The sequence below is a fragment of the Diceros bicornis genome, chromosome 12 (assembly GCF_020826845.1).
Source record: "Diceros bicornis minor isolate mBicDic1 chromosome 12, mDicBic1.mat.cur, whole genome shotgun sequence".
Lineage (NCBI taxonomy): Eukaryota > Metazoa > Chordata > Mammalia > Perissodactyla > Rhinocerotidae > Diceros > Diceros bicornis.
Window position 1 is genome coordinate 44,732,826 of NC_080751.1, and position 72,089 is coordinate 44,804,914.

General features: G+C 41.6%; 1 protein-coding gene across 2 annotated transcripts; it reads right to left on the reverse strand.

Annotated features, from left to right (window-relative positions):
• Positions 1-2,129: 2,129 nt before the first annotated feature.
• Positions 2,130-52,920, reverse strand: TMEM178A (transmembrane protein 178A). Of its 2 annotated transcripts, none has more exons than XM_058551373.1 (4): positions 52,493-52,920; positions 15,999-16,112; positions 13,017-13,154; positions 2,130-3,104 (listed from the first exon to the last, which is right to left on the reverse strand). In XM_058551373.1, the coding sequence occupies exons 1-4, from the start codon at positions 52,890-52,892 to the stop codon at positions 2,863-2,865; spliced, it is 894 nt and encodes a 297-aa protein (XP_058407356.1). In that variant the 5' UTR covers positions 52,893-52,920; the 3' UTR covers positions 2,130-2,862. The 2 variants fall into 2 exon arrangements, with proteins under 2 accessions (XP_058407356.1, XP_058407357.1); XM_058551374.1 differs by lacking the exon at positions 2,130-3,104 and adding an exon at positions 9,034-9,313.
• Positions 52,921-72,089: the final 19,169 nt, after the last annotated feature.

The following is a 72,089-nucleotide window of genomic DNA, read 5'->3' on the forward strand; positions in this document are numbered from 1 at the left end:
CCTTCCAAGGGTCAGACTGGCTACCACTGAGAAGCCCATTCTTCCAAGGCTTGGTCCCTCCTAGGCACTGGTTCTGCTGCTCTGAAACCACGGTTGGGGCATGAGAGCCATTGTACCAAGGGCCTCAGTATCCCTGGCTGCCCCACACAGCCACCCTCTCTGAGGTCCTGATACTTTCAGGGAGCGTGGGCCCAGCTAATCGTGAGGTTGCCATCCTTTTCTCTTTCCAGTCTCCAGGATGCCGTGGGGCACTGCTAGCCCACAAGTCAGTCCTCTGACCTGTCCTCCCTTCTGGACGTACTGAGTCCTCACTTCAATGAGCTCAGCCACCTCTGCTTTCTGCCCTGCAAAAAAATCCCCAAGGCAAAGAAACAGAGTCTGGCTACAGGCATGCAACCAGAAGTGGGACAGAGAGAACAAACAAATAGTCTCAATAGATTATTCTGCCCCACGTAGTAGCGTGTGGCCATTTCAATCATTCTTCACTCACGAGCCAATTTAAAAAACACCCCTAAGAGGAGCCGGAGGACTGGGGGCCAAATGTCCGACTTCGGCAACATTTGCTCACACTTTCATGACAGTAAATAGGAAGCAAGGGACCTTGGGCACGTTGCTCCTTGCCCTGAGCCCCCTTTGGCTGGAAGGCGGGGAGGCTCTGTCTTGCCAGCACACGTTTGAATCCCAACTGAACTCCCCTGGCTTCTGGGCAAATCTTTCTGGCGCGCGAACCCTTCAACCTTCTGTCACTCCGAGGCTTTCTTCCATTCTCACCTCAAACCCCTAGGAAGCTTCTCAGAAACTTCAAAAATCACTCGCTCAGACACTGCTGTGGTGGTTGGAATATAAATGTTCAAGAGTCTTGACATCTTCTATGAGGATCTTCAAAGAAGACTTCAAAGAAACAGCTCTCCTGCTTTGAGAATTTCCCACACAAGTAATAAATGAAAATAATTGCCCCTTTCTCTATGTCTCTGATCTCATCCAGAGGGATGGGTTTATTAAACAGGCCTGAGAGATTGCCAGGGAACATACACACAGGCTTCGGCGAGAGCTCATGTGGTCACTGGCATCATCTAATGTCTTCCAAAAGGTTTGCGTGACAATATGTGGACACTGTCGCTTGGAAATCAGGCTTTATTTTGGGGGAGTAGATTATCTTTATCCTTTTATGCGTACCAAATCCATTTTCATAATGAAAAAAAAAGTATCTTTTATGAAATTAAAATCTGAAACAGTGTTTTACTTCTGGATATGGCATCTTCCCCCACTGCAAAGAGCATCTTGATCACACATTGTGTATAGAATATAGGATAATGTAGGCGTTGAAAAGAAAAGCTTAGAAGTTAGCCAGCACCCACTCTTCCATTTAAAGACAAGGAAACACAGTGGAAGGATGTTAACTTTTGTCCTAGCCTCACACACAGGAAAAGGATTGAGAAAAACAATGAAGCAAAAGTTCTGAGTCTGATCCTCGGGTCCCTTATCATAAAATGGAATAACAGTACCTACTTCATAGAGCTTTTGAGAGGATTCAATGAAATTATAGCTGGAAAAAATATAGCTCAGTTGTCGGCACACAGTAAGTGCTAAATAAGTGTTAGCTACTAAGGAGATAACTGCGGTTCTGGCCCAGTTCAGTGGCTCTCAATCCCAGCTGCACATCAGAATTATCTGGGATGTTTTATCAAAAATACTCAAGCCTGGGCCCAGCTGCAGACATTCTTGAGTCAATTGGTCTGGGGTGGGGCCCAGTTTAGGTACCACTGAAAAATTCCCCAGGTGATTCAGCCAAGGTTGAAATCCACTGGACTAGAAGGTCCAAGGACAAGGCTAGAAACGGTGTATCCTTGTCACTGGCTAAATACCAGGCTGATGGTAAAGGGAGAGAGAAAGAAAGATGAAAATTTTAAATACTATGGTAAGGTTTTAAATGAAGTTTGAACATGGCGTCTTTTGTCAATATCAAGTGTGTGGTTGCTACAAAAAAGATGAATAATAATGACCCACCTAATGGAAATGAAGCAATTAGTAAGGCTTAATAAGAGTCTTATTAAAACAGCAGAGTTCTCACCTGTCCATATTGCTAGGGAGACCTGTTGCAACAGCTAAAAGACAGGAAAACACCCAGATTAACAAGGGGGCACTCATTTAATGCAGAAATCCGGTTAACGTAAAGAGACAGAGGTTGAACAACAGATAGGACTTCAAACAATACTGCATAGTGTCACAGAGTAGCTCTTATATGGTTGATCTGTTTTCCTTATGATTTTGATTCCAGTACAAAGACAGAGAAGAGACTTCAATTAAAAAAAATAAATAAGGCAACAGAAGATTCTTCCTGTGACGAGGAACTCCACAAATAATGCACAAATATTTGGTGCTGACACAACAAGACACCATTAGGACAAGTTCTGAAAATGCTGCATTAAAATTCAACAAGCATGGTACAATGACAAGAAAATTATATTCGCTTTGTTATGAATCCTTTTGCAAATAGAAATGACTCTCAGGTAATTGTTATATACAAACTTTCCGAAATAAATGGCAATCATACAAATTTTTCCATTGCAGTTTCCTCTTTTTCTAAACCTGGAAATGTCCCATGGCACTACTCCCTATTTCTCACAGTCAAAGCATAAATAGTCATTAAAGCACTTGAATCCACAGTAGGCTTGTCCTTAGAAAGGTATGGAGGTTTTGCATGATTTCATATCAGTCATCCAGAAAGGGCTGGCAGGCAACAGGTTGGAATGTAAAAGACCATTTTGTGCTTGGGATCCTGACGCAAACTCTGCTCCGTGCCTCTCAGGAGTCGTCCGCATTGTGGACGGGTCACCGAGCAGTGAACTTGAGTGTGGACAGTCATACTGTGGAGTCCCTGCCAGACTTTAGATGTGCAATCTTGGTCCGGCTGATAAACGGATAAGCGATGCAGAGACCTCCAGCTGCCACAATAAAGCCTAAACTGCACCAGGCGCAAAAGATGGACCAGCTGTAGCCATGTTCCACATCATCAGGCAGGCTATAAATTAGCTTCGGGAGCCGGTTCAAATCATAGGAGATGCTGGCAGCATAAGTGCAGAGGGAAATGGTGCAAAATATCCCTATAAATAATACAAAGAGAACAGGAAGATCAGTTACAGTTTTGCCTGCTACAAGGCAAATGCCAGATAGGCCTTTGTGAAAATCAGATCAACTGATGAGGCAACCCCTCCAAGTTAATAAAGGATCTCTACTTCTTTCACTTAAATTACTTAATTCAACAAACATTGGCAAAACCTTTATGTGCCAGACCGTACACTAGGTACTGGAGATACAGGAGAGAAAAAGACAGACAGGGAAAAATGCTGATAACTTGGATTATTCAGAATTATCTTGCTTGAATGGTATGTAAATTTGAATTTTTGTTTTTTATTCTTAAAAACAACTTAATAAAAATTCTAATTATTTTAAGGGAAAAAAATCTTCTGTAATCACTCAAACGTAATACAAAACAGTTGTCATTTCCCTTTGTTCTATACCTGATTTGACACATTTTTATAAAGTTGCAATCATCATACAAAGTCTGCTTTCTTTTTTAATTACTATTATCATTAGTATTTAGTATGTTGCCTGTAAATAATATTTTAAATGAATTTTTACAAGTGTTAAATCATTTTTTAAGGCACAGAGCCTGGCACATTATAGGGCTTCAACAAAGCATGGTGAGGTTTTTTTGTTTGTTTTTTTTAATGAATGAATAAAAGCTTTTAAATAATATAAATTAAATCCAGGAAGTTGGAACTGATGTAAAATAGCTGAGTAAGCAGATCATATACTTCAACCACTCAGAATGTAGGGAATATCTGGGTAACATAAAGAAAATAGAGCCAAAATTTTACTTTTTTATATCAACACGTATATGCGTAATTGTCCTTCCAGAACACTGAAATAAAGGCTGATAGAAATGCTTCAAAAGCCCAAAACACAGGATTTTGAGCACTCAAGCCATGCCCCGAGTATGCAGATGCTCCTATTCCGCCACAGTGGACCCCTAAGCATGCTTCTTTTGGACGGGCATGGGATCAGAATGAGGCAGTTGCTGAGCTGACAGTGGGAAATGGAAACAGAAGCTGGCACCCAGTGAAGTATCAGAATGTCCAGTTCAGTTCCGAGTCCTACACATCTCTTCTTCATATTTCAGTTTATCCCTGTGTAAAATGGAGGTTACATCTACTTGCTGGAAAATCACTTTTGTAACCTTGGGGAAATATTCAGCATCCCCATAGATAACAGAGACACAGATTTGGGAACTGAAGAGAGAGGCCTATAATCACAGATCCTCCCCCTTTTTTAATTTTTATTTATTTATTTATTTATTTATTGCTGGGAAAGATTTGCCCTAAGCTAACGTGTTGCCAATCTTCCTTTTTTTTTTTTTGGTGAGGAAGAGTGGCCCTGAGCTAATATCTGTTGCCAATTTCCTCTTTTTGTTTGAGGAAGATTCGCCCTGAGCTAACATCTGTGCCAATCTTCCTCTACCCTGTAAATGGGACACCGCCACAGCATTGCTTGATGAGCAGTGCATGGGTCCACGCCTGGGCTCCCAATTTGTGAACCCCGGGCCACTGAAGCAGAGTGTGCAAACTTAACCACTATGCCCCTGGGCTGGCCTCTCTTTTTTTTTTGTCCCTCTCCAAAGCCCCAGGACATAGTTGTATATTCTAGTTGTAAGTCCTTCTAGTTCTATGTGAGTCCCTGACACAGCATGGCTGCTGACAGACGAGTGTTATGTTTCCAAACCCGGAAACCAAACACGGGCTGCCGAAGTGGAGTGTGCCAAACTTTAGCCACTAGGCCATCAAGGCTGGCTCCTTCCCTGCTTTTTTTAATAGAGCTCTGGGAAGCAGAAACACTAGCAGGAAAACAAACTCAGAGCAGACAGCAGTTGGGAGGAAATTAAGATCACCTTAACGCCATTTTTAAGTGCTAGGATTCTGCCTGCATGCAAATCACGTAAGGGCACGTTGCCTGAATGCTTTTCCAAATGAGCCTTTAAAAAAGAAATGTTTTAAATTAAAAGGACACAATCTGAAATAATTTGATATTTCCCACTCTGCTTAACTCTATTTTTAAACTCTAAAGTGATTCTGTTTTTCTAAAAAGGCTAAAATCGTAGCTTCCGACTTCTTGCTCCAGGTTACTAAAGGAAACACACCACTTTGAGTCCTCCAAAGAAAGATCATGATGGAAATAACTTTTTCATAAAGGAATGGACCAGTCAAAAAAGAATACTCCTCTGCTGTTTTCAAACCTTGAGAAGAGCAAATGTTCTTACGTCTACATGAATGTTTTCACTGGCACCAAAACAAAGACGGTGTTTATATATGACAAGGCCCTTCTAATGAATGCTGGTGATAGAACAATAAGGCAGTTAGAAAAAATTGATCTCTGGAATATCAACAGGTAAAACATAATAGAACAATGACCTGTTCACAGGAAAAACTACTCTACTCTGCATTTAACTGCACACAGCTGAATGCCTAAAAGCAAAGCTTTTTACAAGTAATGTGGTTTTAATGACCTCTGAAAGCTTGAGTTCAAACTTCGACTTTTAAGCCTCCTTTGATGTCCAAATGCATTGGGCTGGGATGCAGGAAATGTGTATTCTGGTCCCCACATCTATTACTAATCACTGTGCGACCTCGAAATTACCTAACCTCTCTGAGCCTTAGCAGTTTATTCATCCGGGAAAAAAAATGGGGAACTTGGTTACTGAAGTCCCTTATAGCGTCGAATGTCCGTGATTCTGTTATTCCAAAATAAGGAATAGAGCAAGATCATTTCCCAAATCTTCCTAGTGAATCTAGTACTCGGTATTATGCAACTAAATAAAAAATAGAATGTCATGGATTTTTCTTTCTTTATATACTCCCTTTAATTTTATACTAAACATTGATTTTATTAGCACCTCTCCCCTGCCAACTCCATAAAATTGTTTTGGGTGAAATGAATTTTAGCATAACACTACCAGTTCACACTGAACAGACAAGGATTGTAAGGAACCATGAGGATGATTTTCTCTGCCCTTGGTGGCGTGAATGGTTGTGCTTTCGAGGGCACTTGCTTTGTGCTTATCTCATGGACACTGTGAATGACGTCACTAATAGAATTTCTTTCTTTGACTGAGTTGCCAGCGAGCTGAAACTCCCTACTGCTAAATCAGTGGCCCACCATGAGCAAAAGTGGGGGACTTCATGTCATGCTATTCACCACTGCTCTCACTCTTGGATCTACCTTGACTTGCAAACCTGATTGCTCCTTTGTCTTGCTTCTAGACTTGTATTTATTTTATCATGAAATATTATATGCATCTCTGTGCCTCTTAATTTCTTTTTGGAATAAGGTGCTCATCAAACCTTGATGAAAACCTGCTTCATTTCTTGCGGCCTTTACCAGCTCAGCTGAGTGGTGGAGAGGGTTACAATGAGCCCACAAATACGCCCCTTGTCTGCCCTTCCCCCTTCGCGCAAATGCCCCCACAGGCTGCCCTTCAGTGACAGTGTTTCTCCTTCCAAGATGCTCTTGAAGTTGTTCTGAGTAAGAGGAAAGCAAAGACTGACACAAGAGCATATCAGAGTTCCTCCTTTTCAGACCCACACATCCCTAAGAACATTTGCAAGCATACAGCTGCCACAGCTATTATTTGTGGGATGACCAGCACTGTTTCTGATGATTACAAGGAAATGTCCTGAGAGGAGATAAAGCATTGTTTCCAATGTTTCCAACAAGCTTTTGTGAAAGAGGCCTAACCCATTCAAGATATTTTAAAAAGGAAAAATCTTCTAACTTTGAAGACACCAAGAAAAAGTGTTGTTTAAATGATGGAAACATCTTTGTTGTAGCTGGATTATTAGTCTTTGGTCAATTTTGATACTGTGGAATTCTATTTTAGTTCCAAATGCACATCTTACAGTACTCATGTGTATTGGTTTGCTCAGGCTGCCATAGCCAAGTACCAGAAAGTGGCAGAAACAATAGAAATTTATTTTCTCACAATTCTGGAGGCTAGAAGTCTGAGATCCAGCTGCTGGCAGGGTTGCGCTCTTCCAAGGCCTCTCTCCTTGGCTTGCAGATGGCTGTCTTCTCCCTGTGCCTTCACAGTCTTCCCTCTGTAACTATCTATGTCCAAATTTCCTCTTCTCACAAGGACACCAGTCATAGTATAAGATTATGGCCCACCCTAATGACTTCATTTTAACTTAATTACCTCCATAAAGACCCTCTCTCCAGATACACTCACATTCTGAGGTACTAGGGGTTAGGACTTCAATATATGAATTTTGGGGACACACAATTCAGCCCATAACATCGTGTGTGTGTGTGGGTGTGTGTGTGTGTGTCAATTATGAAGTATATTTCTATCCCTTTTATAGATCTAAGCAAGATTTTACTATTTCAGATGTTATTTAATCAGCTATTCAAGAATTCTTTATCAAGCATCTACCACAACCCACACCCAGCTCTGATTATCTTCGAGATAGTTCAGTTTAATGAGTTCTTGTTGGTTAGAGCCATAATTGGTTTGACGTCAATGTGGTTCCTATCCCAAGTGTTCTTTCCAGCAAGCTTCTCAGGGAAAGGCAGTAGAGACCTCCTAGACTTCCTATAGGTTCTACATGTCGTCTAATAGAGCCGAGCACATGGAGTCAACAAAACCTGCTGAACAAAATTGAGCTCTGCGATACATAGAGCTCTACCAACCTAAGAACAAGTTCATGCCAAATTACCCCATGTAGGACTAACCTATATAGCTAGTTATTTCAGCTAATGCCACATTTTTGTCAGTAGCAATCCAGGTAATGCAAGGTATGGGACAGGGGTATGAGAAGATAAATAAGATACCACACCTGCATTCAAAAAGTTCAAAATCTAATGGGCCTTCTTGAAGATCCATGAGGAGAGAGGTCGTCTCTCCTCCGTTCTTCTCTTAGGCTTCCCCCTCTCTTTTGCTTCTCCCCCTGACCAGCCACGAGTTACCTGTGGTACCACTGATACTCTGCAGCCCAGCTGGTGGAGCAGAGGGAAGAGCTTCCTGAGTCCCAAGCCCAGCCCTGGCTATTGCTGGTAGCATCTTCAAAAGAGTCCATAATTACTGGTTCTGAGAGGCCCTGTAGGCAGACACTTTTCTTATAAAATATTAAAAGGTTTTCTGCCAATGTTGTTAATTAGAAGATACCATGATATCACAGAATTATAGGGCTGGAAGGGATATTTTCGGATCAGGACAGAAGTAAATTTATGCTGCCATCCCAGATCATCAACCTAATTTCCTTCCCTGAAATCTTCGTGGTGCCTGTGGCCAGCTGGTAAGATGTCATTAGGGTAACTGGGCCCACTCTGCTGACCATACTCCTTTGATGTGCTTAAAAGGCTGAAAGGAGTGGAAGCTGCTTCACCCTGGTTAGCTTACTTGATAAACAACGTAACTGCAACACCCAAAGGCATAAACATTGATTTTTTTTTTCACTCCTTCATAAAAATGGCCTGCCCATCTTTCTGGTCTCTTTGCAATTTCAGGAAAAAATGCCTCATGCTACTTTTCACACAGATTGCTCAAAAAGCCATTCCTAAGTTGTCTTAAATAAATAACTGGGCAGGACTAACAGAGACAGACAAAACTTAAAAACAAAAATAGAAGATCCACAATCTGCAATTATTAAATCCAGAAAACATCCAATCGTTTTCTGAAAGATTGCAGCAATCTCATTTAATGGCAAAGCCTGACCTGATGTGACATAGGTTATTTATAGTCTTTATTGATCCCCCTTAGTGTGAATATTCATATGTTTTGCTGTAGAAATGTTAATGTATTTGATTTCAGCCCCTGCTGAGAGTGTTAGCTGATATAAGATAAATGCACCGTATTACTTTTCTAAAACAAAACTTAAAAATCTTGAATTCCAAAACACACCTGGCCCCAAGAGTTTTAGGTAAGGCATTAAGGACCTGTAGTTTTAGGTGATAATCAATGGATAACTTACATAATTCAACACATCTGCCACAGTGCAGTCTTTTTTTATTTGAATGTATCACAGCAAAGGAATGTATAACGCAATGCGGGTGTTAACTGTCCCTGGGCTTCGATGGGGCTGTCTAGGCTCTGTCTCCTCTTTATCTGCTGTCACAATACTCGCTGGAAGGCCCTGCCTTGTTGGCAGTGACTGCTCAGCACACAGCCTGTGAAGGTGAGTGGATCCAGTGAGCAGTGAGGCCACCCTCAAGGGAGGCCCAAGCTGTATCCAATTTTTGAGACTCCCAGTATATAAAAACTCTACAACGAAGACATAAAAATTGTATTTAAAAATGTTTGCATTGAATACATTAACCCTTTCAAATATTTATATTTATAACAAATTATAATCATTATAATTGTATCACTATGGCAATCTAAAAGAATGCATCATTTAATGTTGATGGAAATATTCATGCCCATCACAGCGCCCTGAAAGCAGTGTCATCTTGTAATGGGCAGCAGCTCACAGCAGGAAGATGAAGCGTCTTCTTCCCTGGGTCCTCTGTGTATGCCTCTGTGACCGTGTGTGTGTGACCTCAGAGGACACACGAAATCAAAAGGCTACATTTGGGGCCCTTGGGGAATGTGGGGCCTGCCCCTGGCCCTTCTGGAGGACCCCTTGAGAGGCCCCAGGGAAGAGGAAGGAGTTGAGAACCCGGCTCCGGACGAGCATTGCCAGTCGGCAGCACTGCTGTTCCACATGTGGGTAACCAAGAACTATCTGCATGCCATAAGGCAGGAGAAAGATTGTTTCAAAGTTTCCACTTTAACATCTCAAACTGTCACATCACTGATGCTCTTCATTGAAGGTTTGGCTAATAAGTTCAGGCGGAGAATGAAGATGCCAGTGCATTAGACGAGGCCAAGTTTAGCATCAAAAATCTGTGGGAATGACGCTGACTAGGGCTGCTGAAGACGCTTCCGCTTAATTAAAATCAATTCTTTTAACCCTTATTTGCTCTCCTCTCCTGCTGCTACATGTGAAGGTCCACAGCTAATTCATCTCATGCGATGGATTAACATAGTTATCTCGGTGTTTACAGAGGAAACATAAAGGTTTATTTGTAGTAGCAGAAATAAAACAAACCTCACTGAACCCCACAGTAAGGGAACACAAGACAGCATATCCACTCCATGGAAGAACAAGCAGCGATTAAAAGCTATTGAAAACTGAGTAGAGAACAATGTGGAAACATGGGGAATATTTACAGTATGATGTTCAGTGGAAGCCCAGAAGACTAAATACTTTCCATGTGATGATGGTCCAAACAATTTTTCTTTCTTTCTCTTTCTCTCTCTTTCTTTCCCTTCCCTCCTTTCTCTTCCTTCTTTCCTTCCTTTTCCTTCTTTCTTTCCTTTCTTTCCCTTCCTTCCTTCCAACACATGAGCAAGATTTGGTCCAGAATAAAGAAAATATTTACGTAAACTAATTTTTCAGGTGGTGAGATCTATACGTGGATTTCCCTTTATTCCAAAAATGCTGTTTGGGCTACCAAAAGCAAAACAATGTTATGTTGTTTCTGTTAGTCCTTCAGGATTGGTTATCGAACTTCAAGTTTATAAGTTTGGGGTGGTTTTTTTGTTTGTTTGTTGTGAGTTTTTATTATTATGGCTATTGTGTTGCTTGTTTTGTTTTTTTTAACAATTGCACAGGGGCTTTTGATGACAAATCCCGAGGACCCCTGAGCCAGTCTGGCCCGGAGCTACAGTCCACATAAGGATCAGAAATAAGGGCTGAGCAAGGAAATGGGGAAGTGTCTCAGCAGACTCCCTCCTAGCTCTCCTCCAGCCAACCTGATGCTGAACTCCAACCTCCTTTCCTCCAAAACCAAACCAGCCCCTCAGACTCCCAAGGAACACTCATTAGGCCTGGCTTTTATGGCCCTGTGATTTATTTTAAAGCTAACGATTGTTTTATATGCTAACAGTATCCTAAAATTATTCATGCATTACTCATATTAAAACCGTCCTTTAAAAACTACTACTACTGAGGCTTTTACTGGGTCCAGAGCTTCTCTCATTTTCCTGACAAGGGGATGTGATGTGGGGCCTTTCCAGGGTTGGGGGGAAGTGAATCTGCATTTCTTTGATGTATATGGGGGCTCAACTAACAAAGGGAGGGAAGCAAATGGGGGAGATTTTTAATGACCATTGAGCCCCAGCAGAGGCTTAAAGAAACGAGCAGCACAGGCCTCTGATTCTTGGCCACCCTCACCCACTCATTCTATAATTTGGGTTTTAAATGAATCCCTTAGGCAGGCACTGGATGGTTGGTCTTGAGGGCTCAAATCCTCCTCCAAAACCTCAGGAACTAGAATTTTAGCCTCCCTGTGCTACAGTCCTGGCAGCCACTGTGCAGTCACCCAAATCTGGAAAAGGTAAGTTGGTTTTCAGCTCAGAACTCTTCAGGGACCATGGGACTCTGAAAGCTCCATCAGGATGCTCACAATGATGATCCATATTCCAGATCATTGCCGGTGACAGCGCTGTCTCATGGAGTGGCAAAGGGGCGGGTGGGAGTTAGAAGGAAGGGCCCCTGCCTACGAATTGGGTTTCTTAGGCCACACATTGGTTGACCTCACCAGGAAGCAAAGCACCACCTACCTGTCAGCCCTGAAAGACAGACAGACAGACAGAAAATTGTGTCAGCCACAGAGGGGTGCTGCTGCCTCCAGTTAACAGGGGCCTGAGGGAGTGACCTATTACAGTGATAAGTGCTAGAAAACCCAGTCATGGTCACTTGAGCAAAGAACTCCAGGGAAGTGGAAATAAGCTTATTTAAAATGGCTACATGTCTAGAGTAATAGTAGTTCTAATACTGAGTATACTTTATGAAACTGTTAATTTGGCATTCATTAGTCATTACTACATTAATTTTTTGTGAAGGAGCAGAAGGAAGGAAGGATTTCTTCCCAGCAGCCACCTTCAGTCAGTGTCAGCTGTCAACTCAGCTCCTGATTCCTGTTTAGACAAAAATATCCTTCACCTGCTAATCAAAAAGACCACAGCCATGTCTCCACACACCCTCTTCCAATCTCCTGCTTTAAGATCAAGTCATTCCTCTGCTTAAAACGTTCTGGTGGCTTCCATCACCCTTAGATTAAAATCCAAGCCACTGCCTGCTTCTCCCACCTCGTGGGACACTGTCCTTTCCTTTCCCGCCCTCCAGGCACAGTGGTCTTCTTTCTGTGGCTCAGAATACACCAACCCATCCCTGCCTGAGGGCTTGGCACTGCCGGGCTTCCTCAGCCTGCAGCACACTCCCAGTGACTAGCTGCTTCTCACAGTTCAGCTCCAAAATCGCCCCCTCAGCAAGGCATTCCTGAGTCCCCTACTCCACCTTGTTTATTTTCCTCACAGCTTTTATCACCATCACAAATGATCATTTATGCCTCCCCACAACAAAAATGGAGGATTTTGTCTGCCCTATTCATTGCGATTCTAGTACATAGAGCAGTGTCTGCTACATAGTAAGTCCTCAAAAATATCTGTGGAATGAAATGAATGAATGTTTTGTGTGTAAAAATGACACCAGTGATGCCATCACTAAGAGATGTACTCTGAGTTGACTTTCAGGCTGGGGGGTGGGGGAAGGGCTGTGCTGAACTATCACCCTCTCTCTCCTCCTGATAAGCGGTGGTCCATGTTTGCCAAGAGTCCAGGCCAGGGTTAGGGGCACATTATGAAAGGATGAGACAGAAAAAACAGAGCTGACTCATATGGAGATTAAACCCAAGACATTTCCATCTAACCTCAAGGGCCACAATGGAGACATCAGGGCTGCATTTTTAACAGTGTTGTTTTCTTTAAATTCTGTGTTAGCCACCAAAGCCAAATGACCTTCTTATTGCTTTTCTCACAAGTAAAAACAAAATTAACAGAGAGATAACGAAGTGAAGCTAGCCGCACGCAGAGCAGGCTTCACTTCTGCTGGGAGCGGTGTCTGAGGTGTTCAGCGTACCCGTCATGAGGAAAAGGAGTCCAGCCACGTGCTGCGTCAGGCTCTCCTCCCAGAAGAAACTGACCGTGGCCACAATGCAGCCGCAGAGCAGGACGGCCACGGCCATGCCCAGGAAGCCGGCAGTAATTCTTCTTAAATCTGATCTCAAAACACAAACAGACATTCAAAATAGTAAGCTGAAGCAGGAAAATTATTGAAAATTAGGGAACAAAGAGCTTTGTATACATTGTGAAAATAAAGTTACGTGGGCTGGCTTAGGGCCTACAGGGCCCAGGTGGTCTGGGGAATTCTCTGCCCAGGTGTTCCATTAAGAGGACAGGTCGGGTGTAACCAATTGAGGCGTCAGGGTCTACCCTCTCTCAGTCCATGGAGGAGTCTATACAAGGTAGGGAATAGACCAGAGGGCAATGCCAGGGTCAACTTGGGTAATAATAGGAAGTTACTTAGTAAACTGAGAGTGAGGTGGGTCTCAGAAACATCTTTATTATCCTTAAAAGAGCAATAGAAATGTAGGTTGCCACCACTGTAGTGGCTATAATTAACCTGGCTTTGGAGAAAGCCTAAAAAGTGAGCTATAGTGAAATATGGTTTTACCTGAGCACCACACATGCCAATTATTTTATTTTTTATTTACATCTACTCCTGCCTATTTTCAAAAAGGATTTGAGAAAGCGAAGGCAATTGTGGTAACTGAAACAGGCCCGAAGTGCACCCATGGGACATCTGCTCATAAACGCCCTCTCCCCTTAAATAGAGGCCCCACAGCCCGAGTACCCATTTACCCAGGTTAGGGAGGGCCTGTTCCCACGGGTCATGTGTCCACTGTACACACAAGTCACAGGTTTGGTCTATCACAAAAACACAATTGTGATCCCTGGGCCGGAAACCCAGCCCCAACCCCACCCTCTAGGCAAAACCAAGAGATGGACCTACTACCTGTACCTGGACATCCTTCCACCCTGATTGCTACCTGAAGGAGCATTCCGATTGCCCACTCTCCTGCTATTCTAGTTCTTCTTTCTATTTCCTTCCTTCCTCCCTTTTTTTTTTTTTTGGAACAAAGCTAATTTTAAAAACTGTTAGCTAAATTTTTATGATCCGTCTTAAAACAATAGACCCCAAACATAGGTCTGCTGCCCCTGAGGCCAGTCTGGGCAAGTGCATGTGGCTCGTGCACACCTGTACACACATGGAGCCAAGACAAGGGGCACGCCCCACTTTTTGAAGTGAGGGCTGCTCTGCTAAGGTGGAAGTGCCCAGTTACATGTTTGCGTGGCTCCTGGGCAACTTAGCGGGGCTGCGCACAGGGTTAGAGGGTGGATTATAGCAGCTGCCAGTCTTGCTGTTAGTCACACATGGACCATCCCTTTATGTTAAAAGGATTTCTCATTTCCAGCTCAAGGCATCTAAATTAAAGCAGAGCACCGCTGCCTAGAAGAGGAAGTGTAGACACCACAGAGCGAGGGGTCAAGGGCAGTGATAATTTAAAGGGACTGAGTTTAATGTTAAGGGTATAAGTCATTTTGAGATATCCACATCTAAGCAGGGGAAATGTAATAATAGTTCAGCCAGTATTATCTGACAACTTCCTAAATTCCCAGTGGCTTAAGTGATAGTTCTATTTTCTATGACCATTAAAAGGCATGAAGTTCAGATATAATCCACATGGGATTTGCATTAGTACTAGACATAATAAGCCTATCTGGTAAACATGGTACACATCTCCAAGTGTGACCTTCTTAAAAGGAACCATGCATGAGACCACTAAAAGTATCTTTCCAAGTGAAACTCAACAAGGATTAAGAGGAGAACGCTCACATACTGTCTTGCAGCGCAATAACAGGGTACATACTCAGAGCAAGAGATGAGTGTCTTTCTCAGGATCCTGTAATGAGCTTTTCTTGCCTGACCAAAACCAGTGATTATGTGGTTTTCTGGACAGATGATTAAGGCAAAGAACTTCAAACACACTCATAAAGAATTCAGACACAAGAACACTTAGATAAGACTCTAACTCAGATCTGCTGAGAAATGATCAAGATCAGCCAGCAAGAAAGAATTTTCAGGAAGTCATGCTATTAAGAAATAAACCACATTTCAGCCAACGACTTTCCGAGTCCTAAATTTGCCAATCATAATATTTATAATATTACACCACTGTTGTGGCAATATCACAAGAGCTTCCATTTACGTGTTTGAGATTCAAAATAGAGCCTTTAGATCTGCAGAGACATTTACTTACAAAACGAGACTCTGCTTGGCTTTCTGCGGTGGCTTTGGTCACCAAACAAGATCGTTGAAGTCCTTGCTGCTTATTTCATTGGAAAGTGGCAATGTCAACCTCTGATTAGGGTAAAGACTGAAAAGAATTTGGTCTAGTTTTTTGCTTTCCTGAGTTATCTATCACCAGGCAGCATGAATCAACAGTTTTTAGGTAAATATAAACCCTCTTTAGTGTCACATTGCATGATCCTTTCTAGAGTTTCACATTTTCCTGACAGTGAAAGAGAGTACTTCCCAACATTGAGACGTAGAGGTAACAAACACCCTCTGAGAAAATTATGACATACACTCATAAAGATATTTTAGAAGAAATACCAAGATCTGAGATAGACATAGTAGCTAAAATGAATATTGTATAAACAAAAATAAGACAAGTGGCAGAACAGATCCTTGTACCCAAAGACTTGGTAAAGAAAAGACTCAGGAGGCCACTTGTGTACAGATGCCACCAGGGCGGACACGCATACCGCACTGTCTCACAAAGCTTCGCGCCTGATTTTCAAACGTTTGATCTGTAAACAAGTTGTGACCCAGCATAGTGAAATGACTCTCTGAGTCTCTGACCAAGTTGGATTGGGCCCAGGGGCCCACATATAATCAGCACAGCATCTTTCAGCCCAAACCTGAGAGGGCTAGTGGGAATAATTTATGTTCAGAAAGACACTATTTCCTCTCTGACCCTTTCCCAGAAATACTCACGAAGCAGATGCCATTCATCTTGCTGTATTGTCTTGGTTAAATTGAAAGGAATGTTTCGTAAGCGGATTGGCTGAGAAAAGTGGTACTTGATAGCTGTGCATCGCTGTGCAATACCTTGAAGGAAACAAGAAATGCGATTTACTAGTCTGTGCATTTGTAATAGAATTCTGGAGACCTGGGGCAGAATTATATATCCTAAACTGGGTTGAATGGGGGAAGGGGTAGGAATCTCTTGATTACTCCCATTAATAGAGGCAAGTCAGAGCAGTAAAAACCAAAACATGAAATAATTTTTAAAATCACTTTTCACTTTTGAATGTATTAAATTTGATAAGGATCTAAACTCCCCTGATTGTTTTTCAACATTGAGTTCGTATTAACTAAAAACAAATCTCCTCAAGGAGAAATGGCGTAAAAGTATACAGATGATTGGGAGAAATCAGCTTGGAGTTTTAATTTAACACAGATAAATTACATGTCTTAATTTGATCCAGTCTTGAACTTTCAAATGGGTTGCATCAAAAAGTTTATTTGCAAGTGTGTTATTTGGAAACCAGAAGACATTTTTCCATAAAGATAACCTTCTATGTGGTGGTTGAGGTGGTGGTTAGGTCTCCAGAAAACCCCCCAGAGCCCATTTAACTCCAGGGCAGCTGATGTAATTCCTTCCTATGAATTTTACTGACCTGAATTCTGGGTCCCAAGAGAAAGGGTAATATTGAAAGTAGAGAGGAGAAAGAAAAAAATTTCCTCCCTTTCCTGGTTGCATGGTCAGCCCTGCACACAATATTTTAAAATGGGCAAGTGTACCCATTGCTCTGTCTAGGACCTTCTCCTACCCACCCTCCCAACTCATGCTTTTATTGCATAAATTAATACAGGCCTATTTTTCCTCTAAAGTCTTCTGAATCCCATGAAACTATCTACCCTTTCTTCACATTAAAACACAACAAAACCTCCTTCTTCCATTATAAAGGATCTTGGTCAGTTGTTTGGATAAATGCAATGTGATTTGATTAATTTTTAGAGAGATATGAGTGACTGTTAATCCTTTAACCCTGGCAGCTATTAAAAAAAATATCCTCATAGATGCAAATGAATCTCTAATTGGTGGAATTTGAGTAAGCATAAAAATAAGGTGAATTTTTTAAAAAAATCATGCATCAAAAGGGGGAGATTAATATTTGCGCATAGTTTGTATCATGAGTTGGTCAGTCCCTGATGTGAAGGCACCTACAGGATCATCTTCCTCAAAGAGTTTCTCAGACATTATTGTGCATTAAGAATCTCCTGAGGAGCTAGTTAAAAATGTACATTCCTGGACCCCACCCAAGATATTCTGAACCAAAAGATTTTGGATGGAGCCAGGAACCTGAATTTTAACAAATATCCCAAGTAATTGTGAGGCAGGCAGTCCTTGAACCTCACTTTGAGAAACAGTGCCCAAGTCTACCTCTGCTATTTGGAAGGTTGTTTTTTTCTTATGAAACCACAGATTCTCTAAAAGCTCAAAATTTTTTTATTTTTCTCTTTGTTTTTTCGACATGTGCCTGTGGCAGTGATTGTGAGGTCTAAGGCATATAAGTTAGATGTTTACATCTTAAGTTAGGTGTTTATAACTCAGAAAATTCCTGTGCTTGCAAAGAGCAAACAATCTGGGTATGAGAATAATAATAGAAAACAAACTGCAAATATATTAATGGCTTACATTTGCATTATCTGAAACTGTCATTCCACTTGATATTCATCCTCAGGCTGACCTTGAGGCTCTGTGTAAGCAGGAAGTGAAAACTAAAGCAGAGTTGAAGGTATGCCCTACACATACAGAATCCATCAGCAAAGACTAGGGACTTATTGGTTCCAGGCAGTTAAGGACATTTCCATCCAATCATTAGCTTCCCACTAAGCTAGCCAAGCAGAGACTTCAGGGGCCACATATGACAGAGAATACAGACTTTATACAGAATTAGTTCAGAAAGTCACTAAAGAAACAAACAGCAACAACATTAAAACAATAACAAACTCTAGGGAGAAGGAAAAGTCTTATTTCCAGAGCTGCTACATTATATTATTTTAAATGCCCAGTTTTCAATAAGAAAGTACAAAACATACAAAGAAACAAGAACACATGGCCCATCTATGGGGAAAAAAAGCCAGTCAATAGAAATTGTCACTGAGGAAGCCCAGACATTGGACTCAGCTAGCAAAGACTTTGAATCAGCTATTTTAAATATGTTCAAAGAACTAAAGGAAATCACATCCAAAGAACGAAAGGCAAGTATGAGAATGACGTCTCATCAAATAGAGAATATCAGTAAAGTGATAGAGAGTATGAAAAGAAAAAAATAAATAAAAGGAAAAAACAAATCGAAATTCTAGCATTAAAAACTTACAATAACTGAAATAAAAAATTCACTAGAGGGACTCAACAGGATGTTGAGCAGGCAGAAGAAAGAATCAGCAAACTTGAAGATACGTCAATTGAGATTATCCAGTCTGAGGGAAAAAGAATGAAGAAAATGAAAAGAGCCTCAGAGACCCATGATACATCATCAATCACCAACATAAGCATAATGGGAGTCCCAGACAGGAAAAGAAATGGAGGCAAAAAGAATATCTGAAGAAATAATTATCAAAAACTTCCCAAATTTTATGAAAAACATGAATCTACACATCAAAGAAGTTTTATGAACTACAAATAGGAGAAACTCAAAGAGATCCACACCCAGACATATTGTAATCAAAGTATTAAAAGACAAAGATAAAGAATGTTAAAAGCAGCAAGAAAAAAGCAATTTATCACATATAAGGATTCTCAAAAGATTAGGAGCTGCTTTCTCCTCAGAAACCATGGAGGCCAGAAGGGAGGGGGATGACATATTCAAAGCACTGAAAGAGGGATTATCAACCAAGAATTCTATACGCAGCAAAGTCATCCTTCAGAAATGAAGAAAAATTAAGACGTTCCCAGTTAAACAAAAACAGAAAATTTGTCTCTAGCAGATCTTCCCTACAAGAAATACTAAAAGGAAAACTTCCGCCTTTACTAAAGGACAGTAACTGAATCTACATAAAAAAAAAAAGACATTTGTAAAGGTCATGACATAGGTAAACATAAAAGATAATATAAATGTATTTTTTTGTTTGTAACTCTTTTTCCTCTTATCTGATTTAAAGGACTGAGAGCATAAAGCAATAATTATGAAGCAATTGTGTTGATGGGCATACAATGTAATGTATGCAACAATAACAGTGCAAAGGAGAAGACAGGGAATGGAGCTTACACTAGCAAAGTTTTTCTATACTAATGAAATTCAGTTGGTATTAATCCAAACTTAACTTCTATAAATTAAGATGTTTATTGTAATCCACAGGGCAACCACTAAGAAAATAATTATAAAAAATATAGTAAATGGGGGCCACCCCAGTGGCACAAGCAGTTAAGTGCGCGCGCTCCGCTGTGGTGGCCCGGGGTTCACAGGTTCGGATCCCGGGCACGCACCAACGCACCGCTTGTCAAGCCATGCTGTGGCGGTGTCCCATATAAAGTGGAGGAAGGTGGGCATGGATGTTAGCCCAGGGCCAGTCTTCCTCAGCAAAAAGAGGAGGATTGGCACATGTTGGCTCAGGGCCGATCTTCCTCACAAAAAAAAATATATATATAGTAAATGAAACAAAATGGGAATTAAAAAAGTTATTAGAAAACATCTATTTAACCCAAAAAAAAGATAGTAAAGGAATAACAGAGGAACAAAAAAGACATAAGGCATATAGAGAACAAAATAGCAAAATGGGAGACATAAATCCTACCTTATCAGGAATTACAATAGATCAAACAATCCAAGCAAAAGGCAGAGATTGGCATTCTAATAAAATGACATGATCCAACTACATGATGTCCACAAGAGACAAAGACACAAAAAGGTTGGAAGTAAGAGGATGGAAAAAGATATACCTTGCAAACAGTCACCAAAAGAGAGATGGAATGCCTCTACTAATATCAGACAAAGTAGACTTTAAACAAAAATTGCTACTAGAGGGGCCGGCCCGGTGGCGCAAGCGGTTAAGTGCGCGCGCTCCGCTGCGGCGGCCCGGGGTTCGCTGGTTCGGATCCCGGGCGCGCACCGACGCACTGCTTGGTAAGCCATGCTGTGGCGGCGTCCCATATAAAGTGGAGGAAGATAGGCACAGATGTTAGCCCAGGGCCGTCTTCCTCAGCAAAAAAAAAAAAAAAAAAAAAAAAAAAAAAAAAATTGCTACTAGAGGCAAAGAAAGACATTTTATAATGATAAATGGGTCAATCCATTAAGAAGATACAACAAACATATATGCACTTACCAACAGAGCCCCAAACTACATGAAGAAAAACTAACAGAATTAAAGAGAGAAATAGAAAATTCAACAATAAAATAGTTGGAAATTTCAATACCTCACTTTCAATAATGGTAGAACAACTACCTTGCTGACAGAAGATCAGCAAGGAAACAGAAGACTTGAACAACACTATAAACCATCTAGACAAAAGAGACATCTATAGAACATGCCAACCAACAGCAGCAGAATACACATTCTTTTCGAGTGCGCATAGAACATTCTTCAGCATAGACCCTATGTTAGGCAATTTTTAAAATCTCAATAAATTTAAAAGTATTCAAGTCATACAAAGTATGCTCTCTGACCACAATACCATAAAATCAGAAATCAATAACAGAAGGAAATTCGGGAAATTCATAAATTTGTGGAGATTAAATAATACACTCCTAAACAACCAACAGGTCAAAGAATAAATCACAAAAGAAATTTAAAAACACTTTGATATTAATGAAAACAATATCACAACATACTAAAACTTATGGGATGCAGCTAGAGCAGGGCACAGAGGGAAATTTATAGCTGCAAATGCCTACATTAATAAAGTTCTAAAATTATTGACTTAACTTTCCACCTTAAGAAACTAGAAAAAGAAGAACAAATGAAACCCAAAGCAGAAATAAATTATATAATTAGAGTGGAAAAAAATGAAATAGAGAATAGAAAAATACAGACAATAAACAAAATCAAAAATTGGTTCTTTGAAAAGATAAATAAAACTGATAAATCTTTAGTTAGATTGTCTAAGATAAAAAGAAAGAAGACTTAAGGTACTAAAACCAGGAATGAAACAGAGGACATTACTAACGATCTTACAGAAATAAAATGTAGTATAAGAGAATACTGTGAAAAAATTATATGCCAACAAATTAGATAGTACCGATAAAATCACAAATTTCTAGAATGACACAAACTACCAAGACTGAGTGTAGAAGAAATAGAAAATCTGAATAAATCTATAACAAGTAAAGAGATTGGGTTAGTAATTAACTTAGGAAAAAAACTTCCTACAAAAAAAATTCCAGGACCAGATGGTTTCACTGGTGAATTTTATCAATTGTTAAAAGAATTAACAATCTTTCATAAACTTTTCAAAAAAAAAAACAATAGAAGAGGAGGGAACAAGTCCCAAATCATTGTATGAGACCAGTATTACCCTGATACAAAACCAAAGATGTCACAAGAAAAGAATATTACAAAATATTCCTTATGAATATGTATGCAAAAATCTCCCACAAAATACTAGCAAACTGAATTCAGCAACACATAAAAAGTGGGATTTATGCCAGGAATGCAAGATTGGTTCAACATATGAATATCAATTAATGTGATATACCTTATCAATAGAATAAAGCACAGAAACCACATGATCATCTCACAGACAGAAAAAGCGTTTGACAAAATCCATTTGACACTCATCAACAACCCTATGAGCTAGACATAAAATAGGTATTATTAGCTCCGTTAAGTAGGTAGAAAAATATGAAGCTCAGAGAGGTTAAGTAACTAGCACAAGGCCACAGGGCAAAGTAGTAACCAAGCTTTATACATATATGCTGCTACACAAACTTTGTATATTACTCATTCAGGAAAGTTGGAAATCCTGAATCTTATAGAAATGCATCTTAATTCTGGGAGTAGTTGGGACTGTAGTTATTAAACAAACTGTCAATTTGAAGTGAAAAATAATTTTTTTCAGTTTAGCACCAAGATATACTCTTTTGGAAACAAAGCTTATACCTAATTGAGGCTTCTGTCTGTATATTATCCACACTTCTGAATACATGTTATTTGGAGATGAGGTTGGCTCCATGGCTGACTCAAGGGCTTCACCCTACCTGCATCTCACGGAAGCTGCTTAATGCTGGAGACGGGGTGTTGACTGGGGAGAAATGGTTCTCTCAGACCCAGAGGGGCTGGCGCTAGAACAACTCCTGTGCTAAGGAAACACGTGGTTCCTTCTACATCATTGCAAATATTCTCAGGGCTCATCTCCTCTGCCCCTTGCTGGGAACAGGCATGATCCCAATGGGTACGAAGAATAGCAGACAGGAGGTGGGCAGCTGGCCCAGCGCTCTCCAGCTTTCCCAGGGGAGTCCGGCATGTGCCAGGAATGAGGTAAGCTGTGCACTCATCACCAAATTACCTTTCCTTCCCCACTAATCTCCCAGGCTAAATTTAAACTGCCAAGAACTCTGAAATGAGAAGAGAAAGGAGGTTGGGAGAGTGAGAAAGTCTGGACCGGACAATTATAAGCAGTCCTCAAAGATCCCAATGATTTGGGAGGCTTGTGGTGAGCCCACAGCATCTCAGCTGATTTTGCAAGAAAATATTTTACAGCCCCGGTGCTCTGTGCCCTTAGAAGATGATTAGAGGCTGTAGGCAGAATTGGAAGAGAAAGCGGGAGTGAAGGACAGATCAGCAGAGGTGTCAGAGGCCTGCCATTAGCTGTTTTATCTCCCTGTGCTTAAACACGTGTTCCACTGTCATAGCAGAAAATCAAATAGATTCCAAGAGGAAAACGTATTATTAAGGTTTGGCTTCCTGCAGCATACACATAAAACTGACAAAATGAAACTTGACAAAAATCACATAGGAAAGGACCTATAGTTGCTTAATGGCTTGCAAAGACAAACTAGGTCCTTTTGATAAAAAGACAAGTATCAAAATACACATAACTGGTGGTACAGACAAAAGTTCCGTGCAATGTCATGTTAGTGATGCTGTGAAAATCCACAAGGAGGCATCAGATTCAAATTTTTTCAAAGCCATGCATGCAAACTTTGAAATTAACTGGCTTTTCTGGGTGTAGAGAGCAATGAATCTGGCTCTCTGCAAAGGAACACAAAAAGCATGAGCTCATAGCACCAGATGGCATCACACAATGGGGGGAAGAGACACGCAGAGGGTTGGAAAGAACAAGTTATGATCTATATTTAGTGATTAATTAGCTTCTTAAAGGGCCACGTAGAGCCACTTGAATGATGATATACACCATAGAATAAGATATATAAATATGCTGCACAGGAGTTAGGAATGAAGCTTATGGTCTGGTGAATTTCTGTTGTTTCTGATGCTTAGAGAGAGAAATCAAATTCCAAGCTAAGTCATAGAAACCCATACTTAGGTTAAATGAGGGAGAAATGTGAGAACAGCAGAACATGCTGCAAAAAGTCATTAGTCCCAATCAACAATGAGGCAGTATAGGTGATGGCTAAAGGCCTTGTAGTCAGACAGACTTGGATTTGAATCCCAGCTGTGTGACTTTGAGCAAATTACTTAACATCTCTGAGCCTCAGTTGTCTCACCTATAAAAGAGGGGGAATAATGGCAGATACTCTGTGGGGTTATTGTGAAGAATGAAAGAGGTAATTCAAGGACTTAGCATAGGATGTGGCCCACTCAAGGCACTCAATAAATGTCAGCATTTGATTATGAGTTCTCTCTCGGCTCTGCTCACATTTGTTGTACAGAACCATTGCCACACATAGGAGTCTGTATCCTAAATGGGCATCACAGATTAGCCCAAGTATACAGACAGAGAAACAGACACATGAAACAGCTGCCAGAACAATGGCGCAACCAATGGCTCTCCTGTTCACTCAGTGCAAGACTCCCACCACTTCACTCCTGAAGACTGGCTGGCTAACTGGCCTCCTTGCCACTCCTCTCTCCACCCTCCAGCCCGCCCTGCCAGTCACACTGACAAATCTGCGTGTGAAGACGTGGGGCCTCTGGGGCCTCAGTCGCCCATCTGTAATGTGGAATATGAAAACCTTTAAGATTTTTGCTATATCCATCTGCCTTTTACCGTATCATGAACTTAATAGATTCTTTAAACTGATTACTATAAGTGGGACACAGTTTTATTCGCCATAATGTCAATATGCATTTATTTTAGAATTATGTATTTAAAAAATAAAGTGCCTGGCACATAGTAGTACTACATAATTGTTTATTAAATAGCTTTGTTGCTGTCCCTGGTGGTGACATGCCCATTTCTTCCTGTACCTACAGCCCTCACCTTAAAACAATCCAAAACCTACTTAGCCCTCCAGGCCCATTGGCTTCATTCGAAACGCCTTCCCCCAAACACCACAGCCGGTGCAGCCCACTCCCTTCTCTGGCTATATTTTGAAGGTAGAGACTGAGCCACACCATCTGGCTCTTGATTACTCAGTCTTTGTCATTTCCTAAAAGATCAGAAAGTCTGCCTCCCTCTGAACATCCCAAGTTCCTTAAGAGCCGAGGCCGTGACTTCTTTCTGGCTCCACGACATTTGAGAGAGATGTCAGCAACAGTTGCTAACCACGGCAGTATAACTGATGCTTCAAGTTCTCTAGTAGATGAAAAAAGATCAGTGAACAGTCTGCATTGTTTCCTAAAACATTTCAAAGGCAACCTGGAATTCCATAACAGGCCCGTTGACAGAAGAATAAAGAACTCTTTTCCCACCAGCTCTGCCTGCACACACCCCAGTTTGAAAGGAAAGATCAATTGTGGGATCACAGGGCAGGGTGGCTGCCATGTTCTTGTCAGAGATTTAATTTCGGAGGGAATCAGGTGCTAAGCAGACAAAAGAAAATGTTTTCCTCGTCACCTCCTTCAATGGGTATGAACAGCCCCCACTTAGATAAATAAACCAAGTACAGTAAGTTTAGTGGCTTAATGCTGACTTTTAAGCCTCAGGTGGTCAAAACCAGGCCTGAAGGTCAAGCCCCTGAGGGCAAACTCAACCTCAAGTCTCCAGAATTTAAAGGAGAGAAGTACCAAATTAGTAAATCGCGAGTGGTGCTGTCCAGTAGAAATATAATGTGAGTCACATACAGTCATGCGTAGCTTAATGACAGGGATACGTTCTGAGAAATGCACCTTTAGGTGATTTCGTTGTTGTGTGAACATTATAGAGTGTACTGAAGGGGAACAAAATTTGCCACCCCAAAATGTGTCTCCTAAACATGAGGATTATTTTAGGCTGATTATTTTTAAGAAACAAGAGACTCAGAAAGTTTTTGTTAACTCCCCCTTAATTGCCTAAAAGAATACAGATTAAAAAACTTGTCTCAGGAAGCAAGCTATCACCTCAGCATCACATGAACTAGGTGGTGGACAGGGAGGAACCTAGAAAAGACTGTTGGGCTCCCCTCTGTGTTCTTCTGTTTCTGTCTCGCCAACACTTGTTTTCCAAATGTTTGCTCCTTCCCACCTACCTGGGAATTGCCTTCCTTCCGTTTGAAGTCCCTGACTCTCCTCACCCCCAACATCTTCTTTTGTCTTTAGCTGAGGATGGTATTCAAGGTGAGGGCTTTGGCCGTTTTGGTGAGTTAGTTTTCCTGGGTTTCATGTATACATGTTATTAAACTTTTGTTTGTTTTTCTCCTGTTAATCTGTTTCATGTCAATTTAATTCTTAGACCAGCCAGAAGAACCTAGAAGGGTAGAGGGAAATTTCTCCCTCCCCCAGTACCGACACAAACCTAGATGTTATAGCCTACTACACACACCGGCTATATAGTACTAATCTCTTGGGACCATCATCGTATATGCAGTCTGTCCTTGACGAAAATGTCATTAGGTGGCACATGACTGTATATAATTTTAAATTTTCTAATAGTCACACTACAAAAATAAACAGTTAAGATTAATTGTATTATATTATAATTTAACATGCAATCAATATTTTGAAAATTATTAATATTTTACATACTTTTTTCCATATTAAGTTTTCAAAATCTGGTGTTTGCTTTCCACTTACAGCACATCTCCCTTTGGACAAGTCTCATTTCAAGTGCTCAATAGACTCATGTGGCTGGTGGCTATGGTACTGGACAGAGATTTCCAGACAAAGGTGAATAAGACTCCAATTAAAGTAAAAGCAACTGAGAGCACATGTTTGATACAGGAAGTGCCTGAATGGTGTGAAAGTTATTCTTCGTTTAGATTCTCTCTCCACAACATACTGTCATGTCCTGCTATAATTATTTCATGTTACTAATGAAGAATCAACTTCTTAGGAGTGTGGAATTATGTCTGTGTTCACTCTATATTCTTTTGGAGCAAGACAGCCTGGATTTGCACTCTGGCTTCACCACTCACTAGCTGTGTGCCCTTGGCCAGTTACTTAACTCTCTGGGCATCAGTTTCCTCAGCTGTAGTATATGTATAGACAGTGATAGTCCATCTATCTCATGGGAGAATTAAATGAAACACTTATATAATACTATTAGTGTTAGTTCAGGTGAGTTCCTTGAATTGTAAACACCTGATCTCTAGGGGCCAGAGAGAGAGTCTTCAATGACAAGTGTGACAGATTCAACCTATTGCAGAGATGGTAACATCATCACAAGGAGTTAAAAAAAAAAAAGTGACAGAGGAGCAAACCAGAAATAATAGTGTTCCAGACAGGCATGATTCTGTGAAAAGGTGGCAATTGTCGTTGGGTTAGGGCCATGGATAATCACTGGTTTTCTGAATTAAAATTTAAATTTCCTTTAATTTAGTTATTATGTTGTATCTACAGTAAAAGGTAATAAAATCTTTACAACTTAAAATTAGGGGTTTTCAGTCTCCTAGAACCATCCTGGCATACAGTCAGTGACTTAGCTGGTGGGTGGAGGATTTATAATTGGAGGCTAAAGAGCAGATGTGATTTTATGTGGCTTATGGGGGATTTCAGCCCAGCTGAGCACTCTGTGCCTCTCTCTCCCTCCCCTTCTCCTCTTCTCCTTCCCTTTACCTTCTTTCTCCAGCAGGAGACGAGAGAACAGTAATGTGGAAACGGGTCCTATTCCTTTTTCTCCATCTCAGAGTTGCCAGTGTGGGACAGGGTATATGGCAAGCCTTTGGAGAGAAGGCAGACACAGGCAAGACCAACACCACTCTCATACCTTGTTCCCTGAGCCCCGTCTCATGTGAAACCGAATATGCACAGCCATCGACTCAGTGGATGTTCAGCCACAACACACTGTGGTATTTTCCTTCCCACAGGGGATACCGCGTTACCAGGACAGGCGACAGTCGCTGCTGGTTACTCTTGCTCTGGTCATAACATGCTGACCTCAGAGAGACCGATACAGTCTGAACAAACGCTATCTTAATAGTACACGCGTCTAAAGCTGCTGTTAATACACACCTGAAGTTCGAATCTCCTGGATCCAGGAAGACATCCCAACAGTCAGGGCGGGAAGCAAACCTGAGCCTTCTTCCCTCTCCAATCTCCATGACGTTTTCAATTAGTGTGAACATCAATGAACTAATTTTTTTAAAATCAGAAGGGTAAGCCTGGGTACTCCCAAATATTGGGAGAAACTTGTTTTCTTCATTTAATATGTGTGTATAAGAAGCAGTATGCAAGAGTATAAACTAGAATATTGGCTTTGGAACCAGCTGTGAGTCTTAGAGCAATAAACTCAATCACTCTGAGCCTCCATTTCATTTGTAAAGTAGAGGTAATACAACCTCACAGAATTGTCGTGAGGATTGAATCAGACAGTATATATCAAGTATCCTAAGAACGCCTAGCTCAGAGGTGATGCTTAATAAAGGACAGTGTCCACCCACCCCCTCTCCCTCCGCCCCCTTTACAAGCAGGATGAGAAAAGTGTGAGACCTGACCTGAGGGACTACAGTCCTTGTAATTTCATCCTCATCTCCAGCATTTGGGAAAAAATTAGCGGTCAAGTATCAGTCAGCACCTTTTGCCATCAAAAGTCAATCCTTTTATTGTTTATTCTTTCTTTCACTTATTCATTTATTCATTCAACAAACATTTGTTTAGTAAGTGCCTTTTAGATGGAGGACCTACCTTCTGAATCTAGAATATGGTTCCACAAAAACTAAAAACTAACAAAGTGTAACTAAACTATGACTCTGAAATGAAGAGAGGGGGAGAGAGAGCAGGAGGGAGGAATAGAAAGGGAGAAAGGCAGAGAGAGAGAGCGAGAGAGATGTCCCACCTGCCACATGATGACCTACAAATACTGATGGCTTTAGAAATTTCCCAAATACTCAGAAAAGAGCAACTGACTAGAGAAAGGCTGCCAATTTTAGAATGGTTGGCAGTGTTCCAGGGCAAATAATCCTTAAAAACAATGCACTCTTGGCCTTTTCCACGTGTTTTGAGAGAATCCTTCTAATTGAGCTACACTTTCAGAAGTTTGTTTCCTTTACGAAAATGAGCCCTGGATCAAGCTAAATTGACTAATTATTACTGTATATGGAGTTAGGAAAGCAATGTTGGGTAGGTAATTTAGAAAATATAGACGAGGGCAATAGCTCTGCCCAGACTGTGAAAAAATTCAAACATATTTGCTGCCATGAACAATGTGCTCGTGTCCCCTTCACCAGAGGGGCTGCTGGATTTATGATGGGATGTGTCACAGATACACATCAAGATAAATGGAAACTAGGAGCCCCTTTAAAGCCAGCCTTCAGGATCTAAAGAGAGAGCCTGTTCTATTCCTGGCTCGATAACTGATAGAGTTGTACACCTGGGCTTTGATAGGTTATTGAAATCAATTTCAAAAAAACAATATAAACTGATTTTGAACAATATTTTCAACTTTCTCTTTTCCTTTTTTTTTTTGCTAAGGAAGATTCACCCTGAGCTAACATCTGTGCCAATCTTCCTCTATTTTGTACATGGGTTGCCACCACAGGATGGCTGCAGACAAGTGGTGTGGTTCCACACCCAGGAACCGAACCCACGCCGCCAAAGTGGAGCGTGCCAAACTTAACCACTAGGCCATGGGGCCGGCCCCTTCAACATTTTCTAAGTAATCATCAAGGCTAAGCAATGATCAAGCAAAACTGACAAGTCTGAATTTCACTTCCTTTTACCCCTTCAGCCCACCCTCTCATAGTCAGGCGGCCTGGTAGGTACCAGAGACAAGAAGTAAAGGAGCAAGAAAATCTCCAAATTGGATGAATTATCAAGGATTCACTCCAACAAGAGTGGAGGATGACACTCACCACCTTCCAGTGGCAAGAACTTGATGGTAGAAGAAGCCAAACCCCAAAGTCATTTGTGGCAGCGGCAGGCAGATGACAGTCAGGGCAGGGCCTTCTGTCTCTGGCAGCCTTTACCACTATTTCCCATGTGCTCTGGTTCCTCCAACAGCTCCACGGGCATCCCTAAATCACGACACAAATCTGCAGCCAGATAAGCACACTTTTGAGACCACCAGAATTGCTTTAGTGTAGTTATAGGAAAATGATAATCATGCTTTTATTTATTGTATAGCCTGTTATGTTGTACTCAAAGTGCCTTCTCACATATCCCTCTAAGTCACATAAGGCAGACATTCTGTCCCTTTCACAAATAAGGAGAACAAGGCACAGACCCCTTAAGTGGCCTGCCTATGGCCACATAACTAAATAGTGATGATAATAATTTACTGAGGGCTTGGTATCTGCCAGGCTCTATGCTGACAGCTTTACTCACATCTCCCCCATGAGATACGTTCTATCATTACCTCTCTTTTACAGAGGAGGAAACTGAGGCTCGGGGAGTTTAAATAACAGCCTGAAGTCCCACGGCTAATGAGTGACAGAGCTGGCATTGAATCTGCATCTACTTCCAAAACCAGTTCTTAGATGTCTTAACAGACTTTGTCAGACGCGAATCACTATGACCACATCTGATCATGCCTAATTAGTCCTCTTACACGGACAAGGACAAAGAAGGCAGGCACGGATTGCCATGTAGCATTGCTTTTATCATAACATCAATTTGTGTATTTCCATCCCCTCGGTTCTCACACGGTCCTCTATCCACGAGGAAGCAGAGACAAGGACTCGAGGAAATCACTGTCCAAAGCTCTGCATGCAAAGATGTCTTTCCCTGCTTGCCCAGCAGGATTTCAGGCGCCTAAACCCCTGAGTGGGGCTGAGGAAAAACAGCAGAAGGGGCAAAGGAGTAGCTGCGGAGAAAGAAGGTGTGGGAAGGACGGGAGGGGAAGGAGGGCTGACAGGGGAGAAGATTCTACTTCCCTGTAACCCCAGAGTCCCAGATACACATGAACCCCAGATGGGGGTGCGGGGGGGTGGTTCAACCCCAAGTGAAGATCAGAGGGAAAACCTCCTCCTTGACCAAGTGAAGCTGACAGCCCCTGATGGGAATATCCCTATGTGTGGGGCAAGGGGGCCCACGCCCACAGCCGCACACTCTAAACTGAAGTCCCCGTTCTTTCTCCTTCCAGAACGCAACCACCTACTCACATAGTTCAAACAGTGAAAATAACCATCAGGTGCTTGAGCCTGAAATATAAATGTACTTCTGGTCCAGTTCCAATGACAGTGTGAAGGGGAGCTGTGATTCTCTTTCTGTTTACCACCTGCACGTACTACGTAGTATCACATCTCGTCCTAACAGTCCTCGTCGGAGGACAAGGAGAGGACGAGATAACTTGCATATACTCCAGAACTGTACCTTACTACCCTTCTCATCACATCTTATAACACACACACACACACTCCTCGCCACATTTCAGTCCACATCACATCAAAGCATGCCCACAAATTGTTTCCAGCCCTAACCTTATATCAAGCAGCATGAATGACATAGACAACCAGGCAGGAAAAAAAAATTCCAATAGGCAGCTTTGCTAAGCATCACTTAAATCAGCCAATTGGGGATATGGCACTAAGAACCAGTGGGTAGGCAGAGTTTATCAGAATCACAAAAATTAAAGGTTAACAACCAGCCCCCATTCACCTCGTGGGTCAGCAGCCCGGCCCCAGCAGCTCCTCCAACCTGCAGGCAAGGAGCCTCTTATGGGCTCCCCACCTTGCCCCCAGGCCCTGTGCTCAGTGAGGCCTCTCCCTTCCGCCCCAGCTCAGCCCAGAGCTGCAGCACATTAGCATTCCTCTCACTCCCCTCAACCCAAGGGGAAAAATTTCCAGCTGCCTTGTACTTAAGCATCGCCCTCAGCACCATAAGCCTGAGCCTGTGCATAATTGACAAGGAATATGTTGATAAGGAATGGGACTGTTCCAAGTTTCTGAAGGATAACTAAGTAATTAAAAGAAAAACCTAATTTAAGAAAATTCTGAAGACTTTTTTAAAAAAAAAAAGTCTCCGGCAACATCCTTTATGGATTATTCTCTTTTACCAGAGACTTCTGTTTTGCCTTTGGGTTTCAAAGCCTGGGGCTAGATATCCACTGTTCTGGGGCATCCCACAGTCCTCAGCCTCCTTGGGGGTAACTTAAAAAGCCCTGGCCTAGAAGCAGAAAGGCCACCTCCGTTTCATGGCAGGGCTCAGAAGTACCTGAGTTTTCCAAAGACTGAGCACCTGGTGACTTCCTGCTCAGGGCTTAGCACAGTGCCCTCTGAGGACGCTGGCGCCCTGGGCAGCAGCTGCCTCCACTTGTGTAGGGCAATGCACAAGGTCCCAGAGAGCACCATTAATTACCAGGTGCACAAATATGCAGAGACGAAACCAGCCTCTGCGGTGCTCCCTGCCTCTGGCTCCACCACTTCACTGCCTCGCCAGTTCGCGACCATGCAATGAGCCAGCCAGCTGCCAAAATGTATCCTGAGACATGCAAACAAACATGTGGGGCTCTACAACCGCGCACCAGGAGGTCCACCCCTTCCTAACAGACAGCCTAGACTAGCGTGTCCTCATTCCACATCGCCTCCCTATCCTGGAGGTTGGCTTAACCTTAAATTACGGCCCTACTACCTGCTATCTTGATGAAATTCTCTGAGTCTTAGTTAATCTGTAAAATGGGGCTGATAATGTTGATTTCATAGGGTATTCCAAGGACTATAAGAGACCAGGCACTCTTTATGCACCATCACCTTTAACCCACCTTCCTGCATTGCCCCACTTGGTCACATCTGACTGAAGTGGTCTTATCCAGCCCGATTTGTTGAAGAGCTTGTCTAATTTCAGCTATTGGACCTTGTGATTTTCCCCCAATAACTCTATAAACTGAATGAAAACGAACACAGGCCCCACCCTCAGAGAGTTTAAAGTCAAGGGGGGCACCGGCATTACTGAAATAATAGCACAAATAGATGTAAAATGACAACTCGGACATAAAGGAGAGGCACGCAGTGCTCTGAGCCCCTAGAACAGGGTGCCTGAGCTACGAGGGGAAGGCGGAGGCAGTCTGAGGGCGACGGCCCAAGGATGAGCAGGATTATCCTTGTGGGGCAGAAGGAAGCGCATGTACAGGGATTTGAAGAGGAAGGGGTGCGGGACTGGGGTGCAGAGAGTAAGGGGGTGCCAGGGAAGATGTTGCTAGAGAGGAAAGTGAGGGCTAGCCCACAAAGGCCTGAAAGTGGGGTGAAACTTGATCTCTATTGTGAGCCTCAGTGGAAGTCACCACAGATTGTAAACTAAGAGAAGACGGGATCAGAATTGATCTTTTAAGACAAACAAGCATAAAACACTTCACTCTTGTTCCAGTGTGGAGTACGGATTGGAGGGGGCCAGCAGGCATTTAAGTGATGGCAATAGAAGCAGGCCACTACAGAACTGCCCAGAGAGACTGGTTCCCAGTGAGGGGAGGTCAGAAAAGCCCTCCTGGAATGAATCTCAAAACTGAGTCAGAGTCAGTCAGGTCAAGGGGTAGGGGGTTGGTGGTGTTAGGGGCAGGAATGGGCATTCCAGACAGAAGAACAGCAAAAGCCAAGGTGCAGAGGTAAGGAGTGGTCACAGAGACTGATGGACAGGAGGTTCAGTACTGCTGGAGTAAAAAAGTGTGAGATGGAGAATGATGAGAAATAAAGTACTAAGAGGGCAGTTCGGAAGAGACCAGGCAGGAAGGGCTCCTCCCCCACACTGCAGGGCTTCGTCCAGCAAGTTATCAGGAGCCACAGAGGGTTTAAGCAGGGAAGTGATATGATCAAATTTTATTTTAGACAGATGATTCTGTCAGTTGGGCAAAAAAAGGGATATGAGGAGATATGGGAGTCAGAAAGATTAGTTAAGTAGAAAGCTATGCATCCTCACGTTAAAATACTATGCGGATATTAAAAATGATTAAAATTGAAAAATTCTCATGGCTTAATCCTGGATACAAAGCAGTATATATCATATTATCTCAAATATGTGCTTCTGTATCTATTTGCATAAAGACTGGATGGAAATAAATCAAACTTTTAACAGGTTATATAACTAAGTGGCCGGTTATAGATGATTTTTGTCTTCTTCTTTGCAGTTTTTTGCATTTTCTAGAATGAGTATGTGTTTATGAAAGTTCATAATTAGAAAAAAATTAAGATTTAAACTACATGAAGTCAGCATGAATGGCCCTATCAAACTGATAGCAACAATTTACATTTTGCTAGTGCCTGAGATTTAGTGTCCCTAAATCTTAAGCCGCAAGATAAATATCATTCTCTCAGTGTTCACAGAGAGGAAAATGAAAAACAAGGAAGCAAAATGATTCATTTAACATGACACAAAGGGTGAGAGGCAGAAGCAGATAGGAACCAGGTAGGTGCATGCACTCCTTAGCTGGTTCAATTCTTTTTGCTGAGAAATTATTCAAACAGAACAGATCATGCACAATCCAATAATTAAGATAGCCAAAATAATTAGAAACAGCCCAACAGACTGCATGATTATCAGCCCAAATCAATAAAGAAGTCAATCCGAAGCCTCGGATAAATAAGGCCTCGGGCCACAGGGCTACAGGGACTGTAATTTCGGAATCCTGAGCTCGATTATGACAGTATTTTTCTAGAAGTGAGGAGGGGCCAGCATGAGAAGGGAAGAAAGCAGAAGTTGCTTCCACACTGTGCCCATCCTCACCCACGTTGATTGTGTTAAAAGAGATGAAAAAGCTAACACAAGTGGTACACAATCGTGGCACACTTCACTCCCGTGCTAAAGGGATGGTACATACAGTCCTGTTTCTCTAATTACTGATCATCTCGTGGCTTCTTCCCCACACCTCCCCATGACCCTCGGGAGTTACATGAACACAATCCTGGAGGAAGCCACGGCTACAGACATTAGACCCTTCTGGCTCCCACCTGGGCAGGGGAGCTGTGGTTCCAGGATAACACCAGGCCTGGCTGCTTTTCCTCCGTGTGTACCCAGAAAACACAGCAAACAGAGCCCCACAGGAGACTGACCTATGTGACTCTCACTTTTACTTATTTATTTTAAAACTTCAGAAAAGCTTAGAGAAACCCAGTGGTAGTTTTTAACATGGCTCCTATAGCCTAAAATAACATTCTTGGCTTTGTTGGACCAGTGAGGTGAGACTTTGGGGAGGGAGGATGGAGGAGGTAGGAGGCTTCCCCAAATTGCCAAGCTTGCAGATTAAACAAGTGCAAATTAGTCAATGTCCAAATTTATGCTGAAATGGAGAGATACTGTATTTTGCAAGCTAATAAAGTGGGATTTAAATGTAAATACACAGAGAATGAATAACCAATTTAGATTTTCTTAATCTACTACAAGTGGTCCTGAGGAGTCACAGAATAACAATTAACTAGAAGTTCAGCATCCATGGGTCCTAATTAAACCTTACCACTGCCAATCCCCTGTATCTGCTTTATCTAAAGAGGTAGTAATGGGCTGTCATGGTAGAGAATGGCTGGCAAGCTGAGGCAGTGAACAGGATGACTGTGTGGGATGCTCTGCACATGAGACCTGGCCGTGCCTGTCAATCATCTGGACACTCTCACAGACATGCCCATCTGTCCTCTCAGTGACCCCTTTCTATTTCTGAGCCTTCTTGCAGTCCCTTGGGCTTGTCATTCCTGCCCGGCTCTCACCTTCATTTTCTCCTCTAAGAAGGATGGTCACTAACTTTACATCATTCTATAAACACGAAGTACTATACACCTCAATACTGTACTTATCCAAGGCTCACTTATTGCAACACAGAAGAACATCCCAAGGCCTAGGGCAGTGACAATCTAGTCCCAAGGTCTTCATCCTCAAGACCTCCTGAAATCCCGCCTAGAGACTATTTGCTCTAACTTCAAACCTACTTCCAACTTGCTTCATCTATGGCCCCCTGTTCCTAGCCCATTAGAAGCAGCAAAGCGGAATACAAAAAGGGACAGCTAGAAGTAAACAATGGAAGCAAAAGAAAGTGACATTTAGAAAAGCAGCAAGCAGTAAAAAAAAAATCGGGAACAAGCACAATCGTTTTTTTAAAAGGATAGTAGATAGTCTCATTTAGTTTTGAGGCACATAGTTCTACACACCTCTATATTCCCTAAGGGTACCTAGGTATTACATCATAGTTCACAATGATAACCTTGAGTCATTAGCAAAATTTAAATTTAGTGCTCTCTGTTTCAGAAGGAAGAGATGTGCATAATGCCTTGAATAAATATTAGATATTTATTCCAGTTATTAGATATTAACTCCAGTTAGATAAAAACAAGTTTTGATGCACAGAAAGGTAGGATTTAGCTAACTGGAAAACTCACCCTTTACTTCCCGATGCTCTAAATAAATCATAAAATGTAATAATTTGGAAAATTCTTAGAAATCATGAAGTCTGACTCTTCATTTTAAAAATGAGAAGGTGAAGTCCAGAGAGGTTTAAATAACTTACCAAGGTCCCACCGGTAGCAGAAAGAGCCAGGACCAGGCCTGTATCTCCTGGTTCCCAGGCTTCTTCATCTTGCCCCGACTCCACCCTGTGCACACATGCCCCTCTGTATACAAACGGTAATCACCAGCAGTTCCAATCACATAGTCAGGGAACACGTCTCCTTTTTCTCTTCATAAAAACTACTCTGAGTTGCGTGGAAGGAATTAGCTGTGTACATTGAAGGTGCTTTTTCACACATTGCATGAGTATTGCACTCCTGGTCTACGGCTACCACAGGATAATTTCAGTTTCCTAGCTCATAATCTCCCATAGATTTTGTAAGACCCTGCCTAGTGTTACTGTTTGTAAAAGGAAACAAACAAACAAAATCTCAAAAGAATGAAGAAACTTTCTAAGAAATATATTCCCAAATCAAGAGACCAAAGTTAAGACCACACTCAATACCTTAGACCATACCCAGTCTGTCTTCTGGAAGTCACACTCTGAACTCTCAATAAGAATCAGCATGACCATGATGGAGATGATGCAGATGATCGTCTTGTCTACCAAATCTCTGCTTCGTGTGGAAGGATTTAAGTAAAATTAACTGATCCTATCAAGCATCAGAAGTTGAGCAGCAGATCTGCCATTATAATCATTGCCATGGATGACTACAGAGGTTGACCTGGGCATTTCCTTTCATCTGCCTAAAGGAGGAAATGTGGGGTCAAGGCAAGTTATATCATGTTCAAATTTTTGAATAGAGCTTTCAGTGAAATTAACTATTATGCCAATTACAATATGTGGCATAGCCACCTAAAATAACATTTGAGGGAAAAAAAAAAGAAACTGAAATGAAAAACCAAGATTCATAATATGAATTATATATAAATGATCAAATATAACTTCCAGGTATTTAACACAGTGGATTATTAAATTCAGAAAGTACATCTCTAAAACTTTTGAACAAAATGAAGCATAACAGATAACTGAGGACTTCTCTTTGACTTCACGTGGATTGTATTAAATGCTCTCATGAAGCCAAGAAGGAATAAACCTAGAATTTTCTCCTGTAGGAACAAAAAAAAGTATATGATTTTTTTCTTTTCATGGAAACCTTTTCAAAACTTCTTCAAAAAAATTTAAAATGAGCAAGTAAGGCAAAATTTAAATTATACTCTGCAATTTTCTGAAGGGTCCTCCTTTTTTGCTGTCTATTATAAACTCTAACTCCAGTTCCTAAAACCAGATATAATTTATTATTACCAATTCCCTATGAAATCATCTAAGAAGAAAAAATTATACAGTTGAGTCCTTCCAACCAAACGGCAAACATTACTCCCACAGAAGAGAATTCCTGGAACAATACAGAAAGTTCTGCTTTCTCCTTTGAAACTCTCAGGAAATGAAAAAGAAAATTAGCAATAAGAAAGCATGTCACATTCAAAAGAGCAAAGGAAAGACATGTGGGGGAACAATTGAAAACAGGAAAAGGCTCTCAAACTTGGATTGTCCTAATGCATACCTGCTTCCAGAGAGAACTGACCTTTTTCTAGCCTTACACTTTGCTGAGTTAATTAAGCTGCTGTTTTCTGGGCATCCTATAATCACAGCCAGTTAATGCTACAAGGGACCCAACAGGTTACACTGATCTAACCTCTATATTTACAAATGAGAAAATGACAATCTGGAGAGGTGAGGTGACTTGCCCAAGGTTACAAGCTAGTTAATAGCAGAGTGAAGAAGATGACCCACATCTCCTGACTCCTGTCACCTCAATAAACTGCAAAATAAACTTGCTGAGAGGGAGAGCACTTCAGAATGCCAGCAAAGCCACCACTCTCTTGGAGAGCCATCTCTGCTTCAAGAGTCCGAAGATCACTCTTGCACCCCATGTGAGTCTCCGGGCATTTTTCAGCACCCAAGAGCCTCCCTAGTGACACACCTGACACAGCTCAGGTAACAGCCTGATGAAGGAAGGTCAGTAATTCATTCCAGCTATTCGGCTTTCTGGTAAAAGGAAGTATGTCATTGGACTTGCAGCAATTTTATTGAAAAAAAGAATTTTAATAAGCCAAAACTGTACAAGGAAATACTTAGAATGAACTTGGCAAAACACTTCCTATGTATTGAGTTCCTAGTATTTGAAAACCACCCTCCTAGGTCCTGTGAGAGAACAGAGACAAAGGAACAGTTCCTGGAAGGTAGAGACTTCCCATGGAGATAAGCAGCAAGACAAGAAAACCTCAACAATAGTATAATCCTTTAGTTAAGGATTAAGAACAGTTTATGAGGAAAATCCCCCATAAAGAAGCACTCTGTTCATTTTACATTGATTTTTTGAATACTTCGAAACTAAAAGCAACAAAAATGTTTTTTTTCACATCTACTACTATTACTACTTTTTTTTAATGCCAAGTCCTTGGTCTTCTTTGAATTATTAGTGTCCTAGTTTTTGAAAACTGAGAATAATTCTCTTTTCTCCTTGTCCTTGAATTGAAAGAAAAACACTGGAGTGGGTGAGAAGAGAATGGACCAGATATGACTGTGATTTGACTCAATCCAGTGCAGTTTTTTCAACAGCCATTCTATGGGAAGCTCACCGTGTGCCACATCCCGAGCTGGGTGGCATCTGTCCCCTGGTCTTAAAGTAGGGGGTAAAATGGACACGCAAACAAACCACAATACAACGTGGGAAGGACTATAAGAGAGGTATGTATAAAGCACACTGGGGTCCCAGCTAATAAAGCAATTAATTCTGCAGGCAATGAGAGGCTAAGGGGAGAATCAAGGAAATCTACAGAGGAAATAACAATGGCACTGAGCTTTCAAGGAAGAGTGCCCAGGTGGACAAGAGGGGACTGTATTTCAGGCCAGAGAAACAGGATATGCAACGGCACAGAGTGAAGGGCATAAGTATTGAGGGAACAGCAAATGGTCTGGTGTAGCCTGACCCTAGATTGCACAGAGAAGTGGCCGAGTATATCACCAGAAAGGTAGTTGGAGCCACACAGTGAAGGCTTTTTTATGACCTGCTGAGAAGTTTGGACTTGTAGCTGTGGGCAGTGGAAAATCATCAGAGATTTTTGTTTTGTTTTGTTTTTTTCTTTTTTACCATGTTAACCATTTTAAAGTGTACAATTCATTTTCATTTAGTACACGTGCAACCATTCCCACTATCTAGTTCCAGAATATTTTCAACAACTCAAAAGTAAACCCTGTCCCCATGAAGTAGTCACTCCCCAATCCTCCCTCCTTGTTTTCTGTCTCTATGGATTGGCTTATTCTGGACATTTCATATAAACGGTATCATACAATACATTGTCTTTTGAGTCTGGCTTCTTTCACGTAGCATAATGTTTTCACAATTCATCAGTGTTGTAGCATGTATCAGTACATTGTGGGAGATCAAAATTTGGCCACCCTGAAATATGTCTCTTTACCTTGATTATTTTCTCTGACGACATTTGACCTCCCCCACTAAGTGCCTGAAAGAATTTAACTGAGTATGGACAGACTGGCAGGGTCCTCCTTAAGCCCATTCTTTTCAAAGTTCTGTTTACCAAATATTTACATTTGTAAAGGTATCTCCCTCTGTGCACTAAGAAGCGGTGGGGGGGCGGGGCGGGATATGACCTTATCTCTGGACACTTTTATCAAGACAGAAGAGGACTTAAATCTATATACTCTTGATTACTATGATTCCTGTCTCTCCGGCCACATTCTCTATAGGTGGCCCTGTAAAGAACTGCCAGACAAACATTTACATTTCCCTCTCCATGTGAATTGTCTTCTTCCCCTCTGGAAACCCAAACCCCCTACTCCCAACATCGTCCTTTGTCTTTAGCTGAAAATAGTATTTAAGACAAGAATCTCTGCCATTTTGTTGAGGAACTGTTTCCCTTGTTTCTCCTGTGTATACATGTTATTAAACTTGGTATTATTTTCTCCTGCTAACCTGTCTTTTAATTATTTGGCCAGCCAGAAGAACCTTAAGGGAAAGGGTGGAGGGGGATTCTCCCTCTTCCCCAACAACATCATTGCTTTTCACGGCTGGATAATGTTCCATTATGTAGATACAGCACATTTTGTTTACCCATTCATCAGCTGATGGACATTTGGGTTGTATCCACCTTTGGCTAATGTGAATAGTGCTGCTATAAACATTCATGTACAAGTTTTTGTCTGAGTCCCCATTTTCCATTTTTGGGGGTATATTCCTAGGAGCGAAATGGTTGGATCATTTGGTAATTCTGTTTAGCTTATTGAGGAATCCATCAGACAGTGGTTTTTAATCAAAGGAAAGACATGATAAGATTATATTTTAGAAAGATAAATGTACCTAATAGATATTTAAAGAAACAAGATCTCATAGAGATGGTTCCCCAAAGATCCACCAAATCATTGCTCATTTGCTCCTTCCTAATTCCTTTCTTTCCTGCTTCCTTGCTTGCTTTTTTTCTTTTTGAGCCTACAAATTGGCATGCAATCTGGTGGTCCAAATATATGTCCTCCCACATACCTTGTGGCTTTACACCATCTTCTGAGGCTTCTGTGCCAAAATCCTACTAGCTCAGCCCATCTGCAACAGTTCAAATTGTTTTCTTGCTTTGTAATTCCTCCTCCAAAGAGGTATCAAGCTTTAATAAATAGGCCTCTCAGTTTCAAATGAGAGGTCCAAGAGGAGCATAGCAATTCCATCAGCAAATGTGAAGTGCCCTGGAGTGGTCTGACTTGAACATTTCTGGCGAGATGACTGAGGTTCATCTTAATACTCTCTCCCTCCATCCCACTCCTCCAAACACAAAATCATACAGAGCCAAACAACAGCTTCCTCAGGTGGCCTTTCAGGTTTGAAACAACACTGACCTCATCAGTCTAGCATATATTAAATTTATAGCAACTGCACTATCAGATCTCAAAGCACATCAATATCCCCTAAAATGCAAAATTTTGAACATTTTACATTCCATTTTTTAAAGTGCAATTATAAATAAGCCTCCTTAAATCCAACCATGCAGTCTCTGAGTTACTAGAGATTAAAGAGTCACAAACATCTCTTCAAAAAGCAAAGCACAAGCCTTTCAGGACACTTCCATATGCCCACGAAGGGGAGCAGAATATGCTACCCCAAATATGCTACTTTGGCATAGGGATTATTTTGAGCTCCAGGTAATTGAAAAGAAGCAGATACAAGAAAAGCTCTCTGCCCTTCTCTTATTTGCCTAAAAGCAGGACAAAAATTTGTAAAGGTGTCCCCCTCCTTCCTACTCTACCAGGAAGGATAGAAGTTAATCACTAGAGATAACTCTAGACCCTTATCAGCCCACAGACGTACCAGAGGAATCTACAAAGACCTTGCTCAAATTAGCCCTTATCTACCATGTCTCCCTATATATTTGCCTTGCCACAATTTGTCAGCCCTAGAAATTCAAAGTCCTTTTCTTTTGTCTTGTCACTTCTCTAAAAATGTATTGTCCTTTTGTTAAGACGCTATATAAGCCCAAGTTCTAACCACCACTTTGAGTTACTCATCTTTGAGGACTCCCGTGTACGTGCATGATGCACATGTTAATAAACTACTGTTTGTTTTTCTCTTGTTAATCTGTCTTTTGTCAGTCTAATTTATAGGGCCCCATCCTGAGAACCTAGGATTATAGAGCGAAAAAGAGGCTTTTCCTCCCCTATGCCCATCAGGTCAGGATGTGGAGAGAGAACATGGTAAATGTGGAAGAGCTGGCAGGAAATCTGGGTTCTCCTCTCAGTCCCGTTCTACCTATGGAATGACCACAGGTAGGATGGGACTGCCATTTGGATTTCCCTGCTGTGGCAGGTACTATGGTTGTGTACACAACAGCCACACTTCCTTAGCTAACAGAAGCCAGATTTTGTTCAGGTGTCAGGCAACCAAGTGCTTCCTGGGAAGGCTGTGCCCCTTCCCAGTACCAGGGGGGAAGCTTGATTGGTCTAAGAGAAGCATGATAATCCCATTCCACTTGCCAGGGATTGGTTTAGGAATGGTCATGTGACATAATTCTGATGAACGAGACCTTTGGGAAATCTGCTAAGAGACTTCTGAAAATTAAATTTATCGTAAGAATGGTTTCCAAAAAACGGGCACAGCCTCTCTCCTGCTTCCTAGCCTTTGAACTGTTGCTGTGTGAGGAACTGACTCTGGGCACTGCTGTGACCACGAAGAGATGAGGCAAAATCATTCGTCTTGGGTCTACTGAAGCCCAACAGCATTGACTCTTTAATTGACCGGCCTGAGTACAGACTTCCTCCAGACTTCTTGTTATGGGAGAGAATACATGTTCCTAGTAGGTGAAGCCATTTTTATTCGGGTTTTCTGTTATTTGGCTCTAAAAGATCCTTAACTAATAAACCCACCTATGCAAGTGGATAAATGTTTGTCAAGCACTTTATTAATTGCATTTTAAAAAATTAGACCCACAACCCAAATTATGTTTCGTAGCTAATCAGAAATGCTGCTGTATCTGACCTTTTCAGCCATAAAAACAAATCCAGAAAACTACATACATGGGAGAATTCTTGGCCAGGAAAAAAAAAAATGTTTGCCAGTTTAACCTGCAAATAGAACTGGAAGAGCCCTGAAACAAGAACTATGTGATGATTTAGAAACAAAAACATACTCTAAAACATACCTATGCCACAAATTTCCAAAATGAAAATCCGGGGCCCATTAGTAAGAATCACTCAATTTCCTCCATGGCATAATCAAATATTACCACAGAATTGTCCATATGTGTGGTTTAGAAAATAGGGAACAACTCTGTTTCACGTCTCTCAGACATATGTATTTCAATACCTCTATCACATTTGGAGGGCATACAAAACTGTGACCTTTTATGATTTCTCTTGTCATTTTTTTTTTAACTTTCCCAAATCAGGTGTGTTGGGACCAGTTTAGAAGATTAACAGGTAATGAGTTATTTATATGGCTCCCAATTTCCAAATCAGTGGTGGTGGCTGGGGATGACTTTGGGAACCTGAAGCACCCACGCTCACAATATCCATCAGCTCCTCCCACAACCCCTGCACCCCAAAAAACACAATCTGGATAAAGCACCCCCTCCCAGGACCGATCAAACTGCTGTCTCTAAGTCTCTTCTATGTAAGATGGTAGGGCCTCCCCTGTTCAAATGACAGACTCTGTTTTATAAATTAAAACTGATTTGAGATTATGCTGATAACAACATGCCCTCCCTCACAGGCATTCTGATAATACGCTTTCAGAGAGAAAAGGAAGGAGTTAGAGCCGGTATGCTAGGAAATGCACGTAATTGACAGGAGTTCCCAGCACACGTGACAGCCATCTATCACGGGCATTATAGTAAACAAACTGGGTGAGGATTGCTGCTCAAAGTTCCTTTCAACTCAGTGAATCTTTGATTCTACATGTGCTCACCCATTTTCCTCCCACCAATTTGAGTTTCTTTCAGAAAGTAAAGGTAACCCTTGAGAAAAAAGGAAAGAAATATAACACGATTTTGACGCTTCTTTGGCAGACACTGGCTGGAGTTTATCTTTTATTGCTGAATAGTAAACGGTTTCCTTGTGTCTTTTGTTTTGTTTGTTTCGAACACCTGAACAAAAGACTGTTTTTCAGAAATATTCATGTTAGCAGTCACTGTCACTTTCTCTGCCACTCTTTAGTTCAGCCTCCCTATTTTTCTAGTACTTATTAGTTTTAGCTTCCTTCGACCAATACTTCCATTGTCTGGGCACCGAAGTTTCCCTAAAATATGTCAGATGCTCAGGATTAAATCACCTGGAATAAGTAATTCTTGCGTATCAGTGGCATAAAACAAATACTGAGCTCCAATTGGGCTACACTCCATTATTCCTAGTGGCCACTATATTTTGGGTTTCTTCCCTACAGGTTATTTTCTGCTATGTTAAACTGTCACTCTGATGATTAGCTTCATAATTTTTCTTTTTTTTTTCTTTTTTTGGTGAGGAAGTTCAGCCCTGAGCTAACATCCATGCCAATCCTCTTTTTGCTGAGGAAGACCGGCTCTGAGCTAACATCTATTGCCAATCATCCTCCTTTTTTTTTCCCCCTTTTCTCCCCAAAGCCCCAGTAGATAGTTGTATGTCGTAGTTGCACATCCCTCTAGTTGCTGTATGTGGGACGCGGCCTCAGCATGGCCGGACAAGCAGTGAGTCGGTGCTCGCCCGGAATCCGAACCTGGGCCACCAGTAGCAGAGCGTGAGCACTTAACTGTTAAGCCACGGGGCTGGCCCCTCATAATTTTTCAATCACATGACAAGTGATCACTTCTGTTGTTTTTCAAGATAACTTCATCGAGTACCATTTCACAGGATGCACATGCTTCAAATTCCATGACAACTGTAAACACTACTGTAAGCAGTCTTCAAAACTGTGAGAACTTAAGAAATGGCATTCAGACCCAAATTAACCAACAGTCCCACCCACCTACTCAGACCCCCTTCCTCACCACTCTGGGTATAGTCAGGGAAAGCACAACCCCACAGGACAAGGAGGACACAGCACCCTTGTTCTTCACTAAGCAGACTCTTATTTTCAAAAGCACTTTTCCAACACTCAGTAATGTTTGTTGACTGATTGTTGAGTGAAGCAAATGCTCACATCCCCCACATCAAATAAAAATTCCTTAAAATGTAGACAAAAGAGATCCAAGCCAAATACAGCCTCCCTTCCCCACCCCCCACTCTGTCTACCCTTCCTATTCCTCTATTATAGACCCTAAGTCTGCAAGTCAGTGCTTATTGGCATGGCACATAGAAGCATCAGTGTTGATCTGAAGTTGAGTGATCTGTTATAATTGGACAACTAAGCCTTCTGGAATTATCTATGCATTCAGAATTTCTCACTTATATTTCTGGAATCTCTTCCCCGTCTATCTGTAGAGTATCAAATAACTTGCAGAAACTAAAAGAGAACATATTATATCCTTTAGGTCCTTAGAGGAGAAACGAGTTGATTGATTTTTACCCATGAACAAAATATGAAAAAGTCTGAACACTGGGAGACATCCAGCAAGTTATAGAAAATAATTCAGTGTGTCCTCAGTAATTCAAGATAACGGAAACTAAAATATGGTTTGTATTGTTCCCCTTTTTTCACTTGCTAATGCGTTCCCTGATGGGTGTCCCCATGACATTATTGTTTGGTCTGCAATCAGCTTATCTGGCTGAGTTACAAGCAAGATGGAGTGCAGCATGTAGTTCCCATTACTCTGCAGCAAACAAAGGCTGTCAGCTTCACGACTGCAGATGCAGACTCTCTCAGGCTCCAAGAAGTTCAGTTACATCCTTTTAGTTAAAACTTGCAATAAAACAGATTAATCACGGCAATCACTTTTAACCACAGGGGAACACTATAAGAAAGCGAAAAAATAAACTGTCATAAATTTTACCAGGTTTTGAAGATAAAGTCCATTTGCTACTTACAAATGCCTTTATTTTGATAAAAGTCTTTACAATCAGTTGTGCAAAGCTTTAGACAATATCAATGGTGTGGCGTTTTTAAAAAATAGTAAACGTAGACAAAACAAATTTTTTAAACCTAAAGCTAATCAACATGGTTAAAATCATCTTAGCTGAATTGCCCCAAAATATTGAGCTAATGTTTTACTCCAACAGAGATACATTTGCTGTTTGTATCATTTGCCAACACTCCAGGTTGGTTGTTTTCAACTTTTTCCTTCCATTTCACCAGTTGCCTTTGCAAGGGGATGGGAAGTAAGGGGGATGACCAAATCTGATTATTTTTATTCTCTTAACCAGCAAATAATACAAGAAAATGGGACCTAGATGTTTACATCTTTGAGTGTCAAAGGACAGTGGAATCTCCCTGAAATATAAGGTGGACACAAGAAAGGTGGGCTCAGGGAACGAGAAGAGAGCCAATCCGAGGCCACGGCTTGCTTGGCAGAGGTCACAGTTCAATAATCTGGGGTACACTGCACTGCAGGTGTACTCAAAGATGCAAGAAGAGTTCATTCCTGTTAACTGTTGGGAAAAATCCTCTGATCTGCCTAAATTCCTTTAGTGTTTCCACTCCTCAGGGTCTCATACTTAGCACTGACACTGGGATTCTGAGTTCCTCCCTCAATGAAACGTAACGTCCAGATGCTCCCCCAACAAAAGCTTATCTACTATGGCAATCAAGAACACTTGCAATTATGAGTAGTCTGCCTGATGGGGTTTGAGGGCTCTTTTTGAGCTTTGAAGAAGAAAAATCAGTAGCTAAGGAAAAATTCACAGCGACTCGGGTATAATTGGATGTGAACTTTCTATGACACAGCAAAAACTCGTCTTTTTTTCCCCTCAAGGCCATTGCTAAATGTCATCTATGAGGCATGGTGGATACAAATGTCATTGATTCAGGCAATTTTGATCACAAACCACTTAAGCACCATCCAGTTTTTTGTTTAGAAATTACTTTTAAAAGACAATTCCTGTGTGCAGATGGAAAGAATGGAAGCAAGTATCTGTTTTTTGATAGCAGAGTAGCAAGTAAGAATTTAATTTCTGTTCAAGATAACCTTCAGGAGTGTTAGCAATAGAACGTGTTGAAACACACACTTATCATGCTTGGGTAAGTTCAGCTTCAGCACACTGTGAGACAAAACCACAAATCTAGTCATTAAGAGTTGTGTAGTATGAGCTGGCAGTTGTTCAATCAAAAAGGGCTCATTTAATACTGTGCCTAATGTCAGAAATAATACAGAAATAAAATGCATCTTCTTCTCTCCCCTGTGCAAGATGAACGTGTCTGATATAACAGTGCACTGGGAGACCCACCATAAATTTCAGCCATGATAGGAAAAATCACTCCTTCCTCTGCCCAGATGAGAAGCTTGGCTCCGCTAATGAGCAGTGAGAGAAACAATCTTCAAAGTGGAGTGTGTACATGCCAGGGGGTGCAGAAGCAATCCTTTGGAATGTGGGGTAAAAATAGTTGAACTTCTACTTGTGTCTATTCATTACCATATCCCTTCAAAATGTGCTTTTGTCTGTGTTTTATGATGTATATGTTAGTATAGTCCACACACATAATTTAAAAATGAATAAATATAAATTATATAGATTGATGCTCAAAACAGTTTCAGAGACCACTTGGCTGGAAAGAAAAAGGAAGTCTTAATGATATCCCCAGCACCCCTAAAACTGAGGAATCTCTTTACCAGCACCATCTTCTGGTCCAAGAGAAGGTCTGAGAACAATATGTGAACTAATGGGTCAGGGAGGAAAAACAGTGCTAGCTCTCAGCTTTCCTAGATATATCTGCTCTTGGGAGATAATTATTTTAACACAAATAATACTTTGGTCTACAAATGAGCTGAAGAAAATCATCAATCTATTTCTGTGTCAGGTAGAACTTGGTGGGTCCTGTATAGACTATTAATTTCATGGAAAATAAGCAACAGGGGAAACAGATAAATCATTAGCAGAGTGAAGAGCAGACCCAATGAATTCCTAGCAATTTTCTTACTTTCTTTTTCTTGCAGAGAGCAAAATGACAAAGTATTTATGTCCTACTGTCTTTGATATCTCTGTTTATCTCATTAGAGGAAAAATGCTTCTGAAACCACAAGGACATGTTTTATTTCAAGTTTCAAGAATTCAATCCCAAATGATTTATAAAAGTTAATATTATGCATACAGAATTAGAATCTTCTCATTTTTGAAATTCTATCATTTCTAATTTCATAAAAACGAAACACTACAACATTAATTTCCCTTTGTTTATTGCAGGCAATATATAATATTAGAATTTGATTTACATAACAAGGTACATATATTTTAAAAGTAATGTTAATTGCTTTTAATGAAAAATTTTAATGAAAAAAATTTTTAATTCAATTTAAGGCTAGTAAGAACCATTGGAACTTCTGATATAATTTCAATGACTAATTCCTATTCAGAATTAATTTCTCCAAAGTTCTACATAATGTATTCACAAATCTCATCAATGTTTATTTATTAAAGTCAGTGTTTTATTTATTAAAGTCAGTAACTGAAAGAAGCAATATATAATGTTTCCAACTGAATCTCCTTCCATCTGTCCTCCTCTTTTACTGTTCATCCAGTAGTTTAAACATAAGAATTGCACTTGGAACAGAATGGCTGGGTGTCCCCCAAAGGGTACAGCACTCCATCACTTTGTGCTGTATTCTCTGTCATTTACCTACCAGTGCTACAGCCTTCCCAAAGTGCTCTTCCCGTAACCTACTAACAGCGGGTACTGTATAAGCCACTAGAAAACAACTCTACTACTTGATATAAACTCTATGAAGGCAGGCATTTTTATCCATTTTGTTCACTCCTGTATCTTCTACACCCAGAACAATACCTGTCACTCAATATATATCTGTTAAGTGAATAACTGGATGAATGAATGAATGAATGAATGAAGCTCATTTCCTGGGGTCTTTATGTAATCCACGCCACACCCACCTGCCTTACTGGCTTTCTGTGATTTTTACATAGAAAGGCTTCTTTCAAACAGTCAAATTCCCAGTCGCACAGAGGGGCCTGAGTCATTACCTTTTAAATCCGTTCTCTCAAGTTCCTACCACAAGGCTCCCTCAACTCTTCTAGCCTGCTATTGCTGGGTGGAAGATGACTTTATTTGCATACTTAGCAGAGATAGTCCTTACTTTGACCAGCAAAGCTTCCTTAGCATCAAAAGTTAGCTGCAAGAAGGGCATATATGGAAGAATAATTTAGAGTCAACTGACCAACTTAAACACAAAAGAACCCCCACATGTGTAGCTAAAATCTTCCTAATATACCTTGCACACTATAGGCTTTCAATGGGCATTTATGGCATTGGATAGTAAACTATGGAAATATAGCGTGAACCTAATATCTCCAAAGCATTTGTAAGTTCCCATGTTAGCCCAGTGGGCAAGATAGTGAAACGTGGATTGGTCAATATAGTGCTAGTAAGAGGACTTGCTGCTGGAAAAAACAACTGTATTCAAACCGTACTGGTGAGTGGTCCTCTGTCAGCCTGGTAGAGTAGCATAGAGTTCTAGTCTCAGTTCTTAATGGGTTTATCAATAACTTTACCTCCATCCTTACTGAAGGTCCTGGTTAGAGGTCCAATCTAGACCTTCTAGGGTCACTTTGGGCTAGAAGTGAACTAGAATCATAACAAAAGGGTGACAATGTGATGATTTTCCCAAATACCTGTCCCATTGAGATCAATACTTTTCTGACTCATGTGATTTCTCTTAAGTAGATTAACACTATAGCGTCTATACATTTCATTTCTAAACCAATCTTGCATTGTCTACATTGTATGTTTCTATCTCCTCTACATCTCTCAGAAATACTTGCCTGGCCTCCAGTAACAGGAAATGTAAACAATTCCAACTGGGAGAATGTTTTCCACATTATCAACTCTACGTTTTCCTCTCTGCAACTTGCACCCACCACCTGGCTTTGCCCTCTGAGTCCACATGAAGAAAGGCTGGCCTCTTTTTCTCTCAAAAGCTCACTAAATACGCCAGGCAGTTCTTGTGGCCCTTTCCCGCCTCTCCTCACTCTCCCATCCAAGTCTACTTTTCTTCATTTCCTATTATTAAAATTTCTAAATGTTAGGACTCATCAACAGGGTAATTCAGAGAAGAAAGTAAGAATGGAACTTGGGACCCTAGTTATCCAAATTTTTCAATTAGATGTGATGTCAATTTCTAGTAATATATGGCTCATTTAAGAAATTCATAGCACAGCCACTAATGTCAGATGCCAAAACAATGTTTACCTAATACGGGTGCCAAAATCATCTGTTTGAGAAAGGAAAATGTCACCAACATTTTCCTTTCTCAAATTATTCACAGAATCATGGAATTTTAAAGCTATTCATTTTATTTTTTTATGATTTTCTTTTTTTTTTTGTGAGGAGGACTAGCTGTGATCTAACATCTGATGCCAATCCTCCCCCTTTTTTCTTGAGGAAGATTGGCCCTGAGATAACATCCATGGCCATCTTCCTCCACTTTATATGGGACACCGCCACAGTATGGCTTGCCAAGTGGTGCGTCAGTGCGCACCTAGGATCCGAACCTGCAAACTCCGCTTGCGCCACCGGGCCGGCCCCTAAAGCTGTTCATTTCACCCATTCATTTTACAGATGATGAAACAGAGATCCAGAAGAGTTATGTAACTAGTCCAAGGTAAGTTAGTAGCAATGTTGAAAGTAATGGAGGCATTTTGGGCCATCTCCCAAACAACAAATTATGATCTTATAATGTATGGATGTCTGTCATTTTCTCCAAGCTCCTCATGTCTTAGTAATGTCAGCTCATTAACTTTCCCAGAAGCTAAATTTACATTGTTATTATTACAACAATGACAGATTTCAGAAATAGAAAATTCCCTCAAGAATAGTCAGCCTTCCCAATCCCATAGACAAGAAAACTGAAGGCCAAGGAGCCCTGGACACTTGTCAGAGGATACACTGCAATTTAGCGGTAGAGCCAGCAATGGTGCCCATGTCTTCTGATTACAACCTAGAACTCTTTAGCATTCTGCACAAAGGAATAGCTAAACACCATCAATATTACTAATCTAAGAAACAAGCATTTATGACTAGAAAAATATAATTCTTTTAACTAGTATACAAGTTCTGTGTTATGGAAGTACTGGGCTGGACAGACATTTGTCAGCAAGATTGTAGAAGAAGGGAGTTGGAACAATGGGTGGGAGGCTGGATTCAATAACCTCTAAAGTCCCTCCCACCTCTAGAACTATTCAATCCTGGACTGCCCCGGAGCTAGGCACCTCAACTAGCCTGGGCATTTGCAGAGGTGGGGAATATGCAGTGTCCTGTGGGGTCCCTCTCCTCCTGCTGTTGAGTTGGACTCTGCCCTGGTGTTTCAGGTGCTACTCTATATCCAATTTACATGCAATCAAATACTCTAGACATAGAAAGGGAGTAAGGAAATGCAGCTCTGTCATTTCCAAAGACAGACTACACTGCTTAGCTTTCAAAATTGCCTTGCCAAAATGAGCATTCCATAACTGAGCCTCCAAATTCAGCTTTTACAGTTTGTTCATGTACTATGCCACTATCAGAATTAATTATGCAGCATCTTCATGAGGAGAAATCAGATTTGGATGCAAGTTAGGAGAGGAAAGAAAAAGGTGCACTTCCCAAAGGACGGTTACTATATCTGATTCCCCCAAAAGCGCTGGCATCCTTCCAGGCACAGACAGATTTCAGATGGCAGTCCCCAGCTGAGCTAGCCACGGGAAGGAGGAAGTTGACATGTTTGAGAAATGAAGAATAAGCCAACTAACAAGACTCCAAAGGCCAAAATGTTACTAACTCCCTCCTTTCTATGTAATTCCATTCCCAACTGTAATTCAATACAAGTCTGTTCATTTGCCTTCCTGAATGGCCATTAAATATTAAAATGTACTGATTTTAGACTTTTTCTTTTTCTTGCAATAATGAGTCCAAGGGAAAGAAGATTTATTTTTTTCATCTCAGAGAAAAAGAATTTATATTAAGCGTCGAGCTCTGAAAGTTAGAAGGAAGCTTCACCAACAGAATGGTCACATTGAATATTTTTACATTTTACATTACAAAAAAAATTCAAACTATCTGATTACATGCATGGGAGCCAGGTGTTGCATAGATTTCAGAAGAGCAAACTGACGCTCTACAACTCAGTGTCAAATAACAAAACAACAAAAACAACCTTAAAGGTATCACAAAACAGAAGAGAGTGATTTTGTAGAGGTCCACGTGCAAATCCAGAAAGCTCTACTTTAAGGGGCTGGCGCAGGTTCTCTCCTCTCCACACCCTGGTGTGCCTGGACACTGAGGATGGGGTGCCCACTCATCAGGAAGGGCGAAAAAAAGTAGATGTCCTATCTGCCTTCGGCTGCCTCCACCAATGACTTAATGGTATCTGAGGTCTAATCCATGCGAACCCTGCGCTTCGGAGGGTTGGAGAAAGGTTCCTCCAGCTTCCTTAGCTCCCCATTAGCTGCCAGGGTGGGATGACAACATCAGTTCCATCTGCTACCAACATCGGCACAACACAAGAAAAAATCCTCTTTCCCCTCTTCTTAGGTTTGCACCACTTTTTTTTCCAAAGGTATTTCTAAAAGGAAAGCACAACTTGAGGGACGGAGCCCGCCTGGGAAAGGTGAGGTCTTCCTGACTGTTACCCTCAAGGGGAGCAGTATCAAGAAAACCCACACATGCCTTCAAGTCTGGCAGGTGTACAAAGACAGCGAAGGACGAGAGGAGAGTAAAAGAAGACGGGCAAGGGAAGAGATAGAGGCGGGGGGCTAAAGCACAGACTTCAGGGAAGGGGGAAAAGGAAGAGCAGGATGAGAAGGAAAGAAGAGAGTCATGGAAAGAAAGAAGAGCGAGAGAAGAAGGGAGGAACGGGAGAAAGAAAGGGAGAGGGATAAGGAACGGAGGCGGCGGGGAAGGATGAAAGAATGTGCAGGGGAGCAGGGCGCGGGGACGCGGCGGGGAGGTGGCCGCGGGGACCGGCGCGCCCCTGGGGAGCCGCGGGCTGCGCTCCCCGCGCGGGCGCCCAGGACGCAGGGCGCGCCCGCCGCTCACCTTTCAGGATGAGGGTGTCGATGTCCCGGTCGATGCCCAGGAAGTAGCACTTCCTCCAGAGGCCCGAGTAGGTGGCGAAGAGCGGGCGGCCGCACTCGGCGTCCAGCCCGCCGAGCCCCAGCAGCGAGCGCCAGGACTCGGGGTCGGTGCGCCCGGGGCCGCCCGGGAGCAGCCGGCGCCCCAGGGGGGGCGAGTCCCGCAGCGGCAGGTGCGACAGCGGCATCAGGCGGTTCTTCTGGTCCGGGGGGTCGGCGCCGGTGCGGCTGCGCTCGCAGCTCTCCTTGTGGCGCCGGGGGTCGGTCTCGTACCAGTGGTCGGTGAAGATGGCCGTGACGAGCAGCCCCAGGGAGCAGAGGCTGAGGCCGAGGCTGAGCGCCGTGACGAGCGCCCGCGGCTCCATGGCTTCCCGCCCCGCCGCAGCCGCCGGTGGGCTCGCGCGCCGCCGCCAGACACAATGCACTTGGCCTCGGCCCTCCGCCGCGCTCCCTCCCGCGCTCCCCCTCCTGCCCCCCACCTCCCTCCCGCGGCCTCCCGGCTCTCGGCTCCCGGCCCGGCTCGCTCCCTCTCTCCCTTCCCCAGCTCTCTTCCCAACGCCCAGCGCCCCCTCCCCGGCCCCCAGGCTCCTCGCCCGCCCCCGCGCCGCCCGCACTTTCTTGCCCTCCTCTGCTCCAGCCCCCTCGCCTCGCTGTCTGCGCCCCCACCCGCTCACTCCCCTCGCCTCCTCCCCACCTCCTGATCCAACCGTCCGCCCTTCTCTCCAGCGATCCCCCTTCCCTTGTTAATCCCTCCTCGCCGCCCTCAGTTCTCTCTTATCCTCCTCTCTCCTTAACCCTGTCCCTACTTTCGCCTTACTTTTCTTCAAGTCTTCCTCTCTCTCTTCCCCCACTCATTTTGTCCTCTGTTTCCCGGCTCCGCATCCCTTTATATCCCTGGATTCGATGCTTCTCTCCACCTACCCCTGAGCACACCGCCTCCCGTCCTCTCCCCTCCAACGACCTTAAAAGACATCCACCAACATCAGACTCAGTCTTGTCACTTGTCCAAGTTGATTTTGATCAGTGTCCCGTTTTGTACCCAGAAGCAAATCCCATCCAGGTCGGGCTGCGTGGTAATATTTAACTCTTTGGAATCTTGATCTGGAGCTATAGACCCTTTCTCGCCCCGCCGGAAGCATTCAGCCTCTTAGACCCCTTGGCAGCTCTCTCTGTCGTCGCTCTCCTTCCGTCTCTCTTGCCCATTGCAACCTCTCTAAGCGTTCTCTCTGCTCCAACTCTTCTGAAAGAAAAGACACCGAGTGTCACTGGACAGATACACCGACGGCCAGAGATTTTCTCCTATTTCACTTCAGCCTGCTCGGGGATGGACTTGTCGACCACTTCCATCTCCCGCCAGAGTAACGACCTCCTGGAATTTCTAGAAGAGCAGAGGATCAATAAACCCTTGCAATGGCACCTGCTCTGTATGGTGATTATTGCCTTTGAATAAAGAAAACCCCAGTAATACATCAAAGTAATGATCTCTCCTGTGCAAGTTTCCTGCGTGGGCTGGGAGAGTCAACAACAAAGCAATGCTCCACGACAAAGTCAACATCTCAGCTCCTTCTGTTCTTCCAGGGCACTCAGCACTCACTGATGTTAATTCTGAGAATGGCAGGCAGATTCACATTTTCTAAAATGAGGAAATGTTAGGACCCAAGGTACTGAATGAGTTAATTGCTTATGTTGTAGAGTCTTACAACAGAGGTGTAATACCCTTGTGCCACTTAATGCCCTTGGGGCCATGTCAGAGACAGAAAACCATGCTACATGAGCCCAGGGATGCCAATGCTTGTGTTCCTATGCCATGAAATATTAATGATCAAGAGATTATGAGGCATTCATTAGATGCTAAATGTCATTACTCCAAGATTTAATGGGACTTATTAATTAGTGCCCCGCATCAATTGGCATTAATGTGATTTATATATTTCCTCTAGAATGACATCTGTAAAGGTGGTATAAGAATCTTGCTGGGATTTATTTTCATTGCTGTTTGTGCTCAGCATCATCAGAGGGTATATTTCCGATGAAGGCTGTGTATCTCTTCTGCACTGTTCAGTTCACAGATAGATCACTTAAGCAAATCTTTCAGTCCTATCAGACCACCGTGCGCATTTCTGCTGACCTGACAATGTGAATTATTGCTTGGATTTTCTCACAGCTTGAGGAAGATCTATGGTGAGCTCCAGTCTAATTAAGGAAGACAAAGAATTGTAATTTTACTGTTCCTCTCACCTGTAAGCTTTTCCTTAACAGGAAACACTAAGCTCATCAAAGGAGTCTTATGTGGATTCACACAAAAATGATGAGACTTAGAAGCTTTCCTTTATTTATACTCTATAATATGTGTAAAATCCTAGATCTTTCTGAATACACAGAGAGAATACCTTTAATGGTGAGCCCACAGTTGACATCTGAAATTTACTCAAGTTGTCATGTGTCCTTTTATTTTAAAAAATGCCTCTTGAGATAAAATGATTACAAACCTCTCGAGTCCCAAGGGTGGTCAAACCTTTAGCAAGCCCTCACTCCCTTTTCAAACACTGACATACTACAAGAAATAAATATTCCTCCACATTTCAGAGTCACCTGATTATCTTCACACAATAACCCCAACCCCAACTGGAGGAGACAGAAGGAAACTTCTTTTTCAGGCACTTGTGTTTAACTTAACAGAATGTAATGTTCTGCCTCATTTTCCCAGCCAGAGCTCTTTGATCAGACCCTTCTTAGAAAATAGCATTATTCTTGAAGTTTATTTGTGTCTATGTTTAAGACCAGTCTCAGCACATAATCCAAAGGTTACTATATGATGTATTACCCTTGACAGTATTTCATAAAAAATGTCACACATTACAAATATGGGCCAGCAGCATGTAATGAGAGCACTGCCTCTGCTGGCGCAGCATTAATGGCATCAGCAGGGATGTGACATATGATGTGTATACAGGCTTCGCTATGGCTGCTGCACATTGCTCCATCCCTATTCTTAAAACTTCTCTTTTGGCTATTTCCAACAACGAAATATCACTAACTGCTGCTCTGTTAGGGGAGTGGGAAATACAAAACGGAATAAATGGTTCCCATCTTCAAGATGCTCCCAGTCTAGTGGCAAGAGACAGACACGTAGACTATTCTATGTGCTCTAGTAGAAATAAGAACAAAGTCTTATGAGAACATGGACAATGAAAAGACAAACTGCCTGGGGGAGTCAGGCAGGCTGCTTAGAGTCAGTAACTTTTGAGTTAGTTCTCAAAGGATGAGTTAAACTTTACCAAGAGGATTAGATCAGAGATATTGGCATTACAGTCAGAATATAACTCTTTGATTTCTATATCTACTCCACAAATTTGGAGGCTTCAATATGTTGGGCCACTGTAAAATAAGAATATTTTTCTACATTTTTAAATCATAAAGCCGACATGTCCTAATGCCTGACTACAAGCTAAATACTTGCAGATGAGTAGAAGCAGAAGTCTAAGCCAGAACACAGTCGATGTATGAAGGCATCTAGCCTGGCAGGCAGTCAACATGATGCGAGATCAAATATCCAACCAGAACACCGCGGCATGTCTCAGCTGTGGCTGTGCTGTGACCTCAACATTTTCAAATTTAGCTCGTTCTTCACTTGTGTTAAATTTCTCTGTGCTGTCTCCAGATCTGATATCCTCAGTGCATCCGTTGGAGAACAACAATGTCCTAAAATGACAGAGATTGAGCCAGAGAATTTCCATCTGGGTGTCTCACTGTATTATTGAACTCAAGATGTCCAAAAGTAAACTTTTATATTTCCCTATGGTCCAGCTGCCCCTCCCCACTTCTCTCTCTCTGGTGTTAAGTCATTCAAGTCACTGAGACTCAATATTTCAGAATTATCTATCACATTCACAAAGTCATAGGGATTTTTCCTTTAAAATGTCTTTTATAGCCAATCCTTCCTCTACATTTCTACCACTTCCTATCACTCTGCCTCTGTCACCTTGCATCTGGATTATTATTACCGCTTCCTCCTTCCCAAGATTCCAGGAGCAACCCTGCCTCAGTTATTCAGGATACTGTTGCCCAATGCATCTTCCTCAAATATTACCTTAATGATGTCATCCTTCAGGTTCCAATTCTCCTTTCTAGGTTAGAGAGAATTATCCACTATATTACTCTAGAGTCCTTCCCATAGCATTTAAACCTCCCAACTGATATGTTGGCCATGTTTAAATATTTAGAAAACAAAATACTTTTGCCTTCTCCAAACACACTTATCATGACACCTAGGTGCTTTATGACATTCATTGTATTTTTCTTTACAGTCAGGAAGTTCTTAAATATTTCCTTATAAAAAGGTCTGTATGTGCACATGCACACACACACACCAAGACCTTCAATTGTCACAGAGCTATGGCAATGATTTATTGACATACCTATGCTAAGCTAAGCACGCTACTCATGAATATTGTAGAAGGCTTTCACCTTTTTTCCAGTGCTGAGACCAAAAGCAATATCCTTCCTCATTTCAAACATTTGGATTCCACAGAATTTAGACTATGCAATTTAACCAAAACCACACACTGGCTTTCATAATGCATGGGGATTTTTTCTTGGTAATATCAGAAATTTTTTTCAGCATTTAATGTGAAGATGTAGTCAATTATGTTGTTGATCTATGACATGTCATTTCTGCAAATAGTTGAGGTATCTTATGTTAAAGTCATCATTCTAAATTGTTTCCCTAAAACATTTTTATTTTAATTCAACAACATAGATGGAGCACTTCCAATGTAAGTTATTGTGCTAGGTCCCATTGGATTATGCAAAGATAAGAAAAACATGGCCTGTGCTCTCAGAAAGCTCTGGGTTAATGGAGGGGGAAGATAGAAATGCAAGAGGCTACAAAGAGAGATGGCCTGGGATGAGTGCTACCACAGAGGCGCAAATAAAACGCAACAGGAAAACCTAGTACAGGGAGATCAGTTTCCACTGGGAAGAATATGAGTAAGCAAAGTAGGATAGATGCTAACTCAGTGAGGCTTTGGAGGAAAAGGGGTATTTTCTGTATGTGTGTCAACTTAGTCCAGGGCAAAGCCAAAAGTAAATTTTAGAAGTAGCGCCCACCACGGTGCTCTTCTCTACCCCACGCATGTGGTAAGTCATCTTGGCAGTGCCATTTTGTCACTAACTAGAAGCCTGGAACCAGAAAATACCACAAAACTCCCAAAATAGATGGTGCCTGATAAGTTTCTCATTTCACTGACACACTGCAGAATGTCACCATTCTTTTTCACATTCCTGGATTAAGCTGTTTCCTTTTTGGAGCCTTTAAGCACATATGGTGAAAAAAAAACACACACACATTCAAAGAAACCCATAACCATGTTAAGTCCCACTCAGAGTGTGATGTTTTAGCAGATGGTGGCTTATTAATTGCCATACATAACTGTATTCCCCACTTTGTCTGTGTGCATGGATACTGGGTTTGAAGTTGGGGTCTAAGTCAGCTCATGCAGGCTATGTTTGACAACCAAGGCAGAACTGGATATAACTAAGTTATCCAGTCTCTGATTCACAGTAGCCTGCGATGCTGCCAGTGTGAACAAAAAAGCCAGTGTTTCCAGGTGTCCCCCCTTTTTCTTACCCACAGACCTCCTCTCTCAGTTGTGTCTGCTCCAAGGCACAGGATCTGGGACCACACATGGGCGCTGGGGTCAGACCACTGTGAATTCCAGACCCACTGCTTCCCACCTGCTCACCCTTAGCCAGTTGATTAACCTCTCCAAATCACCTAAGTTCTGAAAAACAGGGATATCAGCATCTACTCACAGGATTAATGATTCATGATTACCACATGCAAAATATGTTTCCTCCCACTCCCATCCCCCCTCCTTTGTCCTCCCTACTCCATCCATGTAAACATATAAACACGCTTCAGAAAACCCATAGCCTAATTATGCTGTGTGTAATTTAAAGGTCATAAATACAAACGGCTAAATAAGTTATTAACGACATGATTTTTTTATATTACTTATTATTTACATTATTCATATAGGAGTAGCCATCTACTATTCTCATTTGTTCAATTAACATTTATTGAGCATCTATGGGCCAGGGAGAGAGCGTTCCAGGCAGAGGGAACAGCTAGTGCAAAGGTCCTGAGGCATGAAAGAGCTTTGTATCACTAGAGAGTAGTGAATTAGGCTGCAAGTGGTATGAGATTCAGTTGCAGAGTTAGTCAATGGCCAGATCGTACATGGTCTTGAAGGCCAGCCTATAGAGTTTGGACTTTAGTCACAAGAAAATCAATGAAGAATTTTAAGCAGGGGAGGGGCTTGAGTTGATTCATGTTTTAAATATCACTCAGATGACTATGTGAAAAATGAGTTGGGGCTAGGAGTGGTAAATATGAAAGCAGGAAAACCAGTCAAGAGGCTATAGTCCAGACAAGGGATATTAGTAGCTTAGACTAAAGAGACAGCAGTGGAAACAGAGAAGCAAGTAGAGATTTGAAGTCATAGAATTACCGTGAGTTTAGATGAGGAAAAGGAGAAATCAAGAACCATGCCTACATTTCTGCTTTGAGTGTTTGAATGGTGGTATCACATACTGAGATGGGGAACATTCTTGGGGGAGAAGTAAAAAATTCTGTTTTGGACTTGTTAAGTCTGAGATGCCATTTAGAAATCTCAATTGGATCTATGAAACTGAGAGCAAGGGAAGCAGTCTGGAATGAAGATTTAGATTTTAGAGATGTCAGCATATAGGTGTTATATGTATGTTGATCTTTAAATTCATGGGACTGGATGAGATTGCTTAGGAAAAACTGTAGCTGGAAAAATTAAGAGGTTCAGGTCAAGGCAGGCTGTGAGGCACTCGAGGATTTAGAGCTCCATTGGAGGACCAGCTGCCACAAAAGAGACTGGGAAGGAAGGTAGGAGGGAAATGAAGAAAATGCACATCCCCAAAGCCAAGCCAGGGGAGTCTAGTGATATGCTATGATGACATGGCGACAGGACAATGTAGAGTCTGGGATGTGGATTCAGAGAGACTTGAGATCAAATTCTAGCGTGATTTTTTGTGGGGGAGAGGGATTTACTTAGCCTCTCCAAGCCTCTGTTTCCTCATCTGTGAAATGGGGATCAGAGTAATAATATCCTTCTTAGGGTTGCTACAAGAATCGAACACATAGTGAATATGAAGCGGTCAGCAACATGGTGAATGTGAAGGCTGATCTGTAGTAAGTGCTCCATGTATAAACGACAGTGTTGTCATTGTTGTTATTTATCATCTCCAACAACAATATTTGGTGACTGCTCACATTTGCAGGCCACGATCCTAGGTGCAGTACGGAACATTACTCTCCCAAGGATTGTGCCCTAATGAAAAGCATGGAGGCATACCACAGGCCCCTAAAAACATAAATCCTCTCTAGTATTGGTGGAATGATGGGCATTCAAAAGTGCAAGAAATCACTATGCTCTTTCAATAGGCTATTCTGTTAGGAGCCCATAAAAGGGGTTTAATGCTTTTGTGAATAACCGAAATAAGCTGCCAGAGTACAATAAGGTATCTCCATTTCTCCAGGTCTTTTAAGTGGACTAGATAGAAAGGCCTCTGTAGAAAGTGACTGCCCATAGCTACTGCATTTTATGAGTATAATTCATGTTAGGAGAATATAGGGAGTGCCTAGACCTTCCCCTCTCCATGCAAGGGGCTGGGGAAGCCCTGAGAGGACAAGTGGACATTGAGCCAGCTGTGGACAGTGTCTGGATGAGAAGAGAAAAAGAGACGGCTTCAAAAAACTATTAGAAATAGTTAATGAATACAGTAAAGTTGCAGGGTACAATTGACATACAAAAATCAGTTGCATTTCTATACACTAATAACGAGCTAGCAGAAAGAGAAACCAAGAATACAATCCCAACTACAATCTCAACAAAAAGAATAAAATTCCTAGGAATAAATTTAACCAAGGAGGTGAAAGACCTATACACTGAAAACTGTAAGACATTATTGAAAGAAGTCGAAGAAGATGCAAGGAAATGGACATTCTAAGCTCATGGATTGGAAGAATAAACATAATTATAATGTCCATATTACCTAGAGAAATCTACAGATTCAATGCCATCCCAATTAGAATCCCAGTTGGGGATAGAACAAAGAATGCTAACATTTATATGGAACAACAAAAGACCCCAAATAGCCAAAGCAATCCTGAGAAAAAAGAACAAAGTTGGAGGTATCATACTCCCTGAATTCGAAAAATACTACAAAGATATGTAATCAAAACAGCATTGTACTCGCAGAAAAACAGACACACAGATCATTGGAACAGAATTGAGAGCCCAGAAATAAAACCACACATCTATGGATGGCTAATCTTTAACAGAGGAGCCAAGAATATACAATGGAGAAAGGAAAGTCTCTTCAAAAAATGATGTTGGGAAAACTGGACAGCCATGTGCAAAAGAAGGAAAGTAGACCATTATCTTACACCATACACAAAAATTAACTCAAAATGGATGAAAGACTTGAATGTAAGACCTGAAACCATAAAAATCCTAGAAGAAAATATAAGCAGTACACTCTTTGACATCAGTCTCAGAAGTATATTTTTGAATGCCATGTCTCCTCAGACAAGGGAAACAAAAGAAAAAATAAGGAAATGGGACTACATCAGGCTAAAAAGCTTCTGCACAGCAAAGGAAAGCACCCACAAAGAGAAAAGACAACCAACCAACTGGGAGAAAATATTTGCAAATCATATATCTGACAAGGGGTTAATCTCCAAAATATATAAAGAACTCGTACAACTCAACAACAAAAAAATGAACAACCTGATCAAAAAATGGGCAGAGGATACGAACAGATATTTTTCCAAAGAAGATATACAGATGGCCAACAGGCACATGAAAAGATGTTCAACATCACTAATTATTAGGGAAATGCAAACCGAAACTACAATGAGATATCACCTCACACCCATCAGAATGGCAATAATTAACAAGACAAGAAATAACAAGTGCTGGAGAGGATGTGAAGAAAATGGAACCCTCACATACTGCTGGTGGGAATACAAACTGTTGCAGCCACTATGGAAAACAGTATGGAGATTTCTCAGAAAAATTAAAAATAGAAATACCATATGATCCAGCTATTCCACTACTGGGTATTTATCCAAAGAACATGAAAATCAATAATTCAAAAAGATATATGCACCTCCATGTTCATCGCAGCATTGTTCATAATAGCCAAGATGTGGAAGCAACCCAAGTGCCCATCAACGGATGAATGGATAAAGAAGATGTAGTATATATATGCAATGGAATACTAGTCTCAGCCATAACAAAAGATAAAATTGTGCCATTTGCAACAACACTGATGGACCTTGAGGGTACTATGCTAAGGGAAATAAGTCAGACAGAAAAAGACAAATACCTTATGATTACACTCATATGTGGAAGTTAAACAAGCAAACAAACACATAGATAAAGAGAACAGATTGGTGGTTACCAGAGGGGCAGGGAGTAGGCAGAAGGCAAAAGAAGTAAAGGGGCACATATATATGGTGACAGATAAAAACTAGACTATTAGTGGTGAACACAATGCAGTCTACACAGAAACTGAAATATAATAATGTAAACCTGAAATTTACACAATGTTATAAGCCAATATGACCTCAATAAAATAATTTATTTAAAAAAAAGAGACTGCCTCTTTCTAAGAAGGACAGGGAGAAAATGGCAAGGACTCAGGAGGAATCTAAGACTTAGCCAAGATGCAGCTGCTAGAAGCCAGAAGGCAGAGCTCCACGAATGATGAGAAATCCAAACTTAGCCCACGTGAACTAGGTCAACATTCCAGATTCACATTTCCGCGACCAGGACACAAAGACTGTGTCCGATGTCCCTGAAAATGGTGAATTCAACACAGGTCCATAGGCTTTCGCCCCCATGTCAGAGAGCAAGGTCAGTACCCTGGACAACTCTATTTTTATCTTCAATTTTTGATTTGGATAAAACTCTTGAAAAATTATTTGAGTCCAGGTAATCGTTAGCCAGTATGTGAATAGCTATTATGAATCAGATCCTCTGAAGAATATAAAACAATGTGTTGTGTTCTTTACAGCTCTCAGCATGCCAGGATTTCATCAGGCACTGTGGAGTGTAATCATCTGATGTGCACAGTACTTAGAGAACCATCCTGTTCTTTTGGAAGGAGTAACCAGTTTGGCAGGACTTGGCACACACCTCCTCAGAGCCGCACCTGAGCCCCGGTAATGAATGGGTGCCATGTGGCATTGATGGTCACTCAAGTGGAGAAGCAAATGAAAGCATGAGGACAAATTACCATCTCATCTCCAACTATTGGTACGGAGATGTAGGACCTTGTCAGGGTCAGATTTATGGGGCTGATTAAAAAAGTGAGAGAGGAAATGCACCAATGGCCAAAAAAGAATCCAAGTAGGTGGCTTTGATGTATGAGCTCCATCTGCCTAATTTATTTGGTGTCTACCATCTATATGTGACCAAGAGCCTTGGACTATGTGAGTGGCAAGTCAGGGAGGGGGTTGGCAGCGGAGGAGTTGTCTCTTAGTGTTTTCCAGCCAGGTCACCATGTGCCCTTATGAATCCCGCTGAAACAAAACCACAACAGAAAGGGATTCTCTCCTAAGAATCCTCACATTTAGCCAAAAGAAATCCCTGAAGTTTTAAACATTAAAATTTAATCCCAACTTTAAGAGCTTACTTTCTGGATGTTAAGGGAAATTCTTTAATTACTCAATTTCCTTTGCTGAAAGCTGTCTCGTTCTTTTGGTCCTGAATTTTGTGGGTGTAGTTTTAATTACTTGCTTTTTCCATTCTCACTCAGCAGTTTACCCTTTTCCATTCCATATCAACCACTTTTGCCAGGAAGCTCAGGTTCTTTGTATTGATAAAATGAGAACTTAAAATGGCTTTCATGGCAGTATTGTTAACTGGGTTTATAGAGCACTCTTTTAAATGTTATATTTGGTAGCAATGACAGCAAACTAGACGTGGAATCCTGAAAGGGGGTAGTCAACCCAGAATATAGCCAGGATCATGACTAAGGCTCTCTGAGGTTCCTGGGAACTGAAAAGAAGCTTGGAAAAGAGTTGCTATAGAAATGACTCTCAAGACAAATGAAAAAGTGGTGACAATAGCAAATAGCACATGATCAAGAAATGTAAGCTACGTATTATTATTCTATACATCTATAGGTAAAAACTACTCAAAATAAGCAACATGGCAAGCAGCAGCCACAGGTCAGAGTGGGTTGGAACAATAATTCCCCAGCAAAGTTCAGTGTGGGTTTGGGTATTTAAAGATTTGGACGGCTTATGCTTACGACAATGGCAATTTCTTCTTGACTTCTTTACACTTCTCATGGAATTTTTGTAGATTTGTAGAATAACAGTATGTAGCTAACATTTGTTGATCACATACTATTTGCTAGGCACTGTTCTAAGTACTTTATATGTTTTTCTCATTTAATCCTTGTAACAATTATTACTATTATCCCCGTTTTACAAATGAGGAAACTGAAGCACAGAGAGGGCAAATCACTTGCCCAAGGTTGTACTTTTAGTAAGTGGCAGAGTCAGCGTTGAAGCCTGCACTCTTGTTATTTGTATGTTATAGAGAGACGACAGTGTTTTAGACCAGATGATAACAGTAGAATGGCAAGAAGTGGTTGGGTTCCGAATAGATATTAAAAGTAGGGCCAACAAGATTTGCTGATGCGTGCAATGTGTGGTGAGAGAGAAAGAAAGGGCCTGGGTGGAGTCATCATCAATGGACATGGGGAAGGCTGTGGAAAGTACAGGTTGGAGCAGGGACAGTTCAGTTTGGAGTGCATTAAGTTTGAGATGCCTATTAGATTTCTAAGTGGAGGTGCTGAGTGAGCAACTAGATATACACGTCTAGAGCTCAGGGGAGGGGTTCAGGCTAAAGACATAAATTTGGGAGTCAACAGGATCCACATATAGATGGTACTTTAAACCATGAGATTGGATGACGTCACCAAGGGAGTGAGTGTTGATAGAAAAGAGAAGAGGGCCAAGGACTGAGACATGGAAAACTGCTACAAAAGAGACTGAGGGGGAATGGCCAGAGAGATAGGAGAGTGAGGAATCCGGGAAACCAGGTGAAGGAAGTGTTTCAAATAGGAGAGAGTCATGAAGGTCTCAAAGTTTCTGATTGGTCAAACAAGGTGGGAAATGAGAATTGAGCATTGGATTTAGTGAAGTGAAGGTCTTTGGTGACCTTAATAAGAGCATTTTCAGCACAGTGTTGGGGAAGTAAGCTCGATTGGAATGCATTCAAGAGAGAATGGGAAGAGAGAAGTTAGACCAGTGTGTATAGATCACTTTTTCAAGGAGTTTTGCCATAAAGGGAAGGAGAAAAAATGGATAATAGCTAGAGGCAGAAGTAGGATTAAGAGTGGATTTGTTTGTTTTATTGAAGATGAGAAGATAACAGCATGCTTGTATATTGATGGAAGTGATCCAGAAGGGATGGAGAAATTGATACAGAAAAGAGAAGCAGACTTACTAGAGCAAAGTCAGTGAATGGGCAAGAGTGAAAGGATCTGTAGGCAAGTGGAGAGGTTGTCTTAGATAGGTGCATGCAGAATTTATCCATAGTAACAATGGAAAAAATTGAGGACATGGTGACACATGTGGGAAGATGGGTGCATGGATGATTGGACCTTATGGAAGTTCTCTGCTGACCTATAATACACTCAGTAAATGTTAATGTGGTCAGAGGAAGGAGAAATCTTATAAATAGAGATGGCCAAAGAAGTATTGATGGGGAAATTGGGACTTGAGTTTTGAAAGATCTGTGAGAGTAAATCGGTGGAGAGGAAGAGAATGAGGAAATTTCAGGAATAGAAAACCAGGTGAACCAGAGATAGTAACGAACAAGGTATGTTAACGGGACAGTGAGCATCCTGGTCCTGCTAGAATGAAGGATAAATTTGGAAATATTGATTAGATTCAGACCGCAGAGGGTTTAAACAACACGAAGATCTTAGACAATGAAGAAAAGAAGAATGACGTGATGGAAGAAGAGAGATTAGAAATAATCTAGCAGTGGTGGTGAAGTGAGTGGTGAGAAGGACTTCAGATCACCCGGGCCTGGGTGTTAAGGAAGAGATGCCAGAAACATTGTGAATAAAAATAGCGAATAGGTCTACCAAAGAGGAAAGAAGGAGTCAGACACAAATGCTGGAGATTCAAGCCAAGATGACTAGGACAGTGATGGATCTATTGACTAAAATAAATAAACAATCTTTTTATATAAGCAAGTAGGTAAATAAATCAGGAGGGAGAACAGATTTGGAGATTTTAAGCTCTGGCTATTTGAGTTTGAGAGGACGGAAGGATATCTGTATAGAAATGTCCACCAGATAGTTAGAACAGTAGATTTGGCAGATATCCACCTAGAGGCAACTATGTTGAGAAGCCTGTGGGAGTCGGTATAGAAAAGAAAAGCTGAGGTCATGTCTGGAGGCAAGGCTAGGTGGAGGAAGAGGAACCAGAGTCTGGCAGCATGTTGAATCAGGAGACCCACACAAACTGAGGATGGGGAGTTTCAGGAAGGGCCCAGTTAGTGGTATCGAGAATTGCAGGAACATCCAGTAGCTGGTAGAAGAGAGAAAAAGGGCCTCGGGAACATGACCCCTGGGGCCTTTAACAGGTCAGTGTCAATAGAGAGGTTAAGTCAAGAACCAAATTTCTGGGGTCTGAGAGATGAATAGAAAGTGAGGAGGGAAAAATAACACATGTTGATTAATTTTTGGAGAACTTTGGCAGTCAACAAGAGAAAGGAGTTATTGTACAGCTAGAGAGGTCAGAAAGATCAAAGTTTTTTGAAGGCAGAGAAATCACTTGTATGTTTGAAGTAGAGACATGAAGAAAGAGAGACCAAAGTGACCGCTAAACCTGAAATTAAAGTAATAATTTGAATAGAGAAAAATTATGATATCATTAATAACATTATTATTGCTTGTCTATAATAAAATTCCATTTGTCACAGACTGATTTGATGTCAAATAGAGAAGTTTTTTTCAAATCTACGGATATCCCATTAGATCTGAGGGAGACAAAAAAAGTAGGTCTAAAGGTAAAAGCTTCCTTTTTCATCTCAGTGAGGATATCAACTTTGTGGTTGTGGTAGGATAGAATAATTCCTCTCCTTCCTCCCTGGACCTATGAACATGTTACCTTACGTTGCAAAAGGGAATTTGCAGATGTGATAAGGATCTTGAAACGGGGAGATTATCCTGGATTATCCAGGGGGGTCCAATCTAATCACATGCATTCTTAAGACCAGAGAACCTTTCCTGGCTATAGTCAGAAAGAGGTATACAACAGAAAAAGGATTTAGAGAGAGGCATTCTTGCTGGCTTTGAAGATAGAGGAAGTAGGCCACAAGCCAAGGAATGCAGGAACCCTTTAGAAGCTGGAAAAGGCAAGGAAACAGATTCTCTCCTAAAGCTTCTAGAAAGGAATGCAGCCCTGCTGATGCTTTGGCTTTAGCCCAGAGAGACTAATTTTGGACTTCTGACCTATAGAATTGTAAGATAATGAATTATCTTGTTTTAAATCCTTAAGGGGGTGGTAATTTGTTATCGCAGCAATTGGAAACTCACACAGTGGTTAAACTGCTTCCTTTTTCAAACGGGTAGCCCACAATTCACCACTACTTCCCCTCCTCCCTGACCCTGTTCCCTTTTTGATCATGCTCCAAGGATCTACTGAATTCCAAAAGATATGACAATTAAAATTCCTAACAATTAGAGAGTGATCATCTGAGCTAATCCTCCTGAGCTCCAGGCACCCATTTCCTTCCGGCATTTATCTCTGCTGAGCACTCATTCCCTTGTCCAAGGTGCTGCCCTATCTGCCATCCAGGACTAGCAAAGGCTTGAGAATGATTGTGGTGGATGCTCCAGAAAGTGACAGAGATGCCTGAGTGCAAATGATTGTGTCTGTTACAGTCACAGGAAAGATGCATTTGGCGAGTTCTTCAGATTTATGCAGAACCATGAGCTGTTTCCTATATCAAATAGCTGGGAAGATTTTTTTTTCTTTCAACTTCACTTTGAACTCAATCAGAATAGATTTCCACCTAGCATTTAACAGAGTGAAACATAGGTAGTTATTGTCCTAATTACCTGAACCAAGTTATCGAGGCCCTAGAGGTTGCCTCTGGACTCTGAATATGGACTCCAAAAAAGCACCCAAGTTTTTTTTTTTTGTGAGGAAGATCAGCCCTGAGCTAATATCCATGCCAATCCTCCTCTTTTTGCTGAGGAAGACCGGCCCTGAGCTAACATCTATTGCCAATCCTCCTCCTTTTTGTTCCCTTTTTCTCCCCAAAGCCCCAGTAGATAGTTGTATGTCATAGTTGCACATCCCTCTAGTTGCTTTATGTGGGATGCTGCCTCAGCATGGCCAGACAAGTGGTGCGTCCGTGTGCGCCCGGATCTGAACCCAGGCCGCCAGTAGCGGAGCACGCGCACTTAACCGCTAAGCCACAGGGCCGGCCTGGCACTCAAGTTTTTTAAGAGTTACTTATAAGGCAAGTGTACACTGAGTGAGCAGTATTGATCCAGAGGAGGAATTTATTGTATAGGAGGAAGGAAAGACATCAAGGCTAACTAGTAGAAATAAAAGGAACTAAGTTAATAAATCCAGGGGAATGTGGACAGGTCACAAATACTTTATGGAGAAACAACCAAAAACAAAAAAAAATGCAAAAAAACTTAAAAAGGAAGGAGAAACTGAAGAATGTTTATATGCTTAGTGCCATAAAAGTGAAAGGTGTCAATAACACAGTTGGGGTTTAGGCATAGAGCACAGAGGGTTCCACTGAAGCTGAATTATGCCTGTCGCCGTCTCTGTTGCTCTGCCATTGGGGCTTATTTCCCTTGTTAATGATGTTATGACAAGAAAAAGTATATTAGTTAGTTATTAGAAGTTGGGCTACATGTGCCTAATTAGCACCATTTTGAGAGATTTGAGTAGGAGTTTAGAGGAAGAGTGGTTGTGCAGCCATGAATGAGGTCATGAAAGAAAGTTCTGTCTCAAGGGTTAAGTTGGACCCCTCCAGCAGAGAGCACTTCTGGCCCAGAGAGCTGTTGCTTCTCTGGCTGAACTAGCAAATGGATGTAGGTATTAAAAAACGTGTTTGTATATAAGCATCGTCTTGCCCATCCTATATGGTAGGAAATCCTCGGCACGTAGGCTAGAAAGCCGTTCGACCCCTGGCACTCTGTGGAAGCAGCCTGAGAACAAAGCATTGGTGGCAGCCCATGGCTCACCGTGCCTCACTGGTGTTCAGGAGGGTGTGCCCGCCCAGGTGGGTGCATGTAGAAGAGAGTAGAATCAGTGGCACTCATCATTCATTGTAAAAACAAGACCGGTGTTCGATAACACATATAGGCTAATTTTTGATGTAGATTTGCTTAAGGGTACCTAAGTCACAGCAAACAAATCTATTGATCCTATTGATGTCTTTATGTAAGTCATTCCTGAAAAAATGAAAGACGTGTGCTTATTTGTATTTTTCAAGGACCTTTTCTTTCTAACTAGACAAGGGGAAGAGGCAGGTGTTGGGGGTTGGAGGGGCAATAATGTGATAATTTTTCAACTTGAAGACGCATTTTTGTTGAATTCCATGGTGCTCATATTGAGCTTTATATTTTGCCTTCCTGTACCTTGATAAAAGGTAGATAACGCAAGGTGTGTATATATCAACTTGCACACATTCACACACATTTGTACATATACACTGCTTTTCGACAGGTGAGTTTCGACGTGTGTATGTACATGGGGGGGGTGTGAGGGGCTAAAAAATCCCACCATGAAGAACCCACTGCCACCTGGTAATTGTATAGCTTAACTGCAGGAAAACTGAAGAAATAAAATATCTCAAATGACAATCTAGTGGTCTTGGAAGGAAAAAACACATATAAGCCTTTCTCATGCTTACTAATGCCAAATCAGTGATCTGCAATGAAAGCGTAATATATTAGTACACATAATGTTATACAGAGTGATAGGTTATACATCCAGGTTTTATTAGTACTCCTGCTTGCCAATGCTTTGCTTCCTTTTAAGGCTAACCTAATTCATATCAGCCTGTCTTAAGCATGTCTTTTTTTTTTGATGCTTTGACATCTGGGGCCTTGTTGACCCTGGAGAGACTGCCCCTCCCAGGGACAGTCAATTCCTAGAGATAGTAAAGGACTTATCTGGGAGCACACCTTTCATATGCAAACCAACCAATCCTTGGCCATGCCCAATCCAACTCCCTTATTGGGCATTCACATGCTGAGCCATTATCCCCCTGTCCTAATCACCCCAGGGCCAGGTACCAGACAACTAGAGACAGCCCCTATACCTCAGAGCCCAATGGAATTATTGAGACTAGCCAACCCTAAACTTGTTTACCCTGCCTCACCTGTTTCTTCCCCTGGAAACCACAATGAGGGCTCTTGCCCATGTTTTCCCCCTGCTCCCTCTGCCTCCTGACTGATCCTGGTGCTTCCTCATATGCCCCCTCAACCCATAGCGTAGTGTAGCCCCTCCACTGGGAACTGTGAGTACCTTTCAATGGCAGTCATCTCTTGATCTATTGGCCTCACCATACTGGAATAAAAACAAAACCTACATCTCAAAACACAGCCCTATGGGTGTAGGCTCATGAAAATAGTGTTGATTAGTGAACCATTAGGAGTCAGTTGTTTGGGAGATGGTACTAATAAGACCAAGGTGATAGTTCAGTCATAAGAAAAGTCTATTTCTTTTACTCTGACCCACTGCCAAATATTTACGCTGTAAGTTCAATTATTTAGCAAATATTTATTTAGATCTACCATGTACCAAGTAGATCTGTATAAAACCACCTCTCTACTCTAATTCAAGTGGGATCCTTATGTAAGCAGCTGAAATTACCAAGGCCAGGAAAGAAGAACCACAATTCATCTTTGGTGGGCCATGACCACCTGAATTAGTACAGATCCACAATGTCCAGGAGCGTCCTGATTTCTCATCTGTGCCACCCAAGAAGGAGACCCACAGCAGGCATGATGTGACCATATCACCTTGGGCCCCTTCAAACCAATCTGCAGTCATTTGTCCTTTAAATCTCTTCATAAATATACAGCCTTTACTTTACACCTAAATATACTAATAGAAAAGATGTCTACCGTGTCTATACAACATAAGTATCTTTAAACACATCCATGGAACTGTCCCAAAGTTACTTGGTAGTAGTGGAGTTGGGGGGGGGAGGGTTAGGCACTGTCTAGTCAGTTTCATTTAAATAACTGTATACTATTATACATAGAAAACTTCCCCATCCCAGTTTTATAGTTGAGGAACCTGAGATCTAGAAAAACCCTGATTTATCTAGAATTAACGGCTAACTGGGGATAGAATCCCTATCTGACTCCTACTGGAGTTCTGCCCTAACTAGTTGTGTGATTTAGAGCACATCAACTAACTTTCCTAAACCTCAATTACTTTTTCTGAAAATGAGGATAATAGTACCCCTTCACAGCTTTATTGTGAGTATCATTCAAGATGTGAAAAGTGCTTTGTAAACTGTAAAACAGGAAATGAATAATGTATATTATTGATAGTATCATCAAGCTGATAGAACAAAGGGGCCAGGGCAATAAACAGCTTGGACTTCTAGTCCTCCCTCCTCTCAGAAGACAGAACACACATCCTAGAAATACACTCAGACGAAATGCTTCATCCAATAGCCTAGAGCTACCATAGAACCTCTGTTTGTAATTACGGATTTATTCTTTTCGGCTACTGTATAATCCCAGGATTACTCTGGGAATCTTGACTGAAAGCTTTTAAATTATTTAATCTCCTTTTTAAAATATATATGTAGTTACAGAAGTAATATGTGTTAATTGCAAACTTTCCAGCAATACAGAAATGCAGAAAGCCAAAGTGATGGTCCCTCACTCACCTCCCCCAACTCCAGTGCCCAAAGGCAGCACTGTTACATACACACGGGTTTTTAAAACACAGAAATGGGATACTTTAAATATATATGCCATTTAATGTTTTCTCCTCAGCTATCTATGGTGGACATCTTTATCCATATGCCTGGCTGTTTTTCACAGCTACATAATATTCCATTGCATAAATGTATCACAATTTATGGCCACCCTCCCATTTAGGTTGTTTCCAATTTGTCATTCTAATACTACACGATGCTATAATTAACTTCATTGTGTATACATTTGTGGACAGTTGTTTGAGTATTTCTGTAGAATCAATTCCTGCAAGGCAAAGGGTAGACACCTTCGGGAGCGCTCAGAGAACCTTTTGTGTTTTCACTTTAAGTAACTGTCCTGACTTTCATCATTCCTTTATCATCGACTACATCTCCAGGCAGACAATTGTGCACAAGCCCAAGGCAGATGCAGTCTGGATGGTGCAGAGTTGGTCACGGCACTAGAATAGAACCCGTTGCATAAGAGGGGTTATCTGGCATGCTCTGCGGAGTGACTCAGCC

Coding starts and splice junctions, on each gene's coding strand:
- TMEM178A (XM_058551373.1), bottom strand. CDS start 52,892: ATGGAGCCGCGGGCGCTCGTCACGGCGCTCAGCCTCGGCCTCAGCCTC. Junction 16,113..52,492: donor CGACACCCTCATCCTGAAAG/GTGAGCGGCGGG, acceptor GTTTCCTTCAAG/GTATTGCACAGCGATGCACA. Junction 13,155..15,998: donor AGATGAATGGCATCTGCTTC/GTGAGTATTTCT, acceptor TTTTGAGATCAG/ATTTAAGAAGAATTACTGCC.